Below are 72,089 nucleotides of genomic sequence, written 5' to 3'. Positions count from 1 at the left end.
ATCATGTGGGTGGAGGCCACGTACATGGTCTTCTTCCCGGAGGAGGTGCCTTCGCCATGAGGGGTGATGCGCTTGGTGGGTTTCTGCCCACCCGGCAAAAGATGTTGTAGTTTCCCCTCTTTTAAGGCTCGCTCAATCTCCAGCCGGAGACTGATGCAGTTGTTTGTGGTGTGGCCCGAGTCCTTGTGATACTCACAATAGAGTGTGAGATCCTGATTTTTCTTGGACTTCATCGGTTGGGCCGGTCGCAAGAGTTGTGCGTCCGTAAGAAGGACTTCGCTTGGCGACACAGTGATTTCGATCCAGTTGCGGTCCCGAGAATCTTTCTTTGGTGCCCGGCTGTCCCGTTGGGGGTTGTAGTTCCTTGGGTCAAACGGGTTGGTCCGTGGGAAGTATGGTTTGGAAATATCATGATTTCCAACGTCCCGGTTGCGTTTATTGTTACGCTTGGACCCTTGGTGGGAGGTGTTGGCTTGGGGCTGTGCCTTTGCCACATGCGGTTTGAGAGACCGCTGCGTCTGGACGTATGTCTTGACCGCGGCCATGACATCTTCCCATTTTTAGGCAAGCCCTCCTTGCCAGAGATGGTCATGACCATCTGCCTGTCCCTAACAGCCTTGATGAAATGGTTCCGTGCCATTTGGTCTTGCACGTCACCTATCTCTAGGCACTCTTTATTGTACCGGACGACGAATGCTTCTAGAGATTCGTCGTCCCTTCGCCAGATATTCATGACGTCCAATGAGTCACATACGTGACGTCGTTGCTGGCTGAAATGAGCGAGGAACTTTGCATGCAAGTCCTCGAATGAGGCCAGTGATCCCACTGGCAAAGAATCGAACCATGCCCTGGCCAGGCCCGTGAGGGTCTGGGGGAAAAAATTGCACCAGGTGGGTTCGTCCCACAGGCCGTTGCACCCTGCGCCCATGAAAACGTTCATGTGGTCGTCCGGGTCGGCGAACCGTTGTATTTCCCGACATTGAATGGGAATTTTGTTGTGGTAACATGGGCGTGGGCAATTCGCGGGGCGAATTTGGAATTTTCGGCCGCAGCTTTTGGCCTGTATGGCTGGTTCTCAGGGCGTTTTGAGGCCCTGAGGTATGTGTTGCGGGGATGAGTGGGAGGGACATAGTTGCGTCCTTCCAGTCTGCTGCTGGTGTCATGCGAATCCCCGATATATGTGTGGTCGTCCGGGTCGGTACGACCATACCCTTCGGTATACGGTTGCGGGCCCAACCGGCTCTGAATTCCAGAACCATGTCGGGATGCGGACCGTCGCCTGTCCTCAACGTAAGGACCTAGGCGGGTATGCACTGGTCCCCTGGTGTGGGACCCGTACGAGGAATCGTCCTCGTTTATTGTGCGGACCTCACAGTAAGATGATCCGCGGTCTTCACGTTTGCTTCTCGAAGCTGGACGTGAATGTACCCTGCCTTCGTATTGTAAAATACGGTCGGCAGGGGTGTGCGGTGCTGGGGTAGGCCCAGCTTGTATTTGCGCTTCCGCACAAGCGCGGTTGTATGTTGCAGTCAGGAGAGCTGCCTGCTGGTCATACCAGGTATGAAGGTCCGTGCCTGGTGGGATCACAACTGCGTACTGTGATAAGTCATGTCCGAACGTAAGGGATGGGCCCCTTTGCGTCGACGTGCCGATGTGTCCGGGTTGCGAGGTTGAGGGATTGACCCCTACCGGACCTAGGTTTGTGGGATTTTGGTTATCCCCAGTGTTGTTTTGGTGATCAGTCATGATCTTGTGAGAGGGAAAAGGATGGTTTATAAAGTGCTAAGAATAGCGGTGGGCGCCAATGATGAAACAATGGTTAACCGGGCAGGGTTAACTCACTGGTCTCGTCAAGAAGGGTTAATCCCTTCCTCCCGAGGATCCCTGGCTGGATCACCGGTGGGTTGATCTCCTGCACAAGGAAACAAACCGTGACTCGTCACAAGGAGGATGGGTGGGGGGTGCTCCTTGTTACCACTCTCCGGCGTGAGAATCAGTAATCTGCTTGGGAAGCAAAGTATGATAGTAGTAGTAGTGAGAGAGTTGTCAAGAGATACCTCAAACCTGGTTTGGGGTTGGTATTTATAGCCGAGGAGTTAAAGAGGAGGATGATGGACAGACTGACGACGTGCTGCACCCTCGCAGGTGTGTCAGGCTTGTCGGGTGTGGAGATTACGCCACGTCAGTCTGTTACTTACGTAGCCCTGACAGATGACTGTCATTGGTGCTACTTGCACTATGGTGTCAGTCCCACTTGTTGGGCGTATAGGATGCGGTGCGAGCCGCATCGCTTCCTGCGGTAACATCTGATGTTACCGCGTCCTTTGCTTGTGACCAAGAAATACGCGAGACGCGGTGCCAGCCGCATCGTCGCCTGTGGTGACTGTTGCTGTTGTCCAGCTTCCTTGTATTGATAGAAGTGTTCACTGGACGCGGTGCCAGGCCGCATCGCTGTGAATACTTCTGTTTTCATACACCAGATGTGATGCTATGCCGCATCACTCTACCGTTCTCATATTCTAGGTAAGTCCTCCTCCGTCACTGGACAGATTGGATTCAACCACTGTGTCGATGCGTTCTCGCACGGACATAAGTAGGTTGTTAGCTAGTGGGGGTTTTGATAAGGGTAATGGTCACTCGCGGTCGATGCTGACGCGAGATCTGGGACCATACCCCTTCACTATTAAACTGAAGCATTGCAAAACAAGGGTTAATGGAAAATAAAAATAAAAATGAAAAATTCTTAAAAATATGTTCCGGTTATATGATTCGGGTAAATGGGTATATAGTTTCAGGTAATCGGATCAGGTATCATCTAATCTCGTACCCGTCATATACCCGCGGATTTTTTCCCAGTCCCATATACTCCGCATATCGGGTATACCCTTCCCAGATGTTTCGGGTTTGGAATATGTCTCTCGGGATCGAGTATTTTTGCCATTGCTTTTAAACAGCCATAACTTTTTCATATGTTAACTTAAAAATTACACCATAAAAGCAATTTATTCTCTTTAAGTATGATATTGTTATAGATTTTGTCTTTTTTTTAATTTTAAGAAAAGAATTTCTAATGTGATTAATAGTGTATGTGTTCTTCGTCGCATCGTGCGAGCAACCTTTAGTATGTGTGTGTATATATATATATATAATCAAAACTAGGTTATATAGACTCATGTGTTACAGAAGGTTGTGTACCCCTTGTATAATGAAAAAATGAAAGTACAATAACATTTATAAAAGATCTCGAAAGCTTGTTGTGATAATACAAAAAAAAAATTGTATTGATTATCAAAATTAAATAAATTTTTTTTATTAAATACGAAACATTAAAAAGAACGGGATATAAATAATTTTTTGGTAAAAAGCATTTAAAAATTAATTTCTTTTATAAATTAATAATGCATTCAATTGAATACACTAATTGATTAAATTAAAGGAATTAATTGGTTAAATTAAAGGTTAGACATGTAACCTTTGTAATTTTCATGATTTAAAAGTCTGTATAAATATCATAAATAGATTTATATGGACTATACTATCTATATTGTATTATAATACATTTCACTATATTACATTTCACAAAGATGATTGCAAAATTACAAATTTTTATGCATACAGTACAAATACTAAATAAGGTTAGTTGAGGGTAAAGCGGTCTTTCTATATATTAATTAAATTCAAGAAGAAAAATTAATTAAATAGATTGTGAAATTAACAACGGTAATTAAATAGATTGTCATTCTCTTCGATCTGTAATTAAATTGAGTTAATTATTTGTTTTTTGGTTGCTCTTGCGATACCATTACTCTTTAAGTCATTGAAAAGTAAAATAGCTAAATTAAATACAAATAAAGATTATGAATTTCTTGAGGAATTAATTACAAATAAAAATGAGTTTTGGATAAAAACTATGAAGAATAATTGAAGGGTTTTTGTGAGCAAATGTCATGCAATGCAACTCTGAAACGCCATCGGTAGGCCTAAGTGTTTTAGAAATTTGTTTCTTGTAGTAACTTATCTTGTTGCTTTTGTAGATATTTGGATTCTGGCTTTGCAATTTTTCCTGTCATAATATGGATTGTGCATTCCAAGTACTTTGAACATTGAATGCTGGGAACCTTTTTAATGGGTTGTAGCAGAAGGAGATGGTTTTTGGTTGTCTTAATGAATCTCATCTACTATCGAATGGTATAATCAAATAAATGGTAATTCACATCTATAAAAAAAAGTTTGGGATTTTTTCGTGTTTTGGGTTATTCGGGGCAGGTTGTTTTGGGTTTTGGCCGGGAAAAGTGACCCAAAACCTACCCAAATAAGATTTGGCTTGGTCGGGTTTGGGTGGCTTTGGATTCGGGTTGGGTTGGGTTTAGGTAAAAATGGACAGTTCTAATTCTTTAGTTTACATGAACTATATTAGAATTTGCTCAAAAAGCAAACAGAAAACTAAAAATGACTTTGGGGTTTGACTTTTAAGACTTTCAAACTTTAAAATCAATTTGTCGTTTCTTGTCTTGAAAAAGAAAATTGGACAAATCCTAAAAGGTAAGAATCCGAATTGCACACCCTTTTAATTTCATTTGTTTTGTTTGAAACGGGTAAAACCCAGGAAGATATTGAATTATTGGAATTAAAGAAAAAAAACATAACAGTTAGAAGAATATAGTGGAAGAGCTCAGTAAGCATATGTCTTTGCCACAGATGATGCATCAATTGAGATCATGTTGTCACGCATGTCACAACAACAATTTTTTTTAATAGATTGATCTTTTTGAAAGTTTTCATGATTTTTTTATTTCTTATTAGTTTTATGTAAGTCACACACTTCTAGTAAGTAACGGAATTGTCTATCACTTCAATTAAAAAATAAGCAAAGTATCGCTCCCGTAGCAACCCGCGGATTCCTCGCTATTAATAAACAAAACAGAGCACTTGACTTAATAAATGTTAGGAAATTAAAAATAAAAAGAGTTCTGTCAAATATTTGTATTGATTCGCCGATTCAACTGCTCCAATTAATTTAAATGAAGACGATTTAGATAGATCATAGATGTCATGGGCGTTCATGGGGTAGGTGGGGATACCCATTCAAACAACTATTTTTAGGGTTTAATTAGTTATTAGTCCGTTGGTAATAGTTTTAGAACTTTAGTAAGCACAATAGCTAATTTATTTTAGAAAATAATAACAAAACTAGTTTATATTATATATATTTTGTTAAGGATTAAGGACACAATAGCTCGAACAAGGTATACGAATTCTTAGGGCCGGCACTGGTAGAAGTGTAGCCGGTTCTCTATCTCTAATGTGAGCTATGCTTAAAATAGAAATATCATTCGTACTACTTTATCATCAAAACTTCAAAAGGGGGTCGGGCCACCCGTGGTGACCCCTATGATGGTGTGACCGTCATGGTCACATCGGAGCAAGCGTGTGATCACGGCGATGAACTGTGAGGAGCATGGTTTCCTTCACGATCGTGTGGTGGTTTTTGGTTAATGTAGTCAGTGGTCAAAGACAGTTAAAATCTTTAAAAAATCAAGATTTTTTTAGAGAAAAATGGGGTTGTTCAATTTTAGTTGCAGGTTGCTCTAAATTTGCAGAAGACGATAAGTTTTTCAGATTTACACAAATGACCCCTCACATTTGAAACATTAATTCCTTTAACTTTTTTGTATTAACGCTACTAGACTCTTCATTTTAAAACATCTTTTGTTCTTTTTTAACCTTTGTATATTTTTTAAAAAGAAATTTATAAAATCATAACATTTACACAAATGATCCCTCATCTTTTTAAACATTTAACTACTTTTTGTATTAACGCTATTAGCCCCTTCATTTTAAAACATCTTTTGTATTTTTAACTTCATTTATATTTTTTAGAGTTAAATGCGATTTTAGTCCCTGTGGTTTGGGCCATTAGCTAGTTTAGTCCAAATGTTTTAAACATTGCTATTTTAGTCCAAATAGTTTCAAACGTTGCCACTATAGTCCACTAGGTTAATTCCATCCATTTTTTCTGTTAACTAGAAGGGCGTTTCGGTCATTTTATACGTAATTATGTTAACTAGAAGTGCAATCCGACCATATAAAATGACCGAATTGCCCTTCTTGCTAACAGAAAAAATGGATGAAGTTAACCCAGTGGACTAAAATGGCAACATTTGAAACTATTTGGATTAAAATGGCACCGTTTCAAACCTTTAGACTAAACTGGCAAAATGGCACAAATCACAGGGACTAAAATGGCATTTAACTCAGAAAGAAATTTATAAAATCATCACATTTATATGTTTCTATCATATTTTTAGGTTTTTTTTATAAACTTTTGTAAAATTAAAACATTTTTATGTTATTTTTTTTTCTTAAAGTTTTGTATTTTTGTACTTTCTTTTATATAATATATATATATATATATAGGGGGAAGTTCTTTGGGGAAAACTAAAACAGTGGGGAACAGTGGGGAACCGACTCAAACGAACTCCGATTAGACTCATTCCAGCGGCGTTGGAACCGGCTCATCGAGCTCTAACTAAGATCTCTTAACCCTAAACCCTAAATCCTAACTCCTAAACTCTAAACCCTAAAGCTAAAAAATAAGGCTAAAACCTAAGCTAAACTGTCAAATCTGAACTATAAACCCTAAAAGCTAAACCCTAAAGGCTAATCCTAAAGCTAAACCCTAGAGCTAAACCCTAAACCCTAAAGTTAAACCATAAACCCTAAAGTTAAACCCTAAAAGCCAAACCCTAATATATTTAGGGTTTAAGGGTTATGATTTAGGGTTTAGGGTTAAGAGATCCTAGTTAGGGTTCGACGAGCCGGTTACAACGCCGCTGGAATGAGTCCAATCGGAGTTCGTTTGAGTTGGTTTCCCACTATTCCCCACGTGTTCCCCAATGAACCTCACACTATATATATATATATATATATATATATATATATATATAGGCCAGTTAACGTACAATACCTCTTATCCTACATTATGTACGCGATGTCCACAGTCGTAGGATCTTCAATCCATCAAACTAATTTACATCATTAAATTAATCATATTAATATATTCAAATCTTATCGGAAAGGTTAAAATCGTCATTACGAGATCGTAATCTCTGTAACTGACCGAACATAGTTCAAAATCGAACCCTAAATCAAACTCAACAACGTAAGATTCTTCTTTACAACCTCCCTTCGTTCTTCTTGCTGCGATTTCATAACTGCTGATTTGGGAGTTCTGAACTACAATAATATCGATCGACCATCGATCGAAGAAGATGATCCAGGTTGATTACTATAATATGTGAATTCAGTGTTTTCAAAGAAAGAGTTGGTAGACCATGCGAAATGCATTTTGAACATGCGAAAAATAGTTGAAAAACAAAGAAAGGGGATTGATTTTTCTAAGCATGCGAAAAAGAATTGAACATACGAAAATAGGTCATGTTTTGATTATTAGAACATGCGAAATATATGAAAGTATGGTTTAAAACATGCGAAAATAAAAATGTGATATTGTTTGTGGTTTGTTATAATGTGCGAATTCTGTTTCCAGCCACACACGATTTTATAAACATTGATGCTGATGATTTCATAAAGCTATATACGTTGATTAAAGTGCACAATAAGAAATTATGAATTCATAAGTACAATAAATATAAATTTACTATTTTATATAAGAAAAAAATGAATTTAATACCGATGTGACTGTAATGTGACTTGTAATGATCATTTTTAACATAAATACCCCGAACTTACCACCCTACCTACATAATAAATTTACTATTTTAATATATAATATTCAGACATAACAACCTTCCATATTATGACACCAAACAAACACAAAACACATACAAGGAAAAAATACGAGATAACAAAAAAATGTCTTCCGAAGATTCTGAACAATTGAAAAACATTACTATAAAGGAACTATTGTCAGCTCGCACGTTGACAGAAATTAGCACTGATGTCAACTCTTCTCACTTGATTCTTGATGTGTAGGGGAAGATTCTTTCAGAAATCAATAAAAATCAAGACATGTGGGAGAGACTCCTTGAACAACCACCATCGAGCTTCAGAGTCGTCGCATTGGAGCACATCAAGGAATAGTCTCGAGCTGATGACTTGGTCTTCTCTTTTCTGAATGATACTCTGTCTACAGTGAAAGAGAAGATGGAGTTCAGCTCAACTGAACGTGACAAGATCTTTGCTTCAAGTAACTAGGTTTCTCTTAATCATTTTATAGTCTTTTGTTATGTTAAACAATGCCTTTATGTTTATTATGTTGTATTCTGCTTATTTTGTATACATATTTGAAACATCTGATGGTTCATTAGTTATATATATCGCATGACTGAAGTATTATAGATCGCATGTTGGTAACAATGCAATATAACATAAATCGCATGTCATAGAATAGAAACATAATAAAATCGCATGTACATTACTTATAAACTCATGTATATTAAATCATATGTTTAGATATTAAAATCGCATGTTAGTATACTAAAACCCTATCTACATTAAATCGCATGTTTATCGTGTAAAATCGCATGTACAATTAAAAAATGGCATGATTCTTTAATCTTCATCATCTGAAACCTCTTCCCAAACATCTTCTTCACTATCATCATCACTCCCTCCACTATAATCTTCGAACTCATCTTCCTCTTCATCAACTTCGTCTTCGACATCATTGACTTCGTGCCTGGGATCTTTTTCAATCTGGACTCCCTTCATCTTCTTTTGTTTTATATCTTTCAGTACCTTGCAAGTTCGAATATCGTGACCTTTTTCAGTGCATACACTACATGTCTTTGTCCTCTTCCCTTTGTGGCTGATCATTTGTTCCTTCTTTGATATAATTCTTTTATGCGAGCCACGACCTTTGTTTCTTATACCAGTTGGGACACAGACAGTAGGAGGTGCATTAGTTACTGGTTGTTGGTAGCCAATCAACTTTGAAAACCGGTCAAACTTTGGATCAAGCGGCTTGGTTATACGACTCTGGTCCACTTTTTATTTAATCTCCTTCATTTGATCCCTGACTAAAACGAGTTGATCAAGGTCGGAAATCGAATTGCTAACCAGATACTCCCCTGTGTACATGATTTCACGAGCAATCTGTTTAGCCTTGTATTGCTCATCCTTAGCATCAACCTTTACATCAAACGTGGAGTTTAATTTATTCAGAACCACATCTTTTGTCCATCTCTTCATAACATATTTTTTTGGTATTTCTTTAACTCCAAACATCTTGAAAAGAAAAAATAGGTGTGTTTACATAGCAGCCCATACTGTTCAAAACGCAGACAGCTACATTGTGCAGTTACATCTTCTTCAAGTTTCTTGAAACACACCTACGTAAACAAAAAAAAAACAATAAAAAATTAAAATCGCATGTGTATATGAACAAAATCGCATGAGTAAAAAATGAGTTTCTTGAAAATAATGTAAATTCGCATGTGTTCATGTTAATCGCGTGTTGTAAAATATATTATGTATTAAATTCGCATGCGTTTGTCAAAAATCGCATGTTGTAAAATATATTATGTATTACCTCTAAAAACCCTTCTTCATGAGCTTTAAAGTCTTTCAACGATATCCTTAACTGGTCACCCTTGATTTTGGTGTCCATCGGAAGACATTCGCTAATAGTTCCGTATATCTCTGTTTGCTGATCGAAGAATATAGACTTGGTGTATATCTTAGCAGCATCTGCTTCCAAAGTAGTTTTGCTCCAATCATCAGGCTCAGTATATCTTGAAATATGATCATTCTTTCTATGATTGAACCTTTAGACATCCATTGAACCGTCAAAATGATTCATAAACTCTACAAGAGTGAGTTGTGAATTAGCCACCTGGCAAAAAAAATGGTTTTCACTCTCTGATCTTGAAGTTGTTCTTATAAGTCCAAACATTGGCTTGTGCTGGTAAAAAGCTGGAATCCACATGGATCTCATCACAAACATATCATCAATCCATTTATTTTGTGTAAGACCGAACTCAATCATTACCAACTTCCACTGTCTCTCAAATACTTTTGGCTCAATGGAATCAGTCCATACAATATCGCACATCTTCCTTTTAAACTCCTCATTGTTGGACAACTCGTGTCCAACCTAGACCGATAAATGGTTTTCTTATCAGCATGTAACGAATATATAGTGTAACAAAAAATGCTAATGACACACAATATAGCATAGTCTACCTTATCTGCCACTTTTTTCATTATGTGCCACATGCACAATCTGTGTCTGCTAGTAGTAAAAACACCCTCGATAGCCTGTTTCATCGCGGGGTCTTGGTCAGTCACTACAACCTTTGGCTTCCGTTCAAATGACTTTACAAATGAATTGAGAAGCCATTTATAAGAGTCAATGCTCTTCCATGCCAACAACCCAGCTCCAAGGGTTACATTTCGACAGTGGTTGTCAATCCCAGTGAACGGAATAAACACCATCTTATACCTGAAATTCAATATGAGGATTCATTATAATTCATCATTTAGTAACATGCGAAATACACAATATAACATGCGAAATAGACAGTATAACATGCGATATATTCACACCTAACTTTCATGTTTGTTAACATGCGATATTCCCAGTTTACAAAATCATATAACATGCGAAAATATTAAAAAACATTAATGTAACACTTACTTGTTTGTTTTGAAAGTAGCATCAAACGATATCACATCCCCGAACTCCATAAAGTTACGCTTGCATATTCCATCAGCCCAGAACAAACCAGTTAACCGTGTGTCCTCATCAACAGAATATTCAAAAAACAAATCAACTAAATATTCTTTTTTGTCAGTCAGCCTATTGATCACCATGTCAGCGTCATATTCTCCTATATAGCTATTAATTCGAGTTATAAAGTTTTTGCAATCATCGACAGTGGCGCCAACATTCTCGAAACCACCATATCGTTTCCTTATTATATGAAAAGCTTTGACAAGGCCAAGGTTTAGAGTACTTAGTTCCCATATCATTTCCTCCTGGACTTCTAACAATTGCCTGTAAGCTGGCAGCATATGAATATCTTGTGGACATACAAACTTATGATTATGACCATCAACAAATTTCTTGACTGTATATGATCTACCATCCACCGAACAAATCATAAGTTGAGCTTTGCACCCAGTTCTAATGGTTCCTCTGTTCCTTGATTTGTATGGCTTTTTTGACTTCGAATAAGCATCGTCAATAAACAATGGCTTATGTCCCTCTTTAGAGCAAACAAAATACTTAGTTTTGATTATACCACCACTGTGGACTTCACCACCTTTGCGGGAAGAAAAACCAGCTAACTTAGCATATGTTTGGTAAAACACGTATGCTTGTTCGACAGAACTAAATTGCATTCCAACCACAAGTCTAGCTGATGCTTCAACCTCCGGAATATAAAGCCTTTTATCTATAGAATTAGATAAAAAGAGACAACAACATTTTTATATATAATGAAAACTATATGCGATTTATCAGACTCATAACATGCGATTTGTTAAAAACTCCAAACTTTCATCATTTGAACGTGCGAATTGTTGGACTCATAACATGCGAAATTGACATTTTGATTATATGTTTTACACAGGCGATTTATGATATCATACCATGCGAAATCAACATTTAGGTTTAACTTCGCATGCGAATTGTTAGACTCATAACATGCGAACTTAAACACTTTATCCTCTAATAACATTGAAAACCTTCCAATCAGTTATAATCATACAAAAATCATTTAACGATTACACAAAACATCTGACATTGAACAATTTAAACATCTGAATTAACAAACTTACTATTGGAACACTCGTTTACACCACTTGTATTTGCATTTGCATTCGCAGAATTAGGATTTATAACTTCATCAGTCGTAACTCTCTGATAAGTAGACAATTGAACGTGATCACCAACTGATCGAGCATCTTCAAACTCAACATATGTATTCCGTCCAGTACTGCTCTGTGGATCCATTGAAAACAACAACCGATTCAAACCCTAATGCACAAAAATGAAACTGCAGTGTATTGTTTTGAGAATTATGAAAATTTGAAACTGATATGACTCATAATTACTGGGATAGTGGTGTAACGAACTTCTCGCGATCTGATTATTGAATGAATAGACTAATTTACCCTTAGCTGATTGAATGAATTGTCTGATTTAACCTTAGGAAAGGAAAATGAATCAGGGACATGTGTACGGCCATGGATATCGCATACGTAATGTAGGATTAGGGTATTTGTATCCTACACTCTCTCTCTCTCTCTCTATATATATATATATATATATATATATATATATATATATATAGGATTAGGTTCAAACGTGAACAAAATCCCAAGAGTGAACTGCGTGAACCGATCTGGGCCCTTGATTTTTATGATCTTGAGATTAAAGTGAGTGGCATGATGGTAATTATTTTGTTAATTTTTTCCATTTAATTAAATACAAAAAGGGTATATGTGTAATTTTCATTTTGCATTGATTGCATAAATCCCGTTTCTCTCTCTCAAATCATCATAATCAAACTTTTATCCCTAATTTTCTCTCTCACCTTCATCTAAGATATCAAACAAACTTTCTTCAACAATCTTTTCTCTCACATTTACAGCCGGCATCAAAGAAAAGAAAGGATTTGTTCGCTGTTTTATCTCTAGCGTCGAAGGAAAAATCAGGGGTGACAACGAAGGTGGAGGGGTTGAACTGAACGGTTTTCCGGATGGGGTTCATCGGCATAGCAGAAATCGCCGTCGCCGTTATGCCGCCATCGCCGATCATCAAACCGTCGTATCTGCGGCATACCTTAGATCTGGAAAGGGATTGAAACAAACTTCGATTCACCTCTTCATGTTTTACCGGAGAAGCTGAACCTTGAAATTATTAGATCTGTAAGAATTTGAAACTCTCTTAAATCTATATGTATAGTAGAATCTGTGTTTCTCTGTGTGTGATGTCATTTGCTGGTGGAAATGTGGAAGCGCGTGACTTCTATGGATTGTGATTAATAAAATAATAATTAAATTTAATTGTCTAAAAGACAGTTTTGTTGACTTCTATGGATTGTGATTTCAAAAGAAATTAGAAAAAATGGTTATGGTGATATTTTTTTTTAAGTCAGGTTGATATTTTTTGTGATTTTAAATTTTGGAGATCTACTCAATATTAATAATATTTAAAGTTAATGCTTATTGAGATTTGAGAGACCGGTTAAGAATTATAAAATCCAAAAAATCTGAATAAGTAGTTTGTTGATATGCATGATGGTGCAAAACAGTTAATTATTAATTTTTTTTATCAAGTGGTAGTTAAAAGAATTTATATTTAACTCTTTGGTATGTAGACTTGATGATCCAGTGTTTTTAATATATATGTGATTATTTGAAATGATTGATATTTCACTTAAAATGTTGATTTGATTTGATGCTTAAAGATTTAAGTATCTTGCATGCAAGAAAAAAGAAAGGATTATTTGTTGACATTTGACAGAAAAAAATGTTGAAATTAGTATGATGATATATATTTTTTTTTAATTCAAGTTGATATTTTTGTAATTTTATTTTGGAGATCTACTCATCACTTATATTTAAAGATGATATTGAATGCGATGTACACATGTGTATATCGTCTGTTTTTTGTGATATCTCAGATTTTTTTGTGTATTGAATGTGTAAAGTTGTTGATGTACACTTGTGAATTATGCAAAGTATTAGTTGCTGAGTTTTTTTTGTTCAATTTTTTGATTTTGCTCTGTTTTTAACGCGATGTACACATGTGTATTCTGACTTTGCTCTGTTTTTAAAGCGATATACACATGTGTATTCTGATTTTGATCTAATTTTAATGCCGATGTACACATGTGTATAGCATCTGTTTTTTTATATCTCATAATTTTTTGTGTATTGAATGTGTAAAGTTGTTGATGTACACTTGTGAATTATGCAAAGTATTAGTTGCTGAGTTTTTTTGTGCTATTATAGGAGATGACTTCAATGAGAAAAGTGAAGATGGAAGGTCGATAAAGATGATTCACGTATGAGGTTGATAAAGATGATTCACGTATGTTTGTTTGCTTGGTCGATAAGGATGATTCAGCATACAACGTGGCGAATAGTTGTAAAAGACTATGTTTTGTGTTTTTCTGATTATGTTGCGTTTATTGTTTTTACGAAACTAGAACTTGTAATTGTATGTTTTTTTGCTTGGTTTGGCAAACATTATGGAACTTGTAATTTGTTAAATATAAAATAGTTTTACATGTTTTGTTTCTATGTATGTATTATTTAGCTAATTACACATATGTACGATGGTGAGTACACATGCGTACTGTTCTATCCATATCCAAGTACACATGTGTATACCGGTGAAATATGAAGGTTATGTGGATCTTAAAAATCAAAATTTGAATTTTGGTGATGAAATCTGAAAAATAAAATTGAAATAAAAGATATTGTGGATAATGAATTTAAAATAGGAAAGATGTAACTTAATTCAATTATTAAAATAATGATTTAAATCTAATTTTTTATATAATTACAATCCTACCCTTAACAACTAAAAAGAAAATCGAGGGAGGTTGTTCACGCTGGAACCCTACCCTATATATATATATATATATATATATATATATATATATATATATATATATATATATATATATATATATATATATATATATATATATATATATATAGGGGAAACTTCAAATGAAAACTACTTTTATTGTGAAAACTCGAAAACTAACTAAAAAAGCCTAAACAACACACCAAATTTTTTTTTATTAAAAATCTCTATTTTTTATATATAAAAAAACTTTTTTAAAAAAAAATAAAAAATAAAAAATTGTAGTACACATGTGTAGTATTACACATGTGCACTACAAAATTTTTTTTTTGAATATTTTTTTTTGTATATAATAAATTGCGAAAATTAGTATGCAAAAAAAAAAAAAAAAAATTGGTATGTTTTTTTTGGCTTTTTTAATTAGTTTTCGAGTTTTCACAATAACTAGTGGTTTTCATTTGAACCTTCCCCTATATATATATCTAACTTATAATAAAAGACTTCGAATAATGCCACATGGCATTCTCTCCTTCAACCTCATAAATTTTATTTATATGTGTTTAATAAATTTCTTTTAATATTAATATTAATTAATAACCAATATATAGATATCACTTATTTTTATCCTTATCTTTATCTTAAATTAATAAATAACTTCAATTTTGCAATTTATACTCTTTGTTTTTTTTACTTTTAAACCAAAGTTTTTCATCTTTTGCAATTTAATCCCAACTCTTTTTTATTTTCAATTTTGATCCACCATACTTTTTATTTTTCCCAAGTTTTTCGTTTCGTTCTAAATTTTGCGAGTTAACGCACCGCAATGTGTGTATGGGGTTCAACATGTTTCGTATATTTTTTTCCCTTTTGACTGGCCCGTCGGGTCACATCTATTTTTCAGCGTTTGATAAGTTCGTCCAACACACGGGTCCTGGATGGACTTAGTTATTTTTTCTATGTTTTATGTTTCGGTTTAATTTCTCAGCAACGAGCGTGCGTGATTCAGAGATTTCACGTATGCGTTTCGCTCGGCGTTATTTTTTCCCGTTTTTTATTTATTTTGTTTTTACGAACTTTTCCGGTGTTGGAGGTCGCTGACAATGGTATAGTATTGCTACTATTCAACACAGTTTTATAACAACCGCTGCAACGCAGACGCTTAACTAGTATATATATATATATATATATATATATAGTTGAGGGTTCAAATAAGAAGAAAAATTTTGTAAGAATAAAAAGAATAACTTTTAAACCAATAGAAATGCTCCATTTACTTCATTTAATATATGTATTTAATGTTATTAATAAGGGCATATAGGTAAATTTCTAATTGTAATTAATTAGCTAACAAACTAAAATTGTAACTCAGTTTTAAATATACTCTTTGAAGATAAAATAATTTAGGATGAAGCACAATTTTCGACATGTGTAGGATAAATTTTATTATGTGTAGGATAAATTCTTAAATGTGCATGATAAATTTAGATATGCGTAGGGTAAATTTCGGTAAGTGTAAGATATATGTATGATAAATTTTGAAATGTGTAAGAATAAAATGTTTTTTTTGCCTTATTAATAATGAGAGATAACATAATTAATGGGGGAGTTATAAACTATTTAGTGTTTTACCATTATGCCCTTTCTTCTTTTTCTTCTCAAATTAAATTTCTTCTCAAATGAACCTTCCCCTACATATATATATATATATATATATATATATATATATATATAACAAAAAAGTTGTTTTTAGTTCAGTTTATATTTTGTTTAAAAGAAAGTTTAGTAATGGAATGTGATTGGTGTTGGAAGTGTTTTGGTGTGATCGAATGTAATGAAATGAAATGAAATGAGATGTTAGATTGTGATTGGGTTGTGATGATTTGATAAATGTGATGAGTGCATCACGTGGAGGACATGTCAGTATGCGTCAGAAAGGGGGCGTGGAGCAAAAACGTAGGGTGTGGGAAGCGGCATGGAAGAGTGGTGTTATTCGACACATGGCACACTTTCTTTTTTATTGTTAAATTATATTTTCTATAAAATCTAATTAACTTATAAAAATACAATAATAGTAATTAAACAAATAACTTTAATAATTATACATGACATATGTAAGAAATAAAAACCATTGCATAATTAAAAAAACACACGACATAAAATAAAAAAAAATACATAATTAAAATAAAACATAAAAATTAAAAATTACTACATAAAAAATTTAATAATATGCTAAGACGAAACGTGACAGAATTCACGGTTGTGTTCGTGTCTAAAGTTGATGAGAGCGACTTGTATGGTGTCGTCCTCCCCAAGGTTACCACCCGCATTTTCCACCATAATGTGAATCGTCTGGAATCTTTCGCAATCCAAACGGATAACCCTACAACGAGAAGAAAGCGAGTCCACGGTTCGGGTGGTTTCACCCCTATGGACGCAAAAGTGTTGCAAAAAATTCCCTCAAAACGGACCGCTCGAGGGTTACGCAGCCTGCATTGGCCCAAGGCTTCAACTCGCGACTCGCACAATGCGATATCCTTTTCTTCAGTCCAAAGAATGGTTAACATTTTTGGTTTTGTGAAGTGGAAATGGGAGAGATGTTATAAAAATTTTGGTGAAATGTGAGAGTTTGTAAAAAAAATGAAAGAAAAGGGTGGTTTATATTGGGTAAAGTTTTGTTTTTTAAAAAGTTAAGTTTTAGATTTTTTAAAAATAATTGTTATTGTCAAACGGCTAATACCCACGCCAATTGAAATGTGTCATGTCAACGCGAATTTGGTCTCAACGCCTGTGGGATTTCCACCGTCGCATGACCCACGCCGTCCTCCACGCAGTTGCCGGGCTGGTGTGCACAGCGTGGACAAACTTCCACGCAAAACGCTTACACCGTGTGGTCTAAGGATAACTGAACTTTGAAAACATTGCAAAGAATTTTTCTGATTTGATATCTACGAGTCATGATTTGATATCTACGAGTCATAGTTCCATTGATATATCGTTTTTTTATAAAAAAAAATAAAATAAAATAATAATCATCACAAAAGTCTTTGTTTCTTATATAAATCTCTCTCTTCCTATACTAATAAATGAAAATCTTTTTTAGACACATGTCATGTTCTGGTGTTTTCTCTTCTTATTTTCCTATTTATCTCTCATACTAAATAATAATAATAATTTTAAACAAAAATATTAGATAAGAATAAATATTTAGATAAGGATAAACATATTTATTTATTATGATCATATTAAATAATAATAATTATAATTTTAAACAAAAAAATAGATAAGAATATAAACGATTATTTTTATTATGATCATATTAAATACTAATAATAATTTTTAACAAAAAATTAGTTAAGAATACATATTTAACAAAGTAAGTGTTATAATAAGTAAATAGTACATTATAGTTCATTTTTAAAAGACAAATCTTGACGTGTTAACATATAACATTATATTATATTAAACACGTGCACTATACGAGTTTTTTTATGGTATATCTTTTTTATTATTTGTTATATAAAATTACATTTAAGCAAAATAAAAAAACAAAGTAAAATGTTATAATATAAGTAAATAGTACATCAATGTTCATTTTTAAAAAATAAATCTTGATGCCTGTTTGTATTAACATATGACATTATATTTTATTCAACACATGCAACATACGAGTTTTTTTAATATATCTTTTTATTATTTATTATATAAAATTATATTTATACAACCCGTGTAATACACGAGGTTTTAACATAATATAAATAAAAATCAAATATAAATAGATAAAATAAAATGCTAGTTTCTTGTTAAGATTATAAAAAGATAAAATAAAATCAAAAGTCTTTGTTTCTTATATAAATATAAAGAAAATTAAATGATGAAGTGAATAAAAAGATAAAACAAAAATCAAAAGTCTTTGTTTCTTATATAAACGAGTTTTTAGGACCGGCGCGTTGCGACAGGACTGTAAAACCGACAAAACATAGGAGCAAAAATGTTTATAAATAGATAAAATCATGTATGCATGTTGCGTAGTGTTAACTCGCCAAATTTAGACTAAAACGTGAGACATTATCGTGAAAAAAGATTAACTAAATTGAAATGATAACAACACCCACGTAAAAAAATAAGTAGAAAAGTAACTGTAATAAAGTTATGGTGCCCTACGGTAACTTTATTAAAGTTTAGCGCTAACAAAGTTCTCTCTACTCTCGCTCTCTCTTTCTACCTAATTGAAACCACACAACACCGTCAGACAACTGATACTAACGTCGTCACTTCACTACTACGACACAATTATCGCCACCACCCAACACAGTTTGTCAAATCTTTGGCAACAACGGATTAAGTTAACTTCAAGGAAGAAGCGACCTTTTTAGTCAATTTATAAATGTTTATGAAGCAACCTTTTTAGGATAATTTTGCACGTGATTTTTTTATATGTATTGATAGTTAGTATACAAAGTAAGTTGTGCATCACCAACATGTAATGTTAGCTTTAAAACTTGCAAAAAGTTGAATAGTAAATTCATCTCACAAAACCTTTTTGATAAATTATAGATAGGTAATATAAAGAATCTTTCAAAAAAAAAAAATATAAATATAAAGAAAGATATATCAAATGATGAAGTGAACTTTAGTTTTATATTTTAAACTTCATACCTAACTTTAGACAAAACTTTTTATAATTTATTTTTCTTAATGGTCTTTTGTTGTGTTTGAGGCTCTCGTGCCCTGTATAAATACACTCATCTACATTAACATCAAACACACCAAAACATGAAAATATCACACCTTGTGTTCCTCTTTGTTCTAACTCTTTCTTTCTTTGTTTCATGGGGAGCCACATCCCCCTTCGATGTTGATGATTCAGTAGATTTAATAAGTTGCCTCAAATATAAAACCAACAATGTCACCTTCATCTCTCAACTCGTTTTCACCCCCCTCAATTCTTCTTTCCAGTCCATTTGGGAAGCTAGAGTCAACAATCTTAGGTTCATTAAACCCACCACCCCTAAACCATCCGTCATCGTGACTCCCATCGACGAAACACAGATCCAAACCACTCTTTTCTGCACCAAGAGACACGGATACCAGATTAGGATCAGGTCGGCAGGACATGACTTCGAAGCCATCTCGTCTTCTGCTGTAGTGCCGTTTGTCATGCTTGATCTTGTCAACATGAAGTCTATAGATGTGGATGTTGGAAACAAGACTGCATGGGTCCAGCCTGGTGCACGGCTTGGTGAGCTCTACTACAGTATTTCTCAAAAGACCAACACCTTGTACTTCCCGGCTGGTGTCTGCCCCACGGTGGGTGTGGGCGGGTACATGGGCGGCGGTGGGTATGGAAACCTGGTGAGGAAATATGGGACTGCTGCTGATAATGTTTTGGATGTTCGGTTCATGGATGTCAATGGAAATATTTTGGACAGGAAGTCGATGGGCGAAGATTTGTTTTGGGCGCTTCGTGGTGGTGGTACTTCCAGCTTTGGAATAGTTCTTGCATGGAAGCTGAGGTTGGTGCCAGTGCCAGAGATCGTGACTGTTTTCGGGGTGAATGTAACACTTGAAGAAAATGCGACAGATATTTTCTATAAATATCAATATGTAGCACCAAGATTGGATCCGGATTTGCTTATAAGAGTTCGGATATTCGGCGAATTTATAGGCAACACTACGAATAAAACGATCCGATTGTTGTTTCAAGGACTTTATCTTGGCAAAACTGATAGCATGCTTCAATTGCTAGACAAAAGCTTCCCGGAGCTCAAGGTGAGACGAGAGAATTGCGAAGAAATGAGCATGGTCCAGTCAAGTATTGTATTAGCAGATCAGGGATGGTCCAGCTCGACCCCAACCGAGGCTATTGCAAACCAATCTGCCATCGTGAGGCTGTACTGGAACTACAAAATAAAACTAGACTATGTTAGGACTCCAATCCCTAAAAGCGGGCTTAGAAAGATCTGGAGAAAGATATTTGAAAACGACCAATCAGTGATGTTGGTCGTATACACTTTTGGAGGGAAGATGGAGGAGTACTCGGAAACAGCTATCCCTTATCCTCATAGAGCTGGGGTGTTGTTCCAGCTGCTTAAGGGTGTGAATTTTGCCGATCAAACTTCAGACACGACCCCAACGTCGCTCAAACGGATACAATGGCTGCAAAGTTTGGAAAAGCTTTTGGAGCCATACGTATCAAAGAACCCAAGGGAGGCATATATAAACTACATTGATCTTGATTTGGGTGTTGGAAGGGACACTTATGAGGAAGCAAGCGTTTGGGGTGAGAGGTATTGGAAGAGAGAAAATTTTAAAAAGTTGATTCGAATCAAGGCCAAAGTGGATCCAGAGAATTTCTTTAGGCACCCACAAAGTATACCGGTTTTTGACTATCCACTTGTTGCGAGTAGTTGAAGACATGTAGAAAGCATATAAATTTGCAATTTTCAACCGGTTCTAGTTCAAGTACTTTTTTTTTTGTTGAATAAATTTGCAATTAATAAGTGTGGGAGTTTTAAGTGGTTACTTTGACAATTATTGTCCTTAATCCTAGCATTTTATGGTGGGATAATAATTTGTTATCATTATTTTGATCGATTGTATAAAAGTTTTAAGAAAACCACATGTGAACCATTTATTTTGTTTGTTTTCGGTACTTTGGTTTTTCTTACCCTAGTAAACACCAACAATATTCTTCTTCTTTTTACCAGTGATCGATGCATTTTAGGGTGTAAAGAAGAATATTAAAGGCATGAGTTAATTTACTCAAGAATAATGGGCTCAACAATTCAACTTGGGCTGAAGGGGCAACGAAGATTGCAACAAAAAGGTGAAATTGGCGATATGTTAATTTATATGAGTGGGCTTCTACTAGACCGAATGATGGAGTAGTAGAAGACGAAGTAGACGATGGCAATCATTTAATTGGGCTCCTAAAGAAAATCATTTTGTTAAGTCGGTGGACATAGAAAATAAATAGGAGTAAATTACAAAAATCGTCCTTTATGTTAACACCAGATTGCAAAGTGTATCCTTTGTTTTCAAAAAAAAAAAAAAAAAAAAAAAAAAAAACACTCAATGTTTGCAAACCCTTGCATATTACATCCTTTAACCCCAATTCATTTAATTTTAATGGTTAAATCTTACCAAATGGACCTCACATAAGTGTATTTTGGTCATTTTACCATAAATACTTATAATAAATAATAAAAGAAAACTCTCGCTCAAAACTCACTCTCCTTCCCTGTATCCTCTCTCTCTCTCTCTCTCTCTCCAAACTCTCTCACACAGACACACACTCTCTCTCTCTACACTTAGACTGCTCATTATTGTAACTGACTTGCAACTCTTCAAGACTGGAACCACTCAAGAATCATATTAGGAAGAAAGAGAAGCAAAAAAAGCCTGGTACAAACTTGATACCTACTTTGAGAATTGAATATTTAGTTGGCAGCAACTATCATAAATATTTCTCCACAACATCTTGGCGTAACTGAAATTGAATTAGTGCTTGAAAACCTACAAAGTTCATAGGCACTAGGTGAGACTTTTAATTTCTTAAATAATGGCTGATTTTTTAGAAGGGTGTACCTATTGGCACACCCAAATGCCTATATGCACACCAAAAAGGACTTTTTTGTCCTATATGCACACCCTGCAGTGTCGAGCTGTGGTCAAAGCGCGGCGTTTTGGTCCGGTAAACCAGACAAAAGACTGACGGGTGTCTGGCGGGTCTGTTGACCGGATCAAAACGCCGAGCTTTGGCCGCGTTTTGGTCCTGTCAACCAGACAAAAGACTGACCGGGCGTCTGGTTGACAGGACCAAAACGCGGCGAAAGCTCGGCGTTTTGGTCCGGTCAACAGACTCGTCAGACACCCATCAGTCTTTGTCTGATTGATCGGACCAAAACGCCGCGCTTTGGCTACAGCTTGACACTGCAGGATATGCATATAGGACAAAAAAGCCCTTTTTGGGCTGCCTATCTACACACCAAGTGTGCAAATAGTCTCCCCTTTTAGAAAAACCCTCACTCAAAACTCGCCTGATTTGCTCAGATCTAGACACGCAGGTTTGTTCGAACCACCGCCACTGTCGTTGCTTCTGTTCGAACCACAGGTTGATGTCGATGGGGTCTGATGGTATTTTAAACTTGACAGAGAACACAAATATGAAGGCAAGTTTATAATTGAACACTGAAATCGTACTGAATTAAATACTGAATTGCATACATCAACTGACAATAAGCAAAGACTTATATAGGCAACAAAAGCAACGGAAACATTAACTGACTCCTACTAAAAAGGACACCACTAAATTGTAGCTGCACATGGCTTTATTCAACAACGGAAAGCAAATAACTCGGTCAATCAGAATAACGTGCATGCAATTGTGATAGTGGGTTTGACTCATTCTCCAACCCCCCCCCCCCCCCTTGAGGCAAACTCCATCACCCCCAGCATATGACGAAAGTAGACGAACTTTTCTCGGGCCAAAGGTTTCATCATAACATCAGCAAGTTGCTCATCGTATCACAATACTCTAACATTACTTTACCATGATTCACCATCTCCCTAACATAATGAAACTTGAGCTCAATATGTTTCGATCGACTGTGCATTGTTGGATTCTTTGAAAGATTAATAGCCAATTTGCTGTCACAGTACAGTGTAGTTGCCTTATCCTGCTTTAAACCAAGATCATCGAGTATTCTTCTTAACCAGATGGCCTGAAAAGAAGCATTAGTGGCTGAGATATATTCAACCTCTGTGTTGGACAATGCAACAGTAGGTTGCTTCTTAGAACACCATGTAACAGCACTGTTGCCAAGTGTAAATACATTAGCAGAGACACTCTTTATGTCATCAACACACCTTCCCCAGTCGCTATCAGAATATCCCACAAGCTCCAGATTGCTTCCATACTCGAACCATATACCAAAACAAGTTGTTCCAGCGATGTACCTCAACACTTTTCGAGCTGCACCAAGATGAGCTTTGGAAGGAGCCTGCATGTAGCGTGAAAGAACACTTACTGAGAAGGCTATATCGGAACGAGTGTGTGTTAAGTAGATAAGTCCCCCTATCAGACTTCGGTACACGCTTCCATCAACTTTATCCTCACCATCTTCCAGTTACAATTTAACATCTGAATTCATGGGAACTGCCTCCACCTTAGCATGTCTCATGCCAAACTTGTCAAGAAGATCATTTGCATATTTTTCTTGACTAATAAACACTCCACTTGAAGTTTGCTTTACTTCGATGCCCAGGAAGAATTTCAATAGCCCCATGTCTGTCATTTCAAATGCTTCTTTCATTCCTTGTTTAAATTCTCCAACAAGCACATCATTTGAACTTGTACATATGATATCATCTACATAAATGCAAACATAGATGATATCTGTACCCACTTGTTTAACACTACTACAAAAAGAGGTATTTGCTATGAAATTTTGCTACGAGGAAAAGCGGTCGCAAATTTTGCTATGGATTAGCTACACAATAGCTACGAATGTATTTTGCTACAATTTTGCTACGGATATTCCGTCGCAAATGAAATCCGTAGCAAAATCAGTAGCACATCCGTAGCAAAATTGAGGAAATAAATATAAAAAGTTTAACGTAGCAGAATCGGTAGCATAATTCGTAGCAAAACCATGAAAATAAAAGTTTAGAAATTAAATAAAAAAAAGTATAGTAAAATTTGTAGCAAGACGGGTAGCAAAATTGTGAAAATAGATATAATAAAAAAACTTATTAAAATTGGTAGCAAAATCCATAGCTAAATCACGAAAGAAAAATATTTAAAAACTAACTAAAAGAAGTTAAGAAAACTCGGTAGCAAAATCAAAATCGGTAGCAGAGTTAAGAAAATAAATATTAAAAAAAACAAGTAAATAAACTGCGTAGCAAATCTGGTAGCAAAATCTAGAAAAAAAACTACTTAAAAACTAACATAGAAAAATCTGTAGCAACATCCACAGCATAATGCTTTGCAAAAACAAGAAAAAAAATATTTAAAAAAATAATTTACTAATATCAATAGCAACAATCATAGCAAAATACATTTCAAAAAACAAAAAAAAATCAAATATTTTAAATTAATTAATAATATTGGTAGCAAAATCCATAAGAAAACTAACAAATTAAATATTCAAAAAAAAAAAACAATAAAACCCGTAAGAATATTTATAGAAAAAATTAACAAAAGAGGTATTAAAAAAATAATTAATAATATATACAATAAAACAATACAATAACCAATGGGTGGTGGTTCATTGGCAAATGCAAAACTTTTAAACACCTTGAGAAGGGAGGTCTTGGGTCCAAGTCCCATAGACAGCAGTAAATAAAAGAAATTTGTCGTTAAAAAAAAACAATACAAAATAAAATAATTAAAAATAGTTTAACAACTCAGTTTTTGTCTTTTAAAACACTATTGATGTTCAAAGTCAAACTTTTAATATATGATTAATCATGTACGCAAGTCGTCAATCGGGTGAGGCAAAGTCATTATTAATCAATCAAAATTACTAATTGGTCAATCGAAAACATTACTAATATTGTACATTGACTTCATAAGTTCTAGCCAGTCACATGTTTACTAATATTGTACATTGACTTCATAAGTTCTAGCCGATCTCATGTTTTTATAAGTTAGTCTCATGTTTTTATAAGTTAAACGAGCTCGACTAGAGTCGAGCTCAGGCTCTGCTTGGCTTAGCTTGTTTGCACCCCTACATGACACCAATTCGGGCCTGGATCCCACACTCCCACAAACAAAATCTAATAAACGAAGTATTGAAAATATTCAATAATAATAGAACATATATTTAATATAAAAAGTTCATTACATTTTTCATCCATGTGGTTTGTTGAAAATAACTGTTTTGGTCAAAATTCAGTTTAAGGATAATGTAACCAAATTTTGATTGTGAGGTAGAGTGCTTATGTGTATGAACAACTATGTAATCAATTGTAAAGTGAAAATAACAATGAACACCGAGATTTGTACGAGGAAAAAAGCCCTTGATCCTTATGTGATCTCCGGCACAAAAATAATCGGGTGATGGAAACTACCGATCACCAACTATATTGAACAAATAAGCTAAAATTCAATACAACTTTGGAAGATAATGAGCTCGAAACAATGGAGTTCTAGCGTGAGTGTTGAGAGAAGCTTCAATGTTGCGAGAGAGAGAGAGAGAGAGTAAGTGTCGTGTTCTGTTATGCCTAAATGAGCTCGTTATCCCCTTATAAAATTGCAAAGAATTATACAAAAAACTACACAAAAATATGCATGTATCCCACGTTCCTCCACAACGGTTATTTCCTCTTTTGCACGTATTTAATCCAAGGCATATTCCATAATATTCCAGCTTGACCAAGTCCACTTCGTTACCTGCGAATATAAGTTAAAAATATAGAGAACAATTCTTAGTCAATACAAGTAATAACAAGGATCCTTGTTCCTCAAACTTCCTGCACCATCTATTAGGGATCAGTGATCCAGGCTAAATCTCAGGATACATGATCCATAGTATTAAAAATCAATTCCCTAACAATAACCATTATAGTCCACTAGTTTGAAAACTGCTAAAACAATCCTTGTATTTTCACTTTTGTAACTAATGAGGTACCTCGTTAACCCCATCCAATGTACCGTTATTTTTTAGTGAAAAGACTTGAATACCCCTATGTTATGGGGTCACCATAGAAGATGACCGAAAAAATAGGACTACAAGAGAAGATGACCAGAAAAAATGGGATCGCGAGAGAAGATGACCGAAAAAATGGGGTGTGGGAAACTGAAGCCTTGCGACTTTGTGAATGGGACCCGCCCTTAATTGTTTTATTTTTTAGAATTTTATATATTATGTTTTTATTGCCTGGGTCAATTTGGTCATTCACCAAAACTTAACCACATAAATGAATGGAATTAACGAGGTTGACTGTATTAGTTACAAAAATGAAAGTACAAGTATTGTTTTGGCAATTTTTTAAATTAATGGACTATAATGGTTATTTTCTACAAACCACATGGACGAAAAACTTAATATGAGATCTCAGATCAAACATAATCAATGTATGTCAAACTAGTTAGTCATAATTAATCTTGGCTAACACATAGTATAAGTAAAATAATGGTGAGTCATGGGCAAACAAAGTAATCCATAGTTAAACATAAGTGCGCATGACTTGTTAAGACTCCTTATGAACCATTACGACTTACAATAATCCATATCCCTTGTTTTGACCTAACCTATTACTGATTTACACGAGTCAATATTGGTTAAAATGGAGCTCGTGCTCGTTTTAGTAGCTCATGGTCAGTTTATAAGGATTCATCATCAAACATAGTCAACATATACCATATAATAAGATGGGATGTATATATATACAGAGTAAAGTGCATTTTTTTTTCACGAATGCGTCTTCAAAACATCGCTTCCTTTAGGTTGGTAGTTATTTATAAACGCAAGTAAATATGTATGATAGAGAGAGAGAGAGAGAGAGAGGGAAGAGAGCAGTGAGGAGGAGAGAAACTGTTTTTTAGGCTCCGTCTATTTACACATTCCCCTTAGCTTTTTGGACACATATCAGACTCCTATGTGTTGCGCTTTGGCCAAAGCGCAACATATAGGTACGAGATCAACGACACAGACTGACGCCTGTCAGTCGTTGTCTGTCGGTTGTACTTATATGTTGCGCTTTGGCCAAAGCAGGACATATGCGGATGTGATATATTGTTTTGGTTGTGTTTTTGTTTGAAAAAGGGGGTTGTTTGTTTAGCTCCTAAAGAGCTCTTAATGGTTCGGAGCTCTTACTGGTTCAACACTTAATGGTTTAGATTGTTTGTTTCGTGATCAGGTGTCTGAATAGTTCAGGTTAAGCATTATACTGAGTCTGAATGGTTAAGACATATAACCTGATTGGTCAGACGTTTGCCTTTAAATTGTTAAACATTATATTTGCTCTTAATGGTTCAAACATCTTACTAGACATCTTACTGGTTCATTCAAACCTCTTACTAGTTCATCACTTAATGGTTCTAGGGCTGGCAATATATATCTGTATAAGACACGGTTAAACCTGTTTACTGAAAAAGAACACTACTTGGTTTTTTACTTTTTTTTTGAAAATAAATAGAATTAAGAGGCTACGATCCATGATTTCTTCTTCTTGGTACATAAAACATACAACTGTGTTATAGACACGAGATATAAAGTAGTTAAACAACTTGTATTCATGTTTAATACTTGTGTTATTCGCGTCGTCAGAGACCTGTTAAGCCCGACAGTTCAAACCTTTTACTGGTTCTAGGGGTGTGCATGGTTCGGTTCGGTTCGGTTTTTGGGTAAAATCAAAACTGAAACCGAAATGTCGGATTTCGGTTTTTCAAAGCCGTTCGGTTTTGGATTTTTTCGGTTTCGGTTTTTTCGATTTTTACACCGGTTCGGTTCGGTTTTTCGCTTGTTTCGGGTTTTGAAACAAAAGTAAGTAAGATTCAAAAATAAAAAGTATAATTTAAAATTTAAGAATCTTTCTTGTATGGTTACATTTAAGTTATTATACTTAATCTTTTTAACTAAAAATGTTTACATAAACCTAATCTTCTAATCTATTTTTATGTTTGTTTAAAGTTTTATTAGGACTTTCTCTTTTATAATACTTTGAAGATTGGTTAATTTTTATATTAAATTTTGTTATTTTTTATAGGCAATAAATAAATCATCTTAGTTATAAATAAATATCTTAATGTTTTTATTATAAGTATTTTAATATTCAAGAATAAAATTAATAATTTCTAATAGCATGGGTTAAACACTTAAACTTAAACATAAAAATATATGTTTTTTTCGCTTTGGTTCAGTTTTTTTCGGTTATTGAAAATGGTTATCCGAAAACCGTACCAAAATTTTCGGTTATTAAAAATCCGAAAATCGAACCGTCGGTTTTTATTTTGGTTCGGTTATGTCGGTTATTTCGGTTACGGTTCGGTTATTTCGGTTTTCTGCTCACTTCTAACTGGTTCAGCACTTAACCATTCAGAAGTTGACAAATAGTCGATAAGTATGTGTTATTTTTCATAAACTAGAAGCGTTGTTTGTATTATACTAGATTAGAACTCCGTGTATTACACGGGTTGTATAAAAGTGATTTTATATAATAAATAATAAAAAAGATATATCTTTAAAAAAACTCATATATTGCACGTGTTGAATAAAATATAATGTTATATATTAACACAAATAGTCATTAAGATTTATCTTTTAAAAACAAACACTTACTTATTAGTATAACATTTTACTTTATTTTCTTATTTTGCATAAATGTAATTTTATATAATAAATAGTAAAAAAAGATATATCTTTAAAAAATTCGTATATTGCATGTGTCGAATAAATATAATGTCGTATGTTAACACATAAAGTCGTTAATATTTATCTTTAAAAAAACTTTGATGTACTATTTACTTATTATAACATTTTACTTTGTTTTTTATTTATTATTAGGTTAAAAACACATGTATTACATGGGGTTGAATCCCGTTTTTATGATACATTCAAATTATTAGATACAATTATTTTAGTAAGTTTTATGCACCTTCATGCTAACACTCGTCTTAAACTTGTATTTAAGAGAGTTTACGATACAAAAAGGTGGAGATCGATCCCCACGTTTTTATATATGGCTTTTTGTTTAAAATTATTATTATTATTTTCTATTATCATAATAAAAACAAACGTTTATATTCTATCTAATTTTTTATTTAAAATTATTATTATTATTATTAGTATTGTTTAATATTATTATAATAAAAACAACCGTTTAGCCTTATCTAAATATTTATTCATATTTCATATTTTGTATAAAATTATTATAATTTAATATGAGAGATAAATAGGGAAAATAAAGTAAGAAAGCACAACGAAGTGACACGTGTTCAAAAACGATTTTCATTCGTATTTGCTTTTGTATAGCTTCTATTTCGTATTATTGTTTTGTATGACTAACTGTGTATTTTGTATGATTGCTTCGAATAATTTAATTAATAGGCAGCGAGAGTTCTATTAGTATTAGTTCGGTTCGTTATGATACCGTCACTCGCTATAGCTATAGCTATAGCAATCGTAAAAGAAAACCTGAATGCATAAAAGAATATGAACACATATATTATAACGATAAAAACCATAACAAAGACTTAGTCGGGTGTTTGAATTTGGCATTGTTTTAATTATGATTGTGCCATATCAAATAATATGCTACTTAACTCAAAAAGGCATTTATTTATATGTATATAAGGCTGAAGTGTGTGTGGATTATGGTTGGATCATGATTTACCACATAGAAACATGAATGAAAGGTTACACCATCCCCTTGTCTAATCCACTATGGTTTGTATGGACTAAACCATGATAATCCTGGTCCTTTTTTCAATTTTTCAAGCTTTCATTTTTTTTTCTTTAAACAAAAATAAATTAAAATAAATAAGTAGATAGTGGTTTGGGTCATAACCATACCTTTAAGGTAGAGGTTTTGAATGGTGGATTAGAGGTGGATGACATGACGCTGACGTGAAAGATCATGGTGATCATGAGGGTCATGACCACACCCTATAGCCTAAGTAGTTACAACCTTTTAAGTCTTTTATGTATATTATAATATTTTCCTATTTTCTTTTGTATAACTTCCATTTCGTATTATTGTTTTGTATGGATAACTGTGTATTTTGTATTATTGCTTTGTATAAATTGATTAATATGGAGCGGGAGTTCTATTAGTATTAGTTCAGTTCATTCATAAATGCACCATTCAAAACCATATATTACAATGATAAAAAACCATAACAAAGATTTAGATGCGTGTTTGAATTTGGCAGTGTTTTAATTATGATTGTACCATATCAAATAATAAGCTACGTAAATCAAAAAGATATTTGTTGATGTATACAAGTAGTTAGAACCTTTTAAGTCTTTTAAGTATAAATTATAATATTACTATATTAGTGTTTATCCTTATCTAAATATTTATACTTATCTAATATTTTGTTTAAAATTATTATTTAATATAAGAGATAAATAGGAAAATAAGGTGAGAAAACACGAGAAAGTGACAAGTGTGTTTTCGTATAAAATTATTATTATTTCATATGAGAGATAAATAGGGAAAATAAGGTGAGAAAGCACAACGAAGTGACACGTGTTCAAAAACGATTTTCATTCGTATTTGCTTTTGTATAGCTTCTATTTCGTATTATTGTTTTGTATGACTTACTGTGTATTTTGTATGATTGCTTCGAATAATTTAATTAATAGGCAACGGGAATTCTATTAGTATTAGTTCGGTTCGTTATGATACCGTCACTCGCTATAGCTATAGCAATCGTAAAAGAAAACCTAAATGCATAAAAGAATATGAACACATATATTATAACCATAAAAACCATAATAAAGACTTAGTCGGGTGTTTGAATTTGGCATTGTTTAAATTATGATTGTGCCATATCAAATAATATACTACTTAACTCAAAAAGGTATTTGTTTATGTGTATAAGGCTGAAGTGTGTGTGGATTATGGTTGGGTCATGATTTGCCACATAGAAACATGACTGAAAGGTTACACCATCCCCTTGTCTAATCCACCATGGTTTGTATGGACTAAACCATGACAATCATGGTCCTTTTTTCATTTTTCCAAGACTTCATTTTTTTTCTTTAGACAAAAATAAATTAAAATAAATAAGTAGATAGTGGTTTGGATCATAACCATACCCTTAAGGTAGTGGTTTTGAATGGTGGATGATGGATGACATAACGCTGACGTGGAAGATCATGGTGATCATGAGGGTCATGACCACACCCTATAGCCTAAGTAGTTACAACCTTTTAAGTCTTTTATGTATATTATAATATTTTCCTATTTTCTTTTGTATAACTTCCATTTCGTATTATTGTTTTGTATGGCTAACTGTGTATTTTGTGTTATTGTTTGTATAAATTGATTAAACCATGATTGTCATGGTTTAGTCCATACAAACCATGGTGGATCAGACAAGGGGATGGTGTAACCTTTCATTCATGTTTCTATGTGGCAAATCATGACCCAACCATAATCCACACACACTTTAGCCTTATACACATAAACAAATACCTTTTTGAGTTAAGTAGCATATTATTTGATATGGCACAATCATAATTTAAACAATGCCAAATTCAAACACCCGACTAAGTCTTTATTATGGTTTTTATCGTTATAATATATGTGTTCATATTCTTTTATGCATTTAGGTTTTCTTTTACGATTGCTATAGCTATAGCGAGTGACGGTATCATAACGAACCGAACTAATACTAATAGAATTCCCGCTGCCTATTAATTAAATTATTCGAAGCAATCATACAACACCCTATAGCCTAAGTAGTTACAACCTTTTAAATCTTTTATGTATATTATAATATTTTCCTATTTTCTTTTGTATAGCTTCCATTTCGTATTATTGTTTTGTATGGCTAACTGTGTATTTTGTATTATTGTTTGTATAAATTGATTAATATGAAGCGGGAGTTCTTTTAGTATTAGTTCAATTCATTCATAAATGCATCATTCAAAACCATATATTACAATGATAAAAAACATAACAAAGACTTAGGCGGGTGTTTGAATTTGACAGTGTTTTAATTATGATTGTACCATATCAAATAATAAGCTACGAAAATCAAAAAGATATTTGTTGATTTATACAAGTAGTTAGAACCTTTTAAGTCTTTTAAGTATAAATTATAATATTACTATATTAGTGTTTATCCTTATCTAAATATTTATACTTATATAATATTTTGTTTAAAATTATCATTATTTAATATGAGAGATAAATAGGGAAAATAAGGTGAGAAAGCACAACGAAGTGACACGTGTTCAAAAACGATTTTCATTCGTATTTGCTTTTGTATAGCTTCTATTTCGTATTATTGTTTTGTATGACTTACTGTGTATTTTGTATGATTGCTTCGAATAATTTAATTAATAGGCAGCGGGAATTCTATTAGTATTAGTTCGGTTCGTTATGATACCGTCACTCGCTATAGCTATAGCAATCGTAAAAGAAAACCTAAATGCATAAAAGAATATGAACACATATATTATAACGATAAAAACCATAATAAAGACTTAGTCGGGTGTTTGAATTTGGCATTGTTTAAATTATGATTGTGCCATATCAAATAATATGCTACTTAACTCAAAAAGGTATTTGTTTATGTGTATAAGGCTGAAGTGTGTGTGGATTATGGTTAGGTCATGATTTACCACATAGAAACATGAATGAAAGGTTACACCATCCCCTTGTCTGATCCACCATGGTTTGTATGGACTAAACCATGACAATCATGGTCCTTTTTTCAATTTTCCAAGACTTCATTTTTTTTTTCTTTAGACAAAAATAAATTAAAATAAATAAGTAGATAGTGGTTAATTTGGATCATAACCATACCCTTAAGGTAGTGGTTTTGAATGGTGGATTAGAGGTGGATGACATGACGCTGACGTGGAAGATCATGGTGATCATGAGGGTCATGACCACACCCTATAGCCTAAGTAGTTACAACCTTTTAAGTCTTTTATGTATATTATAATATTTTCCTATTTTCTTTTGTATAACTTCCATTTTGTATTATTGTTTTGTATGGCTAACTGTGTATTTTGTATTATTGTTTGTATTAATTGATTAAACCATGATTGTCATGGTTTAGTCCATACAAACCATGGTGGATCAGACAAGGGGATGGTGTAACCTTTCATTCATGTTTCTATGTGGCAAATCATGACCCAACCATAATCCACACACACTTCAGCCTTATACATATAAACAAATACCTTTTTGAGTTAAGTAGCATATTATTTGATATGGCACAATCATAATTTAAACAATGCCAAATTCAAACACCCGACTAAGTCTTTATTATGGTTTTTATCGTTATAATATATGTGTTCATATTCTTTTATGCATTTAGGTTTTCTTTTACGATTGCTATAGCTATAGCGAGTGACGGTATCATAACGAACCGAACTAATACTAATAGAATTCCCGCTGCCTATTAATTAAATTATTTGAAGCAATCATACAACACCCTATAGCCTAAGTAGTTACAACCTTTTAAATCTTTTATGTATATTATAATATTTTCCTATTTTCTTTTGTATAGCTTCCATTTCGTATTATTGTTTTGTATGGCTAACTGTGTATTTTGTATTATTGTTTGTATAAATTGATTAATATGAAGCGGGAGTTCTATTAGTGTTAGTTCAGTTCATTCATAAATGCATCATTCAAAACCATATATTACAATGATAAAAAACCATAACAAAGACTTAGACGGGTGTTTGAATTTGACAGTGTTTTAATTATGATTGTACCATATTAAATAATAAGCTACGTATATCAAAAAGATATTTGTTGATGTATACAAGTAGTTAGAACCTTTTATGTCTTTTAAGTATAAATTATAATATTACTATATTAGTGTTTATCCTTATCTAAATATTTATACTTATATAATATTTTGTTTAAATATATCATTAAATAATGATAATGAGAGATAAATAGGGAAAATAAGGTGAGAAAGCACAACGAAGTGACACGTGTTCAAAAACGATTTTTATTCGTATTTGCTTTTGTATAGCTTCTATTTCGTATTATTGTTTTGTATGACTAACTGTGTATTTTGTATGATTGCTTCGAATAATTTAATTAATAGGCAGCGGGAATTCTATTAGTATTAGTTCGGTTTGTTATGATACCGTCACTCGCTATAGCTACAGCAATCGTAAAAGAAAACCTAAATGCATAAAAGAATATGAACACATATATTATAACGATAAAAACCATAATAAAGACTTAGTCGGGTGTTTGAATTTGGCATTGTTTAAATTATGATTGTGCCATATCAAATAATATGCTACTTAACTCAAAAAGGTATTTGTTTATGTGTATAAGGCTGAAGTGTGTGTGGATTATGGTTGGGTCATGATTTGCCACATAGAAACATGAATGAAAGGTTACACCATCCCCTTGTCTGATCCACCATGGTTTGTATGGACTAAACCATGACAATCATGGTCCTTTTTTCAATTTTCCAAGACTTCATTTTTTTTTTCTTTAGACGAAAATAAATTAAAATAAATAAGTAGATAGTGGTTTGGATCATAACCATACCCTTAAGGTAGTGGTTTTGAATGGCGGATTAGAGGTGGATGACATGACGCTGACATGGAAGATCATGGTGATCATGAGGGTCATGACCACACCCTATAGCCTAAGTAGTTACAACCTTTTAAGTCTTTTATGTATATTATAATATTTTCCAATTTTCTTTTGTATAGCTTCCATTTCGTATTATTGTTTTGTATGGCTAACTGTGTATTTTGTATTATTGTTTATATAAATTGATTAATATGGAGCGGGAGTTCTATTAGTATTAGTTCAGTTCATTCATAAATGCATCATTCAAAACCATATATTACAATGATAAAAAACCATAACAAAGACTTAGACGGGTGTTTGAATTTGACAGTGTTTTAATTCTGATTGTACCATATCAAATAATAAGCTACGTAAATCAAAAAGATATTTGTTGATGTATACAAGTAGTTAGAACCTTTTAAGTCTTTTAAGTATAAATTATAATATTACTATATTAGTGTTTATCCTTATCTAAATATTTATACTTATATAATATTTTGTTTAAAATTATCATTATTTAATATAAGAGATTAATAGGAAAATAAGGTGAGAAAACAATAGAAAGTGACAAGTGTCTCAAAATAGATTTTTTTGTTATATAGTATAGATATAGATGTTATTATATATATATATATAACTTTTATTAGATAATATTGTTAGAAACTATTCTCCAAAAATGAAAAAATCAAAATTTCCTAATTCTATCTTGCCGCCCCCAATTTCCCGCTTCTAGTTTCCCCGCCCAATCCCCTCCTCCCTCAAATCCACGTTTCCCATCATCCCATCTGTAGGTTTAAATCTCCCTCAACCCTCACCATGCTCACAATAACCATCACTCTGATTTCGCAGCTTTTGCAACCCCCGAGTTCGATCTCTGCAATTTGTCTGAACCACAAATGACGCAAATGACTGAATGAGGACTTTTGTGGAAAGCCATTGATGAGGGCCAAACATTTTTATATCAAAGATTATTATTTGCTATCACTGGTGAGTATTTAATTCATGTTATTGTTTTCATTATTGACAAAACAAGATATAGTAAAAAAGGGGTTTTAACTTGTCATATTTCAAACACTTTGAAGGGAAAGGATCTGGCAAAGAGAAGTGTGAGGAGAACATAAAGAAATTCAACCTCAAACTTGTGGCTTTCCATACCATTTGGCTGTAACCAGAGGACTGCCCCTTCCTTCTTGTGAGCAAAACTCTGGTTCATTTTTCTATACAGTTTTTGACTCGTTTACAACGAATGGTTCAGTTCATTTATGATTTCTCTTACGTGTGGTTAGTACAATATCATCATTGCAGTTAAGGAACAATGTTTAGTAGTTCAGAGATGGTACTACAAGTTCATATTTGCGTGTGAAGGAAAAATATGGATTGCGGATCTCATATACAATAAGTCGAAATGACTACAACGAACTTGGCACATAATATAGAGGTATTCTTTAAATGTTTATTAAAATTAAAGTTTTAAGCAAGACCCTCATGTGTTTGGTATTAATGTGTTACTAAGTTTGGTGCTGTTGATGCAACAAATAATAGACCAAGGATAGTAGCTAGGCTGGTTAGGCAAAAGGATTGAAACGTTCAACCTTGTCTAACGCGGGTCGTGGGGTCCCCCCACGTTTGCAAGACGTGGAAAGAGGTTCACTAGTTTGTTCTTGTTGTTTGCTATGGGTCCTCTTCTGAAACGTGCTCATATTCGGATGAAGGAGCAAACAGAATGTGTGTGTTGGAAGTGAAAGAAAGTATCTTGCAAGAAGCAAGTACTGATGATGTATGGCCAGAGATTTCAGAAAATCAAGGCTGGCCTGGAATGTCCCCGGAAGTAAATGAAGTGTCGTATATATAGGAGAAGGCATCTCCCAAAGAGGAATGCATTTGACTAGTGACCCTGCTTGCAGTGAGGGGCTTACCTTTTCGGGGGTTAAAGCCTTTTAACCCCTGGATAATAGAGTGTGCTCTGCAGACCTGCATTGCTTTTGCGGTTGGGTTGGTGAAGTGATTTCGAGGATGTGACTATTTACTGTTCTCACACTACTTTACTTCACCTCATCAATTTTTCAACCTTCGAACCCTTTAACCCTTTGAGTACTCAAGTATTTTAGTCATTTTATTTTGTCTTGAGCTACCCCTGTCATCAGCCCCCCAAGTCAGAGGTTTTTGGGGAATTGGTTCAAAGACGTCTGACTTTTATACGTGTATTTTACTGTCCAAGGGCTTCAGAGGTTCAAAGGTTTGAAGGTTGGAAACGGTTGGTGTTTTTGAATTTCAAAATTTTGACGAGACAGTTGACAAGACCCGTGGCAGTTTGTCAGGTGGCGGTTATTAATTCCGCCCTTTAATAATTATCTTTTATCTCATTTGTTTACATATTTGTATTAGAAGATTATCACTTGCTCCTTTTTCTCTCAAGTTTTTCCCTCTTTTTCATATCAGGTCAGTTTGCTTTGCTTATTTTCTTGTTAATTTGTTCATATCATGGGTGTTCGTAAGGATATGGCAAAATCCTTTTCTCGACTGACCCAAGAGGAAGTCGATTTGTTTTGTATGGAATGGGGTATAGGGACGAAGTATAGAGCGGTTGCCCCGGCCTGTGATAAATCTATCAATGAATGTCCTTCTGGTATGATTGCCTTATATTGTCGACATTTTGAGTTCTCCAATCTTCGCTACCCTTTTTCCAACTATGTTTTGAATATTCTGGAGTATTACCGAGTATCTTTTGGTCAGATTCACCCCCTAGGTATGGCTAGGGTTTTACATTTTGAAATTTTGTGTCGGGCCACCGGGTATGACCCATCTCTGTTGTCTTTCCGTCGTTTCTTCCGGCTTGCTAAGAATGGTGATTGGTTCACCTTTGAGACCAGTCAAGTTGATACTTGTTTAATTTCCTCCATGGTTTCTACACTTGGGGTCTGGAAGGACCGGTTTTTCTGGGTGTCGGAGGAGATTGTTCCTTTCAAACTTGTTTGGAGACACCCAGATGCCGTTCTGAACGAACCGGAGCCTGTTGCTTCTGACATAAACACTCGTTTTTTAGAAACTCTTAGGGAGTGCCCTTCGAGGCTTCGCCCCTTTCCTGAGCATTTGTTGGTGTTGTTGGGTATAAGTAAACTGTGGGAAAAAGGCCAACCGGGATCCGGTGCTTATTAGAGATGGGAAGGGTATGCATTTATTCTTTGCTTGCTCTTTTTACTACTTTTTTCATTGTTTGCTTATGTGCTTTTTTATTTGTGTTGCAGTTATGTCTGCTCTTGATTTCAATTAAAGCGATGATACCTCTGATGTTGGCTTTGATGATGTTGCTGCTACTCCCGGTGAGAATGTGGTTGTTAAGGGCTCTGATTATAGGTTTGAGGGTTCCGGGTATGTGAATGTTTCGAATGCCAAAGGCTTTACCAAGGCAACTGCTTCCAAAGGTTCCACTCATCGCTCTCAACGCCATCTGAAAGGTGTTGAGCAGCCTTCTGGTTCAGAGCCTATCGATGTTAGTGATGATATTGAGGTATCAACGGATCAAGCTATGGATGTTGACAAGGGTAAGGAGAAGGAGTTGATTGTTTCGAGCAAGAAGAAGAAATTGATCAAGAAAGGTGCCACTCCTGCTATTCAAGGTTCGTCGGTCAAAAACGTTGAGAGCTTCGAAGGTTCAGAGGGTCAAGACATTTATGTGCCCAACTGGGGGGTTAAGGTTGGTGATAATTTTAAAGATCCCGCTGTTTGTGCTAAAGCTCTTGCTCATTTCTCTCTTCCCGGCGTTCGAAGTGCCATATCTGAGATGGAAGCTGATCATCTTATTTCTAGGATGATGCTCAGTTCTTGCAACCTTTCTGCCTTTTTGGCTGAAGGTGTCACTCGTTTTGCTAAAGGGATGCAAGAATATGAAGAAGCTTCCAAGAAAAAGGATAAAATGAAAGCTCGATTGCCGCGATGAAGAAGGAGATAGCTTGTTTTGCTGAGAAGGAAGAAGCATGATCGAAGAAGGTTGATGATTTGGCTAACCAGCATGAGATTGAGATGAGTGATTTTGAGAAGAGCTTTGAGGCTGATTGAGAAAAGCTGAAGGCAAACAGGGAAGCTTTGTTTGTTCAACAGAGGGCTTTTGATGCGGAGAAGGAAGGTTTGAAGGCTGCAGTAGTGATAATCAGTGGTTGATTGAGCAAGGTTTTCAACAGGTTGTTACCTACCTTCTCCCCTCCAAGGAATTTAATTCCGCACTTGGCGAAGTTTACACAAAATTACTTAACTTGTGGAAACATCAGGGCCTCATTGCTGGGTACAAGCTTCATGAATCTGGACAACCTTTGGAGAAGTCTCCTTTATTTCGTCCTGAGGCTTCTAATGTTTTCAAGGGTTCCGTTGAACAGATGGAGAGGCTGACTTGTCCTTATATCCATCAAGTTTCTGCTTGTTTTGGTAGGCCTCTAACTGTTTTGCAGGATTTGAAACCCGAAGGCCTTAATGAAAAACTATGTTCTGAAGTCTTGGATTCTGTTTCGAGGAAGAGGTCCTGTTATGGGGACAGTGATGACACCTCTTCAGGCGAACCAGATGCTTCGAAGGATGCAAGCTTGGAGGCTTCAGCAGTGGGTGGTGATGGTGGTGCAAAGGCGAAGAAGCTGAAGAAAGCAAAGAAAGCTAAGGGCGAAGGATCCGGGGTCTCCAAGCCTTCTGCCAATGCTTAATGGATATTCGTAGCTTTCTTAGCACTTTAAAAACAATTTTATGGTTTGTGATGTTATCTTTAAACAATATTAGGCTTTTAGGAACCCTTAAGGTTCCTGTTGGTTGTGTTAGGCCTGTGTGGCCATTTGAACAATATCTTTAACTTTCAAGTCACTAGGGCTTGATTTAACTTGCTTTTGAATGGTTGAAAGTCCTTCAGGGCTTCATTGGTTATGATATTATGTTTAACTTTTTTTTCTTTTGTGTTATGTTCTTATACCTGTGCTTATTTTGTTAGGGCAGCTTAGTTGGTTGTAAGCTTTTAAGCCTTTAACCCTTTTGGCTATCTATAGATAGATTAAAGCCTTTGAGGTTTTGAGCTGTTATCTCGAGGGTTTGAAGTCTTGAAGACTTCATGGTGTTTTGGTTTGATTTTGTTTATGTTTCTTATGATTTTCGTGCAGGCTACATTATTTTTATGACTTTGTCTTTGTTGAGTTTGCATTGTCCTTATGTTTTTTATACCTTAAAGGGTTCAGTGCTGCAGTCACTTAGTCTTGTTATTTTTAACAAGAAGGCATAGCACCTATCCTATTTATTTTCTTGTTTTTATAAGCCTGTTTGTTGATTTTAAGGCTTAAGGAACATTTGGCGTACGCTGTCCAAACCTGTCTATGAGACTTTTTGTTATGGCTAATAAGTCTCATGGAGTTGTATTGATCTAGGAACTCACCCCTTATATAGGTCCATTCAACTCTTGAACCTATTGAGCTATGTGGCCTGGGAGCTCAACCCCTTACATGGCCCTTTCCATGGAGTTTCTTGCTAGGTTCTCAACCTGTTCTTAGGATAGAAAGACAAATTTGATAAAACAACTTCATTCATTCAAGAGATTTTTTTACAAAAGGTTTTCATAGTTCAACTCTTGAAATGTAACATTGCAAAATACAAACCAATCTTTCCCGTTTAGACATGAAACCTTTTCAAGGTTTTTCCATTCCAGTGCCTTGGAAGCCTTTTACCTTTTGGGTCAGCTAGTTTGTAAGATCCACCCTTGTGTGCTTCAAGGATGGTGTATGGACCCTCCCACTTTGAGCCAAGCTTTCCCTGATTTTCTTTCTTGCTAGCTTCATTGTTTCTAAGGACCAGGTCCCCTGGCTTGAAACGTTCATTCTTGACTTTCTTGTTGTAATAGGCTTCCATTCGTTGCTTGTACTTGGCTTCTTAGATTGCGGCTTGATCTCACGCTTCTTCAAGGAGTTGTAAGTTCAACATGGTCTCTTTTTGGTTTGTTTCGGGATCCATGTTGACAACTCGTTGTGTTACAACTCCTACCTCGGCTGGGATCACAGCCTCGGATCCGAATACCAAGCTATAGGGTGTTCTCCTATGACTTGTTTTTTCGGTTGTTCTTATGGCCCATAGAACACTAGGCAATTCGTCAAGCCAGTTGCTTTCGTACCTTCCCAATCTTGTTTTGATACCTTCCACTATGCTTCGATTTGTCCTTTCGACCTGACCATTTGGTTGCGGGTAAGCCACTGAGCTGAAGACTTGATTGATCCTGTACTCTTTACACCAACTGCTGAAAGGCTTCTCAGCAAATTGCTCCCCATTATCGGTGACGAGTACCCCCGGGAATCCATAGCGGCAAATAATGTTTTCCCAAACAAAGTCGATGACCTGTTTGCCTGTAATCTTTGCAAGTGGTTTAACCTCGGGTCACTTTGTAAAATAATCTACTGCTACCAGCAAGAATTTTACTCTTCCTTTGCTTAGGGGAAATGGACCAACAATGTCCATTCCCCATTTATGGAATGGCCATGCCGAGGTTATTGGGACAAGGTCATGCTTAGGACTTTTTGGGATTGGTGCATGAATCTGGCAAGCATCACATTTTCTTAATTGCTCAGCGGTGTCACGATGCATTGAGGGCCAGAAATACCCAAGGTTCATGAGTTTTGCAACCACCTACCTAGCTCCAAAATGGGCTCCGCATATGCCTTCGTGAATTTCTTTGATCAAATACTGACTTTGCTCAGGACCAACACATCTTAGCAAAGGAGCAAGGTAACCCTTTTTGTAAAGAGTTCCTTCTTGTAGTACGTACTGCCTTGCCTTGATTTTAACCCTTTCAGCTTCTACTTGATCATTGGGTAGTTCACCATTTTTAAGGAACTTCTTGATTGGAGTCATCCAATTTGGATCTTCATTAGTGACTACGTCTTGAATTTCCAACTCATCGATTGATGGAGCTTTTAACACTTCTACTAACACCTTCTTTGTTAGGTGAGCAAAAGTAAGAGAAGCAAGCTTGCTTAAGGCATCTGCCTTCTTGTTTTGGGACCTTGGAATCTGCTTGATTGTACACATTTGGAAGGTGTTTATTAATTCTTTGGATTTTTCTTTGTATCTTCTCATGTTGGGCTCTTTGGCAACGTAGCTATCGTTTACTTGACTGAAGACCAGTAATGAATCAGTGAACACTTCAAGCTTCTGGACCTTCATTTCTTTGGCCAGCCTTAAACCGGCGATCAGTGCCTCGTATTCAGCCTCGTTATTGGTGGTCTGAAAGTCAAAACGGAGAGCGTACGTGAATTCTAACCCTTCTGGGTTGATCAAAATGAGTCCAGCCCCTGATCCTTCAATGCTCGAAGCCCCGTCAATGAAGAGCTTCCAGGCTTCAAGGTCAGAGGGTTCAGAGGTTGTAGTGTTCACTTCAGAGATGGTTTGCATAGGGACTTCTATAATAAAATCAGCCAAGACTTGGGCCTTGATGGCCTTTCTAGGGACATAGGTGATGTTATGCTCACCTAGTTCTATGGCCCATTTGGCTAATCGTCCTGAGTTTTCTGGTTTTTCAAGCACACTCCTGATAGGTTGGTCCATGACCACTTGTATAGGGTGTGCTTGGAAATACCTTCGAAGCCTTCTAGCTGTTTGAACTAGGGCTAGGGCAAGTTTTTCATGGGGAGGATATTTGGTTTCAGCCAATTTTAAGGTTTTGCTGAAGAAATAAACGGGTACCTGGATTTTTTCTCGTTCAATGGTGAGGACCGCGCTTATTGCTTCTTCAGCAACTGAGAGGTAGACTGAAATCAATTCGCCTGTTTATGGAGTTGCCATGTCGGGTAGGAAAGCTAGGTGCTGCTTCATTTGGTTAAATGCTTCATCAGCCTCTTCAGTCCATTTGAAATCCTTCTTATCAGTGCAACCTTTGAGCGTTTTGAAAAGGGGAGGGACCTTTCCGCTAACTTTGAGGTAAAACGCTTCAAGGCAGCAAGCTTCCCATTCAAGCTTTCAACCTCCTTCTTGGTCTTTGGTGGTTTGGCTTCAAAACAGCTTTCACCTTATTTGGGTTAGCTTTGATGCTTTGTTTTCCAACGATATGGCCCAAGAACTTGCCTTCCTCAAACCCAAATGAACATTTTTCAGGGTTGAGCTTCATGTTAACCTTTCTTAGGTTCTTGAAAGTTTCTTGAATGTCATCGAGCATTTGATATTCCGTCTTGCTTTTGATCACCAAGTCATCAACATATGCTTCCATGTTTTTACCGATTTGGCTTGCAAAGGCTTTGTCCACTAGACGTTGGTAGGTTGCTCCAGCGTTCTTGAGGCTAAAAGGCATTTTTTGGTAACAAAAGATTCCCTTATCGGTGTGAAATGCCGTCTTTTCCTCGTCTTCTTCTTCCATGAGTATTTGATGATACCCTTTGTAAGCATCTAGAAAGCATTTGAAAGGGTAGCCGGTGAGGGAGTCAACCTTGAGATCAATATCTGGTAATGGATAGCAATCGTTGGGACAAGCTTTATTGAGATCCTTGAAATCTATGTACATCCTCCAAGAGTTGTCTGGCTTCTTGACCATAACTGGGTTTGCAACCCATGATTGGTACTTGACTTCTCGGAGAATGCCGGCTGACACAAGCTTCACAACCTCCTGGCATGCAGCCAAACTTCTTTCTGGTGCCAAACTTCTTTTCTTTTGAACCACGGGCTTGACATCCGGTGGTATTCTTAATTCGTGCTCGGCAATGTTCCGAGGAATTCCTGTCATATCCTCCGGACACCAAGCGAAGACGTCGCTGTAGTGTGTTACCAACTTTTCGAGATATCAGAGGGTATCTTGTGAGAGGCTTGGATTGACCCTTATTCTTTGCTCAGGGTACTTAGGATTTATGATTAGCCTTTGCTTGTCTTCTTCGCTTTTGGAATTTTCACCTTCAACCATGTAGGCTTCCTGGGAAGGTTGAAAGGTTGCCATTCCCCTTTCGGTGGGAAATTTAACAGTGCCATGGCCGATGGACACAACCATGTAAAACGCACACTGTCCTGGCCTCCCAATGATCACATCATAGTTTGAGGGAATATTGATAACCACAAAGGTAAGTGGTTGAATTCTTTCTTTTTGACCTTCGCTGAAATGAACATTAAGCGTCAGTTGCCCTAAAGGCTTAAGGGGTATATCAGCAATACCTTTTATGGAGGTTCCAGAGGGTTGAATCCTTGAACGTTCTTCATTGCTCAAGCGGTTGAAGAATTTCTTGAACATAATTTCAGTAGCTGCCCCAGTGTCTATGTATGCCCTACTTGTTTGTAATGTTCCCACCGTTGCCTCTACTACGAGAGGATTTGAAAGAGGGTCTTTCTCCGTCGGGGGAAAACAGACACACTGAAGCTCCCAAGCTTCCAACCGTGGTCTCTTTTGTGGAACCCTTCCATCAAAATCTACCATATTGACTTCCTTGCCTTTCACTTCGGCCATTTTGTCCCTTACTCCTTTCACCAAGTGAGCAAGTTCTCCGGACTTGACAACTTCTTCAATTCTTTTCTTAAGTTGGAAGCCATCATTGGTGTGGTGGCCCTTTTCTTCATGGAATTCACAATATTGTGTGGAGTTCTCGTTTTTTCTGCTTTTGGGGAGAGGCCTAGGAGGCCAAATGTTTTACTTGACTTCTTTTGTTGCTAGGATCTCTTGAGGAGTTTTGGTGAGAGGTGTGAAACTCATCCCCTTTTCTCTGCTAGGAGGGTTGCGACCTTCAGACCTTCGATGGTCTGAACCCTTTTGGCGTCTATCATAGGAGTTAAAGTTTCCTCTCTTTCTGGCTGGGCTGCTACCTCGTCAACTGTTTCCTCTTTTTCTTTGTTCTTTGATATCTACTTCCTCCTCTCCTCGAATGTGGGCTTCAGCCCTTTCGAGAGCTTCTTCCAAAGTCTTGGGGAAAGATTTGTTGAAATCCCTTGTGAGGTATTTAGATGTAATGGCGTTCATGAAACCAGCCACCCTCATTTTTTCATCTGCTCCCACATAGGTTAGACCTTCCTTCTTGTACCTCTTTATGAACTCTCGAAGACTTTCATCATCTCTTTGCTTGATCTGGAAAATCACTGTAGCATCTTTGATATACCGCCTTTGTTGGGAGAAATTGGCTAAGAACCCCTTGCTGAGATCGTCCAAGCTTCGAATGCTTCGAGCAGGTAAGTCATTGAACCAGATTCTTGCTGATCCCACAAGGGTTTGCATGAACATCAAACAACATTCAGCGTTTGACCATTTCTCGATTCTTGCGGCACCGGTAAAGATCTGAAGATGGTCTTCAGGATCTTCCGTCCCATCATATGTTCTGATGTGGGCTGGCATCTTGATTTTTGTCTGGAAGTCATAATCGGCTATCTGCTGTGAAAAGCATGAAAGGTTACTTCCTTCTTGCCTTGAATCCCCGTTATCATCTCTTTCAACTCCTCTACTTTGCTAGTGACCATGTTCTCCACTGTACTTAATACTTGACCCTCCACTTCTTGTGCTAGCCTTGAAACATTTGAATCAATTGCCTTCGTTACTTCATCGGAAATCATCTTGTTTAACTCATCTCGAGTTATACGTTCGGTAGTATGCGTATTTCCTCCACTTGCCATCTACAAATAAACATTCGTGTCAAGTATTATCACATTCATTCTCCTCATCGTTCTATATACTATTCATTCTTAATAACTCATCCTCATAAGTCATAAACTTCTTAAATCTTTCCTTACAACATTCTAAGACATTAGTTACTTCATTCTTTTATATACATGACTTCCGCTCTTTTACACATTCGTCATTAAAACATGTGAATTATCTTAAATTCTTAGCTTCATAAACAATTTGAAGTGTTCTTTAGGTTAAACGAAGATTTAAGACTGAATTAAAGGTCCTTACATAACAAACAAACAATTCAGGAAAAGCAGACAGGGAGGGGCCGTCGCCGACGGCACAGGTGTGCGTCGCTGACGGTCCCCAGAAAGTTGCGTCGCTGACTTTAGCCCGTAGGCAGGAACATAAGCCGTCGGGTGAAGGGGTACCGTCGCCGACGGTATAGGGGTCCGTCGCCGACGGCCTTTCTGATGTGCAGGCGCTGAAAAACCAAAATTCTCATTCCCAGCCCCTATTTCCAACCCGAAATGGTCCCGGGCAGCCCCGAAACCTTCCATAGAGCACCTTAACATTCCCAACCATATTATACTAGCAACTAAACCATAACCCAATCCCATTTCTATCTATAAGCATAAAATCTTTAAATCACTTACTTGCGTGGCGCTTTGGATCGAACACACTTTCACCAGAGCTTTCGGTTTGAGTTCGAGCACCACAGCCTACTCGAATCTCTCAAACCTAGGCTCTGATACCAACTTGTAAGGGCCAAAACATAAAAGACACTAACGAGCTTCATTCGACAAAATTACCGAACGGGTCAAATAATTCATAAGCAAAACTTCTGCATTTTAACCATAGCATGACTAACTAGAAGATGTTAAATTAACTTACAACCCAACATTCATAAACAACTAACATTGTCTTCGACTACGAGTTCGACATCTAACAACAAACAAGTTTTGTTACTTACAAAAGACCCATTTTACCAAAAAGTACATTTAACAAAAGTTTTGACCCAAGCTAATATCCTTGCGGAAGCGTGCTTCATGAGTGTGTTCGATCCGAGTGACGCCATTTAACAAGTAGATTTACCTACATACAAGCAAACCGTTAGACATTCTCATTACAAAATTCATACGACATCAATTACAAGTATAGACCACAAGTAAGCCTTTTAAACCTTCTTTCGGACATAAGCTCCTCTAAACTTCTCATCCTACCCTTTTTAACTCATTCGACTCTTATATAATTTACATATACGGCTCACATCAACATGTCCCAATTAAAACAATTCCAACCATTGAACAATAGGATATAACCACATTACATGCTAAAACACAATGTAAGCAAGAACTTACCTTTGCCGTCCTTCGCTTGCGACCCGGATTGACTTGAACTTTCTTCTTTTATTCCTACATTCCGAATTCACATACTTTAATCTCATGTCATATTTGAAATCCGTTCTTAAGATATGCATTATCATTCAAGGTTGTCTAGGTCCTAATCAATGTAATAATGCATCAATATGAGACTTATTTCTTTCAAGCATTTTAACAAACACTTGGCGTGCGTACTACCTATCAAGCATAAAGTACAAGTATTATGAGCATAACTTAACTATTTCATATCAACTTCATCAAGAACATCAAATTCTAATAATTTTCTATGCAACTTTCATTCATAAATTGTTTCTAACTAATAATCCGTTGATATGAACACTACCAATTCTAGTCATCATACCAATTAACATAGAACTTTTATGATTCTTCTTATCATCACATTTGCAAGTGGGTTTTATACAAATCTTTAACTAAATCAGAAATTAAACATGATTTGGCCCTCTATAAGGTAATTCCAACATACATTCATAATCAATTTCAAAGAAAGCTTCATACTAAATCAAAACCCATTCATGAAAAATTACCAAATCATGGAATTCGACTTACCAATCGTTTGTCTAGCTTAGATGATCGTTTCTATGCAAACATGCATTGATTTGGACCAAGAATTCTGCTTCAATTTACTGAATTTGTAGAACTTGAGGGCTTGGGGTTTGTTTCCCCTTGGTTCAGTCGACACACACACACACTGAAGTGTGTGTGGTGTGTGTTAATATTTGATTTTAAGAAAATCATTTTCCCCTTTTCCCTTATTTGGTCCCTCAAGTTTATACAATTCGTCTTTAATTAACTAAACCTTCTCTTTTGGGTTATTCTTTCAAATTACATTCTAACTAGGTTTATATTTTTATTTAACTACATAATATACATACTTGTAGGTTTTTGGGGTGTTACACATAACGGCGCTTCGTGCTAAAGGGAGTACTGACTAGGCTTGTTCCCATGAAGTTGTCGTTGAAGGTGGCAGACTTGTTACTGGGGACTGCAGGAGCTGGTAAAGGGTCAACGCATGGCCTAGTGGGGCACCCCTTTGAGCAGGTTGAGACGAGAAAAGTGGGTATGCTGTAGGGCTTGGCCTTGCCGACAGGTATGGGTTAGGATTTGGGGGATTACTGGGACCTGCCTCATCCCTAGATATAAAAGGAGGAATAGGAGGTCCAGGAGACAATGTTGGCTCAGGTTCTTTATAGTCCAGATGGATCCTCACCCCCTTGTCCCTTTCTCTGCCCACATACTGGTTGAGGAGAGACCTTAACTCAAGAAAATTGTTGGCGACCCCTTCCGGGGTAAGTTCGACATGCGACGGGGCACTAGTGACACCAACATTAGGGGAAGGGACCCCTGATCTGGACGGAGTAGGTGTACTAAAAGTTAGGAACACAGGAGTACCGCCCGGTGTCGAGAAAGAAGCAGGTGTAGTTGCATGGGTTGACTAGCACCTGGAGTAGAAGTGTTAGGAACTTGATTCACTTCTCCGGGAGATCCACTTTCTGACAAGGCGATTTCAGGAGAATGGAGCTACACTACTAGGTCTTTCGGAGAAAAATAGTGGCGTAGCCCCACGGTGGGCGCCATCTTGTTGATGCAACAAATAATAGACCAAAGATAGTAGCTAGGCTGGTTAGGCAAAAGGGTTGAAAGGTTCAACCTTGCCTAACGCAGGTCGTGGGGTCCCCCCACGTTTGCAAGACGTGGAAGGAGGTTCACTAGTTTGTTCTTGTTGTTTGCTATGGGTCCTCTTCTGAAACGTGCTCAGATTCGGATGAAGGAGCAAACAGAATGTGTGTGTTGGAAGTGAAAGAAAGCAAGAAGCAAGTACTGATGATGTATGGCCAGAGATTTCGGGAAATCAAGGCTGGCCTGGAATGTCCCCGGAAGTAAATGAAGTGTCGTATATATAGGAGAAGGCATCTCCCAAAGAGGAATGCATTTGACTAGTGACCCTGCTTGCAGTGAGGGGCTTACCAAAGCCTTTTGACCCCTGGATAATAGAGTGTGCTCTGCAGACCTGCATTGCTTTTGCGGCTGGGTTGGTGAAGTGATTTCGAGGATGTGACTATTTACTGTTCTCGCACTGCTTTACTTCACCTCATCGATTTTTCAACCTTCGAACCCTTTAACCCTTTGAGTACTCAAGTATTTTAGTTATTTTATTTTGTCTTGAGCTAACCCCGTCATCAGGTGCCAATTTATCAATTACAGGTGCAACACGGAACACATAGTAAAAGACCCACGTTGTGATGGAGATATTAAAGAGATTTTTTTTTTGCTTCTAAAAACAAACAATATAATTTGATTTTTTCATATTACTTACATTTGTATCGAATAATAAAAACAGAGACGATGACAGACTAATGGCAGGTAGACGAGCAACAAGTTGCGCCGCTACCCCCTTCTGAACAACAAACTCTACCTTGCTAAACACAAAATTCTGCCCCTTAAAATGCGCGGTGTTACTGCTTACCACCTGCTGAACTCGCTTGAGGAACCGCACCGCGTCAGGGGCGAGAGCGCCAAAATTATCGAAAGCGAATGGGACGAACACGTGCTGATTCTCGATGCAAGCTTTCTCATGCTTAGCTACTTTGGCCGCCTCTGCCTTAGTTATTGCTTGACCCGCCACAAACCCGTGGTCCCTTAGCCCAACGAGGGGGGACACACCTATCAAATCAACACACGCGTGTTTTCCTCCTTCCCATCCAAAAACAAGAATGTCAGCGGGCCGTAGGGTAGATCTCCCTTCTAATGGATCGGCCAAGAAGTTCACCGGAGCTTCCTTTTTCGCCGAGATCCCTGCCCGCTTAAGGACATCATAAAGCACATCACGAACTAAATCGTGTCGATATTTAAATCCTGGATTTGTTATAAAACTTTTCATATTGTATTGATTTTGGATAATTTCATAATTTACATAATCTTTATTGTGTTATATTTGGATTAAGATGGATGAATTATTTTATTTCCTATGAATAGTTATCTTTGGTACGATACATTATGTTTATTGAAATTTGAATATAATGTTTAAAGGAAACAATGAAAAGTAATATATTTTTTTATAAGTGATGAATAAAATTTGTAGCAAAATTCAAAGCAATAACATGACAAAATCCATAGCTAGATTCGTAACAAAAATCATATGAAATAAGTAGCAAAATTGCATAACATAATTGGTAGCAAAGAACATAGCAAATTTCTGTAGCTAGAACGTAGCAATATTTATAGCCAAATCCGTAGTAGAAACTGTGTAGCTAAAAATAATAAGTAGCAAAATTCCATAGCTAGAAGGTCGGTAGCTAAAAATTTGTAGCAGAATCCGTAGGGAACATTTTCGTAGCAAAAATTGTAGCTAAAATAGCAACGTCCTCTTTCGTAGCTAAAAATGTCGCAAAATATGATTTCGTAGCTAAAATTCATAGCAAGTATTTTAGCGACGGGACTTGTAGTTACGAACCAAATCCGTAGTAAATTCGTAGCAAAATGGGTGTTTACTACGGATATGACCGTAGCAAATACGTATTTTTGTAGTAGTGTAACATACATGCTAGGATCATTTGGACTACGAACATAACCATTTGTAGCAAAGTAACCATCTATTTTTTCATACCATGCATGCGGCGCCTGTTTCAAACCATAGAGCGCCTTGTGTAGCTTGTACACCTTGTGTTCTTCACCTGGAACCACATACCCCTCCGGTTGTTCAACAAAAATATCTTCAGATAACTCGCTATTAAGAAAAGCTGATTTTACATCTAATTAATGTAAGGACCAGCCACGATGAGCAGCAAAAGCTAGTATCAATCTAATCGTTTCAAAACGTGCCACTAGAGCAAATGTTTCTTCAAAGTCGATTCCCTTCTTCTGAGAGTATCCTTTAGCAACTAGTCTTGCCTTGTACCTCATAATTTTTCCATCTGCATCAAGCTTTGTTTTGAAAAGCCACTTAAGACCCACTACATTTTTGCCTTCAGGAGGGTTAACCAGCTCCCAAGTTTTGTTCTTTTCAATGGAAGCTATCTCTTCTACCATTGCAGTTTTCCACTCTTGTTTGGTATTAGCTTTAGAGAACTTGATTGGATCACTAACTTTAAGGGCAAATTGACAAGTGGTGAAGTGTGACTCCTCATCAGATAGACCTTGACCAGATTCATAGTCAAGTAACCATGATGTTGGTGCACTACATCTGTTGATTCCGTCTAGGTGTCTAGGATCAAGTCTTACATCATATTGTATAGCATAGGGCACGAAATACGAGAAAACAGGAGTCTGTATAGGTGTTATAGCCTAGGACCGCTCATAGGGTCATGAGGTGCATGGACCGCTTATTTGTCATGCTTGGACCGCTTTTGTGGTCATGTATGGGTCGCTTATCTGGTCATGACCTGGACCGCTCATATGAACATGTGTCATATGAGCGGACCAAGACCACTATAAATAGGGGTCTCTGGAGCGATCCAAGTAGTAGTAGTATTGTATTCCACGCCGAAGCTCTGCCGGTGTGACGTTTGAGCTGTAAAACGTTTCTAATCAATACAACAAGCAGTTAGGAAGAAGAACAAGCTATATCTACTTGCTTTTCTTATTATTCCGCATCTGAATTGCAAGAGTTAACCTCTGAACGACTCGTTTGGGTCAGCATTCGATCCTACAAGTGGTATCAGAGCTTGGGAGGAGGTTTTCTACAAATTGTAGCTGTTGTTCATCATTTCTTCTCACTTCTACACCTTCTTTTTCTGATTCGGGAAGATTTCACGGTTGAAATTCGCTCAATTTTTCACAGATTGTGTGCAATAGTATCGAGATAAACCCTGGAAAGTTTGAAGACAAAATTCGAAATTTTTATCAGTCAAATCATGTTCGTAATGTGGACCGCTCGAAGTGACGTCATTATGAACCGCTCGTAGATCACGTTTTGGACCGCTCATACGTACAGATTTGGTTCTGGTCCGCTCCAAATTAGTTTCTGAATCGCTCGTGTAGACAATTTCTGGATCGCTCCAAAATACAGTTACTGGACCGCTCCAAAATACAGTTACTGGACCGCTCCAAAGATCATTCTTGAACCGCTCATTCGATCAAACTCGGACCTCTCGAACGTACAACCTCTGGTTCGCTCGAACGAACATAAAGTTTGGACCGCTCGAAGGGATATTATTTGAGTTCGCTCATTCGGTAAAATTGTTTGGACCGCTCATTAGTCACCTGGTTCGCTTATTTGGATATTTCTGGTTTGCTGTTCTGTCATCTTCATTGAAAAACGTGTTAAGTCAGTATGGATTCCGAGTTCTACAACGCTTTTGCAACACCGTCATCACCAGCTGCGATTGCTCAAGCCATGAATCTTGAAAATGAGACGGGAACCACCCAGAAACCCCCGAAACTGATGAGTATTGAAGAATACTACGGGTGGAAAGATCGCTTTGAAAACTGGGTTCAGGCAAATCATCTCAGATCGTGGGAATGCATATTGGAAAAGTACACATTGCCTCGAACAGAGTTGCAAGTCATTAAACAGATATCTGAATTCTCAAAACAAGAACGTGCAATGTACAGAGCAGAGAAAATGATGATCAGTTTGTTACAGCAGGCTATTAAAGAAGATATATTCATTCTGCTACAACATGACAAAACTGCAAAATCAATTTGGGATGCTCTTAAAGTAAAATTCGAGGGTAGTGAAAGTATGATCAAAAGCAAGAAGGCATTGCTTAAAAAGGAATTTGATTTGTTTAGTAGTTTGCCGGGAGAGGATACTAAAAAGCTAATCGAGAGATACTGCCACTTAGTGCGATCGTTATCGATGTTAGGAGTTGAAAAAGGTCGTGAGGAATGGGTTGGTAAGTTGGCTGATGCATTACCTCAGAAAGAGTGGGGAACATATTTGATGATACTAAAAAACACGGGTGTTTATGATAAACTAACAACTGGTCAGTTTATTGAGAAAATTGAGAGTCAGGATCTTGAGCAGCAAAAGATCGCAAGGATGAATAATCCTAGTGGTCAACAGGATGTTAAAATGTACTATAAAGGTAGTGTTCCAGTTTCTGAAGCTGAAAGAAGTCCAAAGATTCAAACCGCTTTCAGTGCTGGAGATTCATCAGACAAAGTTGATCAGGGATCAAACAGGAGCAGCAGCGGGTTTTCATCGTTTCTGAGTGTGAATCCAAAAGAGACTAACACAAGCTTTCAGTCTCAGAGTACAAAAACAGGAAACGGATACGTGATTCAGTGCAACATAGCTCTCAACCTTCCAGAAGGTCAAAGCTTCTCTGAAGACACTGCGAAAGATCATATGGCACTTCTTGGTTCTGTTCTGTTATCTTATGAGGGACTTGTTGCTGGTCGGATCGAAAATCCTATGCTCACCAAAGAGGATTACGATCAGATAGACGCCGAAGAGATGGAACTCATGGATATCAAGTGGTGTCTTGCTAGTGTTCTTCGTCGGGCTGAGAAATTCAAAACCATTACCGGGAGAAATGACTTTCTTGACGCTCATGTATCTACTTTAGGTTTTGATAAATCTAAAGTTACTTGTTTTCGATGCAGGGAGAAAGGCCATTTCAAGAGGGAGTGCAAAGGAAGAGAAGCTAGCGGAGCACAGAATCCATTCGGGAAAGATGACTACTACCGTAAAGCTATCTATCAGCAAGTCGGTCAATCCCAAGAACCTCAGACAGCTCACGGAAGAAAGATTGAAGATCCGAAGAGAGCATGTTTGGTAGATTTCAGCTGGAATGATTACATACCATCCGAAGCCACAGCAGCACGTATTATTGAACAAGATGATGAGAAACTACCAGAAGGTTTCAGTTGGGATATGTTTGTTGACGAGAAGGGTGAGTTTAAAGCTTTCATTGCCAAGATTGTCCGAGAGCCAGATATGTTTACTACTTGGATGAAATCGATTGGAGTAAATATGTCTAGTGAGGATGAACAGTCTGTTACGTCTGATGAAAATTCAGATAGTGTTGATGATGAAATTTCTGAAAGATCTGGGGAAATTTCAGAGGGATTAGATGAGAATTTATCGAGTTCTGATGAGAGTGTACAGAATGAGATTATTTCAGAAAAAGCAGTTGTATTTGATAAAACACCGACTGATTCTGGTGTTTCTGATGATGATTCTGAAAAATCTATTCAGTTTGATCAGTCACCTAGTCCTGATCACAGCAGCAGTGATGATGAGGAAGAAAAACATATAAATATTGCAAAAACTCATCTTTCTCCTGATAGTTTTCATTTCTATTTTGCAGAACGGATGGAGAAACTGAAGGAAAAACGAGCTGCTCAAGAACAACAAACTGAATCTGAAGGTGATATTCAAATTGCTGAGAATGTTGCTGAGAAGATTACTGAGGTTGTGAAAGAAGAAGAAAAGGTGATTGAAGTAGAAAAAGTGGTTGAAGTTGTTAAAACCATTGAAGTTGAGAAGATTGTTGAAGTCATCAAGCCGTGTGAGAAGTGCTTGGAAGCTTGTAAAAATTGTGCAGTTAAAGACGACATCATAGCCGATTATGAGAAGAAGAAGGAGCAGTTATTGTTCAATCTCAATTATGTGAAGGAATCGTACGACGTGTTGAACAAAACAGTAACTGGTCTTCAAACAACAAACTCAGAAAGAGAGCAGGCGCTGACAATGATGAATGCAACTTTAATGTCAAAGCAAAAAGCTATAAATTTCTACATTGAAGAGAGTGCCAAATGGAAGCAAGAGTTGGAAACTGAAAAAATCGAAAATGAGAGAATTAGGCGGTTATTGTTAAGCTATTCTACTTCTGATTATCTCATTGATCGAGTTTACCCAACTGTTGCAGGATTGGAAGCTTTTCAAGACGAGAAACCAAAGAAGAAGAAAGACTGTGGTAAGAAACCGACTGTTAGCTATAACAAGTGTCCGCCTCCAATTTGGGATGGGTATTCTCCTAGGAAACCAAATGAGGAGCAACTTGAGAAAGCAGTCAATATAAAGTTAAAAAACTGACACAACTGACGTTTTACCAGACAACATCGATGTCACGTTTACCTCGTCCGATACCGATCATGAGTCTGAGTTAATTAAAAAGGTGGTTGATCAGGTGTTGGATACTGATGAGGAGTCCGAGTCGAAATCTGAGTCTGGCGGGTCAAAGTCATCAGTCAACAGTCAAAATTCGTCGGTTAAACGGTCTTATAGTTTAGAATTTTTATTGTCAAAGGCAGATTTGAATGATGAAACATTCGAAGTTGTGTATACTTTGAATGGTTCGGACAAATTATATTACAATAAAGAGTTTCCAATAAGAAGTGTTCGCTTTGACATGATCAAAAAGGTTTTCAAAATGACAGAAATTACTATTTCTGAAATAAAAGATTTGAATCTTACTGAAAAACCTAAAAAATACACTTCAAGAGTTCAACAACGTCTAAACAAGAAAAAGGGCAACAATCCTGGTTTTGGTTTTCAAAAGAAACCTAACCAAAATTGTAGCTACAAAAAGAAAGGTCTTGGTTTTGTTCCACCAAAAAATTATAAAAATATGAAAAATTCTAAAACAAAATCTGAATTTGTGACAGGTGGAAGCGCTGAGGAGGAACAGAAGAAACCGTTCTGGAGACAGTCAAACCAGGAGTTTCTTGCTGAGAAAAAGAAGAATGGAGTTGATGTTTGTTATCAAAGAGAAATTAGAACCTGTTATAGATGTAATGAAACTGGTCATATTGCATGGAATTGTTCAAAAAATGTTCAATCAAAACAGGGAGTTTCTCAGAAAATGAAAGAGAAAGTTGTTGATGTTGAATCACCGACTGAAAAACTTATAATTTTTGAGAATTCAAAATTCGAGGTTGGTGAATGTTCACAAAAGAACAAGTATGAGAAGAAAGGAAAAGACAACCAGGTGTGGGTTGCGAAGAAAGGTGAAGTGAATGTCAGCGATGAATCTGGTTCCACAAAGCCAGGAGAGCCACAGGTTGAGAAGAAGATCTCAGTGAATGATGAGGAGTTTCCATCATTGAAGTTTGAGGAAGTAAAGAAGAAAGGGGGAAAAACTGAGATTTCTAATCAGTTTTATAAAGAAAAGGATGAATTTGATGTCGAGAAAACATTCAATCGGGAATGTTAAGAAGATATTTGGGAAGATGTTGAGTGGGAGAGCTAAAGGGGTCAAAGATTTTTATGCTACTAAAAAGGCAACATACAACCCTACAGCTCAAGAACTGAAAGCCATCAAGTCTGAGAAGACTTGGATGGAAGTCTGTTTCCCATGATAGTCAAAGGACTATGCCGGAGATCCCAAGTTTATATCGTGGATCATGAATCGGCATCTTTCTAGTATTTGAGAAGTTTGAATGTTTGTGTTTAATGTTTGGATATTTTTTTACAGGTGAAAGGACTATGCCGGAGCTTCCAGGTGGGTAATTGCGAAGCAGGAATTGGCATTTTGATTGGTAAAATGGTGATGTAGACGTAATATTCCTACAATTGGTAGTTTTTGGGTATTTACAAGTGGTAATCTTGATCCCACAAGTGGTAATTGTGGTTAATTTTTGAGATGCTTGGATACGTTGAAGTAATTACATTTATAAGTGGTACAGAAGGTGCTTAAATGCAAATGGTAAATCAGGGACATTAAATTGTACTTGATTTACTATTCATGGCAAAAGATAGACAAGATGATGAACCACATCCCTGTTCTTAAAATTGATACTCCTACAAGTGGTTGTTATCAACACAAATTCATTTTCCGGAAAAGTCATTTTGATTAAAACAAACTTAAGTGTTTTGAAATCTAAATGAGAAAATGATTTGTGATAGGGGGAGTTCAGATTGTTTATGCCGAGTGAATGGCGATTTGATGTGTTTCAGTGTCAGTTGTCAAGTTTCTGTACAGTTTGTTTTTGCATTTTATGTTTCTAGTAGGTCAAGAGTCTAGAAGTTTTCAAAATTTCTTTAAAATGTGTTTGCATTTTAGGGGGAGTAGGGAAATTTCTAAAAATCCAAAAACATTTGAAAATTTGAAAAAGCCAAAAACATGATAAAATTCAAAAATGAGTTTTGTTGCGAAAAAGAGGAAATGATAGTACATCAGTGGACTATCACGGCACGCTAAAGAATTGAAAAGTCTAAAAAGTGTTAAACAATCTTACTGCGGATGTATCAGTAGATTTTCGCACATTTAGTAAATTGAAACGAGATATAAACCTAATTCAAACTTGCTTAATTTGTGGGTAACTATTCTTGGATATATGGGTAACCCCCGAAATCTTGTTTGAAAGGTCCCATATTCTGAGATACTAGGTCTTTATACTTAGTGATATCTGGGGTATTATCCCGGGACTTCTGCTGTATGGAAATACTGACCTAGTCCCCGGATAATACTTTCTGCTAAAAGCTTTGAAACATAAGCTTCGCCCTCAGCATGCTGATGAAACAATAAAATTGATAGTCGCTGCTGTTGAAATGCAAAAAGATCCTCTAAAGGGGACCCACCAAAAGTCGAGCCGTCATCTCTCTGCTGAACGGAAGTTCTGACCTGAGCTCTCACGGTTTCGCATTTAACCCCTTTACAGATATCAGCTGTGGTATACTCACCTGTAAGACTGAATATTTGGGATCTGGATACAGGAGTATATTCAAGTGGAGTGATACACAATTAAGTTTAAGTCTCTAAAACATTAATATCGTATCTCGAATCGATTGAAATTTGTGTTGAGAATTTAAGAGGACAAACATACTGACAATCTAGGTAAATTGTTTAAAGCTTATAATGAAATCAAGCTTAACGGTGTTGGTGATTGGTCTCATAAACTGATATGATTCTCTTGCACGAACTCACAAAAATATTGTCTGTAAATATTTTCTTTACTGTATTTCATATGTCTTCATTTCAAAATCCAAAAAGATTTTGTGTGTGTTTTAGCATAATTTTTGAAAAAGTCAAAAAGATTTTCGACAACTGATATTGGAAAACTGATTTTTAAAATTCAAAGTGCTAAACATGATGAGCAGAATTTGAGGGGGAGTGTTTGTGGAAATCTAAATGTTTTCATTAAATCTAACCTTCTTCAAGTGGTTTATCATAGACAGTTGAGAGGGAGTTAATGTTGGTGAAGAGTTATTTGAAATATTGGTGAAAAGAAATTTATTTCTGGGTTGAGACTGTGCAGGTAGCCAGGTTGATTGATTCTGAAAGCCTGTGAAGATCAGACAATGATCCTGAAGATATTACTGAAGAACAAAAGAATGCCAGTAAATCGAGAGGGGGAGTCTGAAGATAGAGAGAAAGAGAAAGCCCAGAGACTGATCTAGACTGTAGATTGAAGACACAAGTTTACAGTCAAGGTGTGTTGGCGACTCCATCAACATCTGAGGGGGAGTCTGTTGGTGCACTACATCTGTTGATTCCGTCTAGGTGTCTAGGATCAAGTCTTACATCATATTGTATAGCATAGGGCACGAAATACGAGAAAACAGGAGTCTGTATAGGTGTTATAGCCTAGGACCGCTCATAGGGTCATGAGGTGCATGGGCCGCTTATTTGTCATGCTTGGACCGCTTTTGTGGTCATGTATGGGTCGCTTATGTGGCCATGACCTGGACCGCTCATATGAACATGTGTCATATGAGCGGACCAAGACCACTATAAATAGGGGTCTCTGGAGCGATCCAAGTAGTAGTAGTATTGTATTCCACGCCGAAGCTCTGCCGGTGTGACGTTTGAGCTGTAAAACGTTTCTAATCAATACAACAAGCAGTTAGGAAGAAGAACAAGCTATATCTACTTGCTTTTCTTATTATTATGCATCTGAATTGCAAGAGTTAACCTCTGAACGACTCGTTTGGGTCAGCATTCGATCCTACACATGATGGGGGTTTAGGTGTACGTCAGCCAGTTGAAATGGATGGTACATTAGTGATTTCAGGTGTAATTTGGTTGGTGGCAACAGGTGAGGATGAAGAACTGGAGGGTAAAGGGTTTGTGTTTAAAATTGTGGTAGGTGTAGTAGGTTGTGTAGGGTTAGATAGACTGTTATGTGACATGTCTTGTGAAGATGAGTTGTCATGGGACCCAACATTAGAGTTGTCATGGGACCCAACATTAGAGTTGTCACCATCAGATTGTGTACAATCTTGAATTATGGGAAAAGGGTCTTCAAGGTAGCTTTCATATATCATGTTTTCACTTTTAAGAATATCTTTCCAGTCCCACTTTGCCCCTTCAAGTACATCCACATGCCTTCTGGTCATAAAGGTTTTTGTAATCAGATTATATAAGCGATAACCGATACCACCTTGAGTGGAGTACCCAATGAACACACATCTTTCTCCTCTACTATCCAGCTTCTTTCTTCCTTGTACCTGTGTCAAATTATAACCACACTACCAAACACACATAGATGACTTATAGAAGGTTTGCGTCCAAACCATGCTTCCATGGGAGTTTGACGACCCACGGCCAAAGTTGGAGACCTATTGATCACATGCACAACAGTAGAAACTGCTTCAGCCCACAGAAAATTAGGAAGGCTCTTTTCTTTTAGCATGCTTCGAGTGAGTCCCATGATTGTTCTATTCTTCCTCTTCATGACTCCATTGTGTTCTGGAGTGTAAGCAACAGATAGCTCACGTGCAATACCATTTTCTTCATAGTAGGTATTGAATTCAAGTGAATTGAATTCACCTCCTCTGTCAATTCTAAGCACTTTGATACATTTTTCGCTATGCTTTTCAACCATTTTCCTGAACATTTTGAATCTTACAAATGCATCAGATTTGTTTTTAGAAAGTAAATCCAGCACATACATGTCAGATCATCAATGAGCAATAAATAATACAAGTTGTTCCCTAAGCTTGGAGTTTGCATGGGTCCACACAGGTCCGCATGCACAAGTTCAAGCTTACTAGTAGCACGCCAAGACTTCGACTTGAAAGGTTGTTTAGCTTGTTTGCCCATAATACACCCTTCACAACGAGGTGAAGGCTTTATCTTTGGTAACCCAAGAACCATTTTTTATCACTTAAAGTCTTTAGGCTACTAAAGTTGAGATGACCATACCTTAAGTGCCACAAGTTTGTTGGAGAAGGCGTTTGTTCATCTGGGTCACATGGTTCGACCTTTGATACATCAAAGAGGAACATGTTATTGTTTGAAATAGTGACCTTGATGAGAGCACTACCATTCATTGAGATTACACATTTCCCATTTTCAAAAAGTAGTTGATGTGTGTAAAATGGAACATATAAATTACATCAAATGATATATAAAACTAACCCTTTTATAATACTAATGTTGGAAAAAGTGTGCTTTTGTCTTCCTTTTGTATTTTCAGGATTAAATGAGCGTAAATGAACAAAAGGAGCAAATATGCATCAAAATCTAACATAATTACAAGAAAAGGAATAAACGTGGCATGCCCGACCCCTCGACAGCATCTTTCCAAGCAATAACAAAAAGACAGAAGGCTGACCACGGCCTCGTGCCCAGCGTACACGGGGGCGTGGCCAGGTGTCTGCAGAAAGGACAAAGCTATAGAAGCTTCTATTTCTCGACACGGTGGCGTGCCCAGCTCAACATGGCCGTGGTCAACGCTAAGATTCGCAGAATCCAAGCAAATCTTGATAGTACAGATACGCTTCTGCACACGGCGCCGTGCCCAGCGGACACGGGGGCGTGTGGAGCTAATGTAGACAAATTGAAATTAATGAAGAAAGAGAAAGTGGATGGACACGGGGCCGTGCCCAATGGACAACGGGCCGTGTCCGGGCTTCTGTGCAGGCTATAAATAGAGGTTCCTGGTTCACTTCAAAGGTATCCCTTGGCAAACCACCTCTCTCCCACTTCACCCACACTCCACCACCATCACAACCCACATCCACCACCATCATCCATCATAGAGTGTGTGTAGTGGTCTCAGGATCCAAGATTGATAGTAAGAGTTCTTGACAATCAAAGGCTATGTTTGCCTAAGTCTCTTACTTCACTTGGTGAAGATAAGCATTTAGTGTAATACTTTTGATTTTTAATCTTTTTGCACTTTTTATTTGGTTTTGCATTAATGACTTTAATACCTAGTTTCTTATGTTGAAGGTGAAACTTCCTTATCGTTTGTCTGTGGTGTCTTGGCGTTATTTTACTGTCTATATAAAATAAAAGATTTACACCATTCATATCTCTACGGTCTATATAGAGATATGTTGGCTACCTGGTCGGGGGTTAAGGGAATGGTTTGGTAAGGTTCTTGCCTTGTTTAGTGTATAGATCCTGCAAGGACCTTGGTCAAGTTTACTAGGACCTCCTTCAATACCCACTGGTATTGGATGGTAGGGGTGCGAATGGCTTGATCCCCTCATATGTAAACTACTATTAATACATTAACCCGGCTACCTGGGATTGTATCCCTGCTGACTCAAACCACTTAGCCGAGGGTAACGTCACCTTCAAAAGAGGGGCCTACCACATTACGCATTAATAACTTAATTAATTATCTTTCAATATTTCGACCCTTTAGGATTGTATCCTTGCTGACTCAAACTACTGGGTTTAGGGTAACATCACCTTCAAAAGAGGGGCTGATGTGTGTTGGTGTGTATATGTTTATTTAAGCCCTTTTTACACTTTTAGCCAAGTTTTAAATTTATAAAACACGATATTCACTAACACTAAACACACATATGGGCAAGTGCACCCATCGTGGACGTAGTATAGTGTTGGTAAGATACCGAGGTCGTCCAAGGACACAAGAGCTTTTAATACCGGTTTATCCTCAACGTCTAATCAAATCAAAAAGTTAGAAAATTGTTTTAAACTAAGAAAAATAAAAACTAACTAAATGCTGAAAAAAGAAAATAAAATAAAAACAGATAGACAAGATGAATCACTTGGATCCGACACGTGTATTAGTATAACCTTTGATTATTTTCGCACTTTTGCACTTGTTTAAGAGATTATCTTAGTTATTGTAGTAGGCCCCTCTTTTGAAGGCGACGTTACCCTCAACCCAGTAGTTTGAGTCAGCAAGGATACAATCCTAAAGGGTCGGATTATTGAAAGATAATGAATTAAGTTATTAATGCAAATTATGGTAGGCCCCGCTTTTGGCGGTGACGTTACCCTCGGCTAAGTAGTCTGAGTCAGCAGGGATACAGTCCTAAATAGCCGGGTTATAGTATCAATAGTAGTTAGCTTATGAGGGGGTCAAAGAGTTTGGATCCCCGCCATCCAATACCTATGGGCATTGAAGGAGATCCTACTAAATTTGACCCAGGTCCCAAGCAGGACCTCTAAACGCTGAACAAGGGCAAGACCCTTACCAAACCGTTCCCTTAACCCCCGACCAGGTAGCCAACATACCTCCATATAGACCGTGGAGACATGAATGGTGAAAATCTTTTATTTTATATAGACAGTAAAATAACGCCAAGACACCACGGACAAACGATAAGGAAAGATCACCTTCAACATAAGTAACTAGTTATTAAAGTCATTAATACAAAACCAAATAAAAAGTGCAAAAGATTAAAAATAAAAAGTATTATACTAAACACTTGTCTTCACCAAGTGATGTAAGAGACTTAGGCAAACATGGCCTTGATTGTCAAGAACTCTTACGATCAATCTTGGATCCCGAGACGACTCACACACTCTACGATGGACAACGGATGATGGTGGTGGATGATGGTGTTATGGTGGTGATGGGTGGTGGATGAAGTGTGAGAGAGGTGGTGTGCCAAGGGATGAGAGAGAATGAAACCAAGCTCCTCTATTTATAGGCTGAACAGAACGCTGGACACGGCCCCGTGTCCGCTGGACACGGCCCCGTGCCCGTCTGACATTCTCTCTCTTCATTAATTGTAATTGCGAATTACAATTAATGCGCCTGCTGTACTTTCAACACGCCCCCGTGCCCGCTGGGCACGGCCCCGTGGTGAGCAATGGAAGCTTCTACTGGTTTGTCTTTTCTGCTGCTTCCTGGGCACGCCCCCGTGTTCACTGGACACGGGGCGTGTTCAGACTCTGTTCTCTTCTCTTTGTCTTGGGAGGTGCCGTTGAGGGTCCGGGCAGTTTACTTTTGTTCCTTTTCTTGTATTTATGGTAGAATTAGTGGTCTTTTTGATTCTTTTGTGATTTTGAGCTCATTTCATCCTGAAAATACAAAAGGAAGACAAAAACACTCTTTTTCCAACATTAGTACTTAAAAAGGGTTAGTTTTATGCCTTAATTGATGTGTTTTATATGTTGCATTTTACACACATCAAATACCCCCACACTTGAACTTTTGCTTGTCCTCAAGCAAAACTCTTTTAATGTGGCTTACACTCCCAAATGGAATAGGTAGAAGAGAAGTTTTTTAACTTGTCCTAGAGTGTCGGGAATCCAAGGTTTGTATAGGTTCTATTTTTATTTTATTTACAATCTTATTCGTCATGGTTTATTTTGAACTTTTCATAAGATAAACTACTTATTTGGGCATAGCATGCCTTATTAAAATTCCATTTATATACAAGTTCACATACCTCACGGGAGATCACTCAATCACTCGGCCGAAGGTGTATATTTAAGTGAATCGCTCGAGAGCGGCACGGATTTACATTCTCCATATGCTTGCCAAGCGATCAATCCTCCTCCTTTTTAACTTTTTACCTTTGTAAATATCAAGAGGTCTTTTGGGGTGAAGGCTTGGGTTTAAAGGTGGGTGGTTGGTTAGTGGTTAGTAAAAAGGGCGAAAATCGTAACAAGTGTCGGTTTTCGTGAAATACCTTATTTTTGGTGACATTTATTTTTGAAGTATTTCTCCAAACAAGCTTTTTGTAGCTTATGTTTGTTTTTGACTTCATCATTTTTTTTTTTTTTTTTGGTCACGTAAAGGGTATGTTTATGAAAAACCGAGTTTGTTACTAAAATAAAGGTGAAAAAATGAAAAAGGTTTTTTTTTTGGTGGGTAAAAAAAAAAATTTTGTTTTGGGGGTAATGAAATGAAAGGTTTAGGCTCAAAGGGGGTTTTCTAGGGGGATTTTGGGTAGGTAAAAAAAAAAAAATGAAAAATAATGGTTTTGAAAGAAAAATAGTTAGTCCTAATGCCTCCATCATTTACTTACTTGGGTTTAAGTTGGTAAGGACCGGGAATGTATCGTCGTGGCAAGTTCTAGATTTGTAAAGACCGAGCGGCTATTCACACAAGAAACGAAAAATGAGCATTTAATCTAAATATGTGTATTTTTATGCTCAATAAAGGCTCAAAACTCACTTTTTGTGGGAATGGGTTTTTTAATGTGACCAAGCATATATAATCGAATTTTAGCTAGACTTGTTATACCGTTTCATAATTTTCTTATGTTAGTTCTTTTTATCACGACGCTATTGGTTGTAAGTTTGTAAAAATATAACCCTTTTATAACTTGTTATTCCCAACTTAAACTAAGACAAGTAAATAAAATAAAAAATGAAAAAGTTTTTGAAAAAATTTGGGGTGTTTAGCGGTTCCAATAGAGTTTTGTGTAAGGCTTGTTTTAGGATTTTGCAAAATTCCAAGGTTTTAGCATCCCCCCCACACTTAAATTACACATTGTCCTCAATGTGTCCAAAAATAAAGTTTTTTGTTGATTAGAATATGTAAAAGTGTGTTTGAAAACAAAGATTTGTGTTACTTGCGTTCTAGACACGGCCCCGTGTCCATTGGACACGGCCCCGTGGTGAACTGCCAGTAACGAAAAACTTACAGAGGGTGAACACGGGGGCGTGTTGGGTGAACACGGCCACGTGTCCGTCAGAAATCTGCAGGTCAGTAGCCAAACAGCAGAACTGGGAGATGGACACGGGGGCGTGTCGGCTGGACACGTCCCCGTGTGGACAGTCTGTTAGCCAGAAAAAAATAGGGTTTTCCCCCGGTTTCTTCCTCCTAGGGCTGCGAGTGCTAATGTTTAGCATTCTAACCCTTGCATTGCACCTGTTCAAGCATTCAATACCATCCAACCAAGCACAAACCATCCTAATCTTACCATAGTCAAATATTATCCAAACATAAAGTAAAAACAAAATAAAGATAAAAAGTAGTTAAGGAAAGTAAATTGTCTTGACAAATGGCACGCATGCCATGAATTGTTCGATGGAAAAGAAGGGTAATCAAACCTGTGGGCTCATTACCAGCTAGCCCCTTGCTCCTCCCAGCCTCCTACTCCATATCTTCATCACTGTCTTCACCTCCGCCTCCCTGCCTCGCCATGTACTCCCGGATGCTACCGATATCATCCTGTATATCGTTGACGCTGCGTTCGATAGCTCCTACCCGGAGGTGTGTGTTGTTGGCGAGGTTGTAGGTGTTCCTGGTGCACATGAGGTTTTCCTGCAAAAGATCATGTAAACTTTGGAAATTAGGAAAACCGCCTCCTTGAGAGGAGGATTGACCCTGTTCGCCTTGGGGAGGGTATTGGTACTGTGGAGGTGGTGCATGAAGAACTAGAGCCTCTTGCGGGTTCCATGCGTAGCCTTGTGTCCTCTGAAAGCTCACCGTCCCGTCCTCCGCTTCATAGAGCAAGTTCATGGCCCGGCAGATATGGTAATCAACCCGTCCCGACCATGGACTCCTTTCGAAGGACTTCGGGATGTTCGCGAAGTGCTTGAAAAGACGGTACACCCATCCCCTGAAGAAGATTGGTGTAGGAGCAGAGGCAAGGCGGTTCAAGTGCATGTTCCGCAGTAGGAGGTAAGGAACATCGAGAGGCTTCCGGTTGTGGATGCAGTGAAGGACAACCAAATCTCTAACCCCAACAACGCCACTACTGTCATGGCGTTGGTTCAGCGAGTATGTGAGGAGCCTGTGGATGTAGCGATATAACGGGTCTCTCAGTTTGGTACTCTTTGTGCTGCTTGAGTTGTAGATCCCCTCACCGATTTGAGCCCATGCGGCTTGGCGTTCTGTTGCGTCCAAGTCTCGCAATCCCCCGGTATTCTCTTCATTCCCCGCTTCTTCGTCTTTGTACAGCCCAATGATTGATCCGAACTGCGCCATGGAGGTTCTATAGGTCGTACCCCCACATCGAAACTCGACCGCCTCGTGATCAAACGGTTCGCGTCTCGAGTTGAAGATGAACGTGCTATAGAACTCCAATGTGCATTGATGGACCGACCGAAGTCGGGTAGTCAATGCGACGTGTAGTGGACCCGTCACTATGTTGTTGAAGCGGTCCAGTTGGTTTACCATTGTCAGAAGATCGGTACATGCCCGCCTTGGATACTCTTCGGGCCTTGTTTGTAGGACCTCATAGCGAGCCCTGGCGTCAAGTTCGCTGGCATTGAACCGTGTGAATTTGGACATCTGAAAAGAATACAGCAAAAATTAGTGCGAAACATGGAAATTCAGGTTGAAAACTGCAAACAGTGGGCTGGACACGGCCCCGTGTTCAGCGAACACGGCCCCGTGTTCAGGCGTCTGTAACACCTAATTTTCATTTTTTCGTCCCGGTTTCGAAAACCTGAAAATTTTTAGCCTAATAGCAGCGGTTTCCCCCGAAAATGAAACCCTAAGTGTCATTTTTCCAAAATCAAATCATTTACCCTTTCAATTTTGTGTTTTTCGGTTCAAGAACAAGGGTTTGTGTTTTTAGTTGGAAATCGGACAAATCTATCAACAATACATGTCTATTTACTTCCTACTACTCTACTCTAAACTACTACTAACAATTTTCATCAAAAATTTTGAGTTCGATCCGGATGAACATGAAGAACCCTAGATTTCCCCCAATTTTTGATGTTTTAACTACATGCAAGTAACTAATCTAACTACTAAGAAGGATAGAATCATACCTTGACGTTGTTAGGTTTGGTGGTAACGTTCGAAATCTGCAGAAAATCGCTTCTAACCAGAGAGTTTTCGGCGAAACGGGGCGTGTGGAATGGGGTAACTGATAGAAAAAGAGGGTTTTATCCCGACAGTTGCCTCGACACGGCCCCGTGTCCAGCGGACACGGCCCCGTGCCGGGTGAAATTTTTTGAAATTTTTTTTTTTTTTTTTTTCGTGTTCGTGTGCATGCCCCTTATCTCCGAATAATGGTTAGATGATTTTACCGGTTTCGAATGTATACTTACCTGTAACATGTCGGGTATGAGTTTATTCGTTGACCGTTTGAAGTGCGATTTCCTCTTCCTCATCCTCAATGGATCCTCTGTAGAGTTTCAGCCGTTGGCCATTGACTTTAAATGGTGTCCCATTTCGAGTTTTAATTTCTACTGCACCGTGTGGAAAAACATGGGTGACTAAAAAAGGTCCCGACCACCTAGATTTTAACTTACCAGGAAACAATCGAAGTCGCGAATTGAACAATAGAACTTGGTCTCCAACCCGGAATTCATTAGATTTAATATATTTATCATGCAAATTTTTCATTCTTTCTTTATAAATTTCGGAGTTAGAATATGCATAATTCCTAAGTTCTTCTAATTCGTTTATTTGACAAAATCGATTCTTACCGGCAACTTCTAAGTCTAAGTTTACGTTTTTTATTGCCCAGTAGGCTTTGTGAGCGATTTCTACTGGCAAGTGACAACTTTTTCCATAGACTAGTTTATATGGGGTTGTGCCTATAGTGGTTTTATAAGCGGTTCGAAAAGCCCATAAAGCGTCGTCTAGTTTGTCAGCCCATTCTTTTTTATTTATTCCTACGGTTTTCTCAAGTATTCGTTTTAAACCTCGATTAGTCACTTCGGCTTGCCCATTTGTTTGAGGATGATATGCTGTTGAGACCCGGTGATAGACCCCATACCTTGTTAATATTTTTTCGAGTTGATGATTGCAAAAATGGGTACCTCTATCACTTATTAATGCTTTTGGTGTCCCGAAACGAGAGAACAACTTTTTTAGGAATTTTACCACTACTCTTCCATCATTTGTTGGAAGAGCCTCGGCCTCTGCCCATTTAGACAAGTAATCGACTGCCACAAGTATATATTTGTTTCCTTTTGAAGGTGGGAAAGGTCCCATGAAATCGAGTCCCCACACATCAAAGATTTCACAAACGAGAATGCCATTTTGAGGCATTTCGTTTTTGGAAGAAATATTACCTGATCTTTGGCAGGCATCACATGTCTTTACAAGGTTTTGTGCATCCTTGTAAATGGTTGGCCAGTAGAATCCCGAATCAAATACCTTTCTTGCGGTACTTGCGGCACCATGATGTCCTCCGTATGGACTTTCATGACAATGACGGAGTATTCTTCGTGCTTCATTACCATGGACACACCTTCGGATGAGTTGATCGGCACACATTTTGAAAAGATAGGGGTCTTCCCAAAAGTAATGCTTTACATCAGCAAAGAATTTTTTCCTTTGATGATGTGGCCATCCTTTGGTGACTATACCGCTGGCTAAGAAATTAGCGTAGTCGGCATACCATGGTTCTTGTCTGCTTTCTATCATTTCCAGGGACTCCGTGGGAAATTTTTCGTTGATTTGCTCGTCCCTGGTTGTCTCCAAAGCTGGGTCTTCTAAGCGTGAGAGGTGATCTGCAGCAGTGTTTTCTGCTCCCCTTTTGTCCTTGATTTCAATGTCGAATTCTTGGAGGAGTAGAATCCACCTTATCAAACGGGGTTTTGCGTCTTGCTTCTTGAAGAGGTACCTGATGGCTGCATGGTCTGTATAAACTATTGTTTTAGAAAGAACAAGATAAGAACGAAATTTATCAAAAGCAAACACCACCGCTAGTAACTCTTTTTCTGTAGTTGTATAATTTTCTTGTGCATCATTTAGAGTTTTACTAGCATAATAAATTGGGTGGAAATGTTTTTCTTTCCTTTGTCCCAATACTGCTCCAACAGCAAAGTCGCTTGCATCGCACATGATTTCGAAAGGAAATTTCCAATCTGGTGCTATCATGATAGGTGCATTGACTAGCATTTCCTTGAGGGTTAGAAATGCTTGATTGCATTCCTTGTCAAAGATGAAGGGTGCATCTTTTTCAAGCAATTTTGTTAGAGGTCTTGAAATTTTCGAAAAGTCTTTGATAAACCTTCTATAGAATCCGGCATGCCCTAGGAAACTTCTGATTGCTCGCACGGAGGATGGAGGAGGTAATCGAGATATAGTCTCAATTTTTGCTCGATCAACTTCCATTCCTTCGCTTGAGATTTTATGTCCGAGTACTATTCCCTCTGTTACCATGAAATGGCATTTTTCCCAGTTAAGGGCGAGGTTAGTTTCCTCACATCGGGATAGCATTCGTTCAAGATTATCGAGGCATTGATCATATGAGTCTCCAAAGATGGAAAAGTCATCCATGAAGACTTCCATGGTTTTTTCAATCATATCATGGAAAATGGCGACCATACAACGTTGGAATGTTGCAGGCGCATTACATAGACCGAATGGCATGCGTCGATATGCAAAAGTTCCGTAGGGGCATGTGAAAGTTGTTTTCTCTTGGTCTTCTGGTGCTATCGGTATTTGGAAGTAACCTGAAAAACCATCTAAGAAACAATAAAATTTATGACCGGATAATCTTTCTAACATTTGATCAATGAAGGGCAAAGGAAAGTGGTCTTTCCTTGTTGCTTCATTTAATCTCCTATAGTCTATACAGACTCTCCATCCTGTGACGGTTCTTGTGGGTATTAATTCATTTTTCTCGTTAGTTATTACCGTCATACCTCCTTTCTTTGGGACTACTTGGACGGGACTTACCCACGGGCTATCGGAGATAGGGTAGATTAGTCCGGCGTCGAGTAGTTTGATGACTTCATTTTTAACCACTTCTTGAACATTGGGGTTCACTCTTCGTTGTGGTTGAATCACCGTTTTGTAATCATCATTCATTAAAATTTTGTGCGTGCACATGGAAGGACTTATTCCCTTAATATCTACAAGCTTCCAAGCGATCGCATTTTTGTGTTTTTTAAGTAGGTTAACTAATTTTTCTTTTTCTAAGCTAGTTAATTTAGACGAAATAATTACAGGTAAACTACCATCTTTGCCTAGAAAAGCATATTCCAAACCCTTAGGGAGTTCTTTGAGCTCGATGGGTGGGTCTTTAGGAGACACCTTATTTTGTGGCTCATTTAGATCAAGAACTTTAAAAGTTTGTTCTATGGCTACCTCTTCGTCGACAAAGTGGTCTTCTTCGTGGTTTGTATCAGGTGGTTCAGCTTCATCTTCAATTAGGGGGTCATTGTTGCCAAAAGGATATTTCATTGAGCGTTCAAGATCTATGCTCCTTTTGAATGCCCCTAATTGAAGAGTTAGATTGTTGAATTTCCGGTTTTTCAAAGCTTTGTGAGTTTGTACAAAAGGTTTTCCCAAGACTAGGGGGGCATCATCTAAGATGACGAAGTCGGTTGGGATTACCATTTGATTTGTTTGAACCAAAATATCTTCGACTACACCGATTGATTTCATTACTTTTCGGTCGGATAGAAAAATGGGTATTTGAAGTGGAGTAAAATCACTAATACTTAACTTTTCAAAAATGTAGTTGGGCATTATGTTAACACAAAGATCTTTATCAATAGTGATATTACTAATAAACGAATTTTGAAAGAAACATGGAACCGGTGTGATGTTAATTTCAAAAGGATCTTCCTTTATTAGCGAGGTTTGATCATTAGTTAACTTAACACTTACCATTTCTTTGATTTTAGCACTAGTGTTTAACTCTTTTAAAAACTTGGCATGAGGGGTTATTAAACAATGGTTTTCGAAAGTAGGTGACAAGAGAATAATTTCCTCTAAATTAGACTCTTCTTGAATTTTAACATTATCGGACTCACCATTTTCGTTGTTTAACTCATGTGTCTGTTTTTCACTTTCTTGTTCTTCCATTTTTACACTTTCAACTATCTCTACGTTATTATTACTTTTTAACTCTTCTCTTGCGCGGGATTCCTCTTCCCGTGCGCGAGATTCTTTTATGCAACGTTCGATAGTTTTAAGTTGTTCTAATATCCGATTAGTTACTTCGGTGAGATTGAAAGAATTCGGATCATCAAAGTTTGAATCCGGTTGTTCGATCCTTGGTTCCTCATAGTACCCATATGAAGTAGATGGTTCACACCATTGTTCTTCATTGTAAGTGTATGATGGATAAGGGTCGAAACTTTGTTCTTCATAGTACTCATATGAGGTGGGTTGTTCACGCCATGGTTCCTCATAATAAGTGTATGAAGGTGGTGGCTCATATGTTGAATCTTCAAAGTATGAGTATGAAGGCTCATACCTTGGTTCATCAAAATATGAGTATGAGGAAGGGGGTTCATACCTTTGGTCTTCATAGGATGTGTATGAAGTTGATGGCTCGTACCTGGGTTCCTCATAATGGTTGTATGAATTGGATGGTTGATATGAGTTATTATATTGAACCGAGCGTGCATTACGACAATTAGTGCAATAATTACCTCTATAATCATCCTCATCATAGGTGTAGTTGTAACCTCTTGAGTATTGATCCATAGGAATCACTCAACAGACTACAACTGAGTCTCGGGACCAGAAAACAAAAATAAGACGGAAACAGAAGCTGGACACGGCCCCGTGTTGGGTGAACACGGCCCCGTGTTCAGGGACTGTATCTGGGCGTTTTAATTAAATTAACTGGTCACGTTGAGCACGGGGGCGTGTTGAGTGAACACGGCCCCGTGGTCAGGCTCTGTATCTGGGTATCTACTCTAAAAATATGCAGCACGGGGGCGTGTTCAGCGAGCACGGCCCCGTGTTCGAGCTACTGTAAATGCAAAACTAAACTAAAATGCAGAAAAAAATTGCGCGCGTTTTGAAAAGGTTTTGAAAAACTGATTAGGCCGTCGATTTTAAGCTTTCTTAAAATCCTTGTGTCCCCGGCAACGGCGCCAAAAACTTGATGTGTGTTGGTGTGTATATGTTTATTTAAGCCCTTTTTACACTTTTAGCCAAGTTTTAAATTTATAAAACACGATATTCACTAACACTAAACACACATATGGGCAAGTGCACCCATCGTGGACGTAGTATAGTGTTGGTAAGATACCGAGGTCGTCCAAGGACACAAGAGCTTTTAATACCGGTTTATCCTCAACGTCTAATCAAATCAAAAAGTTAGAAAATTGTTTTAAACTAAGAAAAATAAAAACTAACTAAATGCTGAAAAAAGAAAATAAAATAAAAACAGATAGACAAGATGAATCACTTGGATCCGACACGTGTATTAGTATAACCTTTGATTATTTTCGCACTTTTGCACTTGTTTAAGAGATTATCTTAGTTATTGTAGTAGGCCCCTCTTTTGAAGGCGACGTTACCCTCAACCCAGTAGTTTGAGTCAGCAAGGATACAATCCTAAAGGGTCGGATTATTGAAAGATAATGAA

General features: G+C 37.1%; 2 protein-coding genes and 1 long non-coding RNA gene across 3 annotated transcripts; 1 reads left to right on the top strand and 2 right to left on the bottom strand.

Moving 5' to 3' along the window:
- Positions 1-19,342: 19,342 nt before the first annotated feature.
- LOC110940231 (berberine bridge enzyme-like 24) lies at positions 19,343-21,203 on the top strand. The gene has a single exon (XM_022181787.2). It carries the CDS (start codon positions 19,343-19,345, stop codon positions 20,978-20,980), a length of 1,638 nt encoding a protein of 545 aa, XP_022037479.1. The 3' UTR covers positions 20,981-21,203.
- A 23,394-nt stretch (positions 21,204-44,597) lies between these two features.
- Positions 44,598-45,116, bottom strand: LOC110942864. The gene has a single exon (XM_022184624.1). The coding sequence runs from the start codon at positions 45,114-45,116 to the stop codon at positions 44,598-44,600; it is 519 nt and encodes a 172-aa protein (XP_022040316.1).
- A 1,078-nt stretch (positions 45,117-46,194) lies between these two features.
- LOC110938664 lies at positions 46,195-47,495 on the bottom strand. Its single transcript, XR_002591567.2, has 3 exons — positions 47,336-47,495; positions 46,748-46,801; positions 46,195-46,481 (listed from the first exon to the last, which is right to left on the bottom strand). It is a non-coding gene; the product is annotated as an uncharacterized LOC110938664 (long non-coding RNA).
- Between the last annotated feature and the right edge of the window lie 24,594 nt (positions 47,496-72,089).

The sequence above is a fragment of the Helianthus annuus genome, chromosome 6, assembly GCF_002127325.2.
Source record: "Helianthus annuus cultivar XRQ/B chromosome 6, HanXRQr2.0-SUNRISE, whole genome shotgun sequence".
Lineage (NCBI taxonomy): Eukaryota > Viridiplantae > Streptophyta > Magnoliopsida > Asterales > Asteraceae > Helianthus > Helianthus annuus.
The sequence above is the reverse complement of the archived record's forward strand: the minus strand, read 5'-3'. Positions and strand labels throughout refer to the sequence as shown.

Bases quoted from the DNA above. Each gene is read 5' to 3' on its own strand.
- LOC110942864 (XM_022184624.1), bottom strand. From the start codon at position 45,116: ATGCCAGCCCACATCAGAACATATGATGGGACGGAAGATCCTGAAGAC.
- LOC110940231 (XM_022181787.2), top strand. From the start codon at position 19,343: ATGAAAATATCACACCTTGTGTTCCTCTTTGTTCTAACTCTTTCTTTC.